Here is a 72,089-nt window from a genome sequence, read left to right on the forward strand (position 1 = left end):
AGAATCCTCAACCAACCGACCAAAGTTAATTATGGTCAATGGTGTTTCCGCCAAGGAAGCAAAATATTGGGAGGATTACCAATTCTCCGATGAATCGGATTCCGACGAGAATTCCGATGATGTTATAGAAATTACCCCAACTGAATTTAAAAAGGCAAAAGAAATTAATAAGGGAAAGAGCATAAAAATAGAGAAATCTAATTCCAACCCTGATGAACTTTACATGTATCGTCAACCCCCGAAGTCCTTAAGTTGTAACAATGACCTGGGAACCTCTAAACCACCAGGTTTTTCTAAACCAATGTGGACAACGACGGCTCATATTAGGGGAACATCATATATCCCTAGAAACTTGGCAAAACGAACCAAAACCGAACAAGAAGAAACGAGCGAGTCGGAATAAGATAGTTATATTCGTGTGGTGTAATATATGTAATATAGTGTGCTTATGCTTTATGATATATGTAAAAATTTCTTGTATTAATAAGTATTTTTGTTATGAATCTAACTCTTGTCTATTTTACAGTATAAAAACACAAAATGGATAGACAACCCAATATTTTAAGAGACCTACCCGGAGACATGATTGATGAAATCTTGTCTAGAGTCAGTCAGAATTCCTCGGCACAACTATTTAAGGCGAGATCAGTTTGTAAGACATTCGAAGAACGTTCCAAGAATGTCTTGGTTTATAAGAGACTTTCGTTTGAAAGATGGGGGATATCACATTGGGAAACCCATAAGTTACGATGTGTTTACTTTGACGCATATATTGCGGGGAACCCAAATGCTATTTTATGCAACGGGTTAAGAAATTATTTTGACTCAATATATCCGAATATTGGACTTCGTGATTTAGAAAAAGTGGCTAACATGCAACATAAAGAAGCATGTTATGCTTACGGATTAGTAATGTTCGCTTCTCACCAAAGTGAGAACAAGAACATCGGGCTACAACTATTAAACAAAACGTTTCCACAAGTGACGGAGTCGGTAATTGGGGTAAGAAATGAGGTTTTTAGATTGTTACGGGACTGTTGGACATTACGTAACCCTTGTCCCTTTGACGACGTTACAACACGCTGTCTTATCAACGGCCATAACGGTTATGTTCAACAAGACCAAGGATGGGAAGTAATCCTAGTAAAACCAGAATGCATGACTTGTTTCTGGACGTATGAATTACGTGTCTTTATTGCCTTTGCTGAACGACTTGTGTACTAGCTAGAATTATCTTCACAACCATCTTGTATCAAATTTATTGTGTGCTATATTTCATGCTATATGTAAAATAAGCGGTATTGTAAGTTTGTAAAATATTGTGTAAAAGTTTGAACGCGAAATATTATTATAATCAGTTTTTCATATAAAATTGTAGTAGTTGAATTGTATATTAGCTACTAAGTATGAACTTAACGGGTAGGTACTACCCGAATTTAAACTTATAAAATGCTAATATGAAGAAAAAGCTTTTATAAATGAGTTCATATTATGCTACGAAATACTATTAACTACTCTTAATATTCTGTATGATTAACTTGTTCCATTTGACTATTTTGAAGGAAATGGCACCGACTACTCGACACACCGTGAGTATGAATGAAGAGGAATTCCGTACTTTTCTAGCTTCAAACATAGCCGCAGTACAGGCTGCGCTACATACCAACAATAACCTTGGATCTAGCAGTACAGGAAATCATGTAGGATGCACCTACAAAGAATTCACTGCCTGCAAACCTTTGGAATTTGATGGAACCGAAGGACCGATCGGATTGAAACGGTGGACCGAGAAGGTCGAATCGGTGTTTGCCATAAGTAAGTGTACTGAAGAGGACAAAGTGAAGTACGCTACGCATACCTTCACAGGTTCTGCATTAACATGGTGGAATACCTATCTAGAGCAAGTGGGACAAGACGATGCGTACGCACTACCGTGGTCAGCATTCAAGCACTTGATGAACGAGAAGTACCGTCCCAGAACCGAGGTCAATAAGCTCAAGACAGAACTTAGAGGGTTACGAACCCAAGGATTTGATATTACCACGTACGAAAGACGATTCACAGAATTGTGCCTATTGTGTCCGGGAGCATTCGAAGATGAGGAAGAGAAGATCGACACGTTTGTGAAAGGATTACCGGAAAGAATCCAAGAAGATATAAGTTCACACGAGCCCGCCTTCAAACAATAGGCATGTAGAATGGCTCACAAACTAGTGAACCAGATTGAAGAAAGAATTAAAGAACAGACTGCTGAAGAGGCCAATGTGAAGCAAGTCAAAAGAAAGTGGGAGGAAAACGGTGATAAGAATCACCAATACAACAACAACAGCAATTACAACAATAATCGCAACAATTATCCCAACAATCGCAACATCAATCGTAACTACAACAAACGGCCCAACAACAACAACAACTACAACAATCATCCCAACAACAATAATAACCGCAACAACAACAACAATCAGAAGCAGCTATGCCAAAGGTGTGAAAAGTATCACTCGGGGTTCTGCACCAAATTTTGAAACAAGTGTAAAAGAAATGGTCATAGCGCGGCGAAGTGTGAGGTCTACGGACCAGGGGTTAATAGAACGAAAGGAACAAATGGTGTCGGAACGAGTAATGGCGGAGCAAGTAGTGTCGGAGCAAGTTATGCCAATGTAGTTTGTTATAAATGTGGAAAACCGGGCCACATTATTAGAAATTGCCCGAACCAGGAGAACACGAATGGACAAGGCCGCGGAAGAGTTTTCAATATTAATGCGGCAGAGGCACAGGAAGACCCGGAGCTTGTTACGGGTACGTTTCTTATTGACAATAAATCTGCTTACGTTTTATTTGATTCGGGTGCGGATAGAAGCTATATGAGTAGAGATTTTTGTGCTAAATTAAGTTGTCCATTGACGCCTTTGGATAGTAAATTTTTACTCGAATTAGCAAATGGTAAATTAATTTCAGCAGATAATATATGTCGGAATCGAGAAATTAAACTGGTTAGCGAAACATTTAAGATTGATTTGATACCAGTAGAGTTAGGGAGTTTTGATGTGATAATCGGTATGGACTGGTTGAAAGAAGTGAAAGCAGAGATCGTCTGTTACAAAAATGCAATTCGCATTATACGAGAAAAAGGAAAACCCTTAATGGTGTACGGAGAAAAGGGCAACACGAAGCTACATCTTATTAGTAATTTGAAGGCACAAAAACTAATAAGAAAAGGTTGCTATGCTGTTCTAGCACACGTCGAGAAAGTACAAACTGAAGAAAAGAGCATCAATGATGTTCCCATTGCAAAAGAATTTCCCGATGTATTTCCGAAAGAATTACCGGGATTACCCCCACATCGATCCGTTGAATTTCAAATAGATCTTGTACCAGGAGCTGCACCAATAGCTCGTGCTCCTTACAGACTCGCACCCAGCGAGATGAAAGAACTGCAAACCCAATTACAAGAACTTTTAGAGCGTGGTTTCATTCGACCAAGCACATCACCGTGGGGAGCTCCTGTTTTGTTTGTCAAGAAGAAAGATGGTACATTCAGGTTGTGTATCGACTACCGAGAGTTGAACAAACTTACCATCAAGAACCGCTACCCACTACCGAGAATCGACGACTTATTTGATCAACTACAAGGCTCGTCTGTTTATTCAAAGATTGACTTACGTTCCGGGTATCATCAAATGCGGGTGAAAGAAGATGATATTCCAAAGACTGCTTTCAGAACACGTTACGGTCATTACGAGTTTATGGTCATGCCGTTTGGTTTAACTAATGCACCAGCTATGTTCATGGACCTTATGAATCGAGTGTGTGGACCATACCTTGACAAGTTTGTCATTGTTTTCATTGATGACATACTTATTTACTCAAAGAATGACCAAGAACACGGTGAACATTTGAGAAAGGTGTTAGAAGTATTGAGGAAGGAAGAATTGTACGCTAAGTTTTCAAAGTGTGCATTTTGGTTGGAAGAAGTTCAATTCCTCGATCACATAGTGAACAAAGAAGGTATTAAGGTGGATCCGGCAAAGATAGAAACTGTTGAAAAGTGGGAAACCCCGAAAACTCCGAAACACATACGCCAGTTTTTAGGACTAGCTGGTTACTACAGAAGGTTCATCCAAGACTTTTCCAGAATAGCAAAACCCTTGACTGCATTAACGCATAAAGGGAAGAAATTTGAATGGAAGGATGAACAAGAGAAAACGTTTCAGTTATTGAAGAAAAAGCTAACTACGGCACCTATATTGTCATTTGACTGAAGGGAATGATGATTTTGTGATTTATTGTGACGCATCAAAGCAAGGTCTCGGTTGTGTATTAATGCAACGAACGAAGGTGATTGCTTATGCGTCTAGACAATTGAAGATTCACGAACAAAATTATACGACGCATGATTTGGAATTAGGAGCGGTTGTTTTTGCATTAAAGACTTGGAGGCACTACTTATATGGGGTCAAAAGTATTATATATACCGACCACAAAAGTCTTCAACACATATTTAATCAGAAACAACTGAATATGAGGCAGCGTAGGTGGATTGAATTGTTGAATGATTACGACTTTGAGATTCGTTACCACCCGAGGAAGGCAAATGTGGTAGCCGATGCCTTGAGCAGGAAGGACAGAGAACCCATTCGAGTAAAATCTATGAATATAATGATTCATAATAACCTTACTACTCAAATAAAGGAGGCGCAACAAGGAGTTTTAAAAGTGGGAAATTTAAAGGATGAAATACCCAAAGGATCGGAGAAGCATCTTAATATTCGGGAAGACGGAACCCGGTATAGGGCTGAAAGGATTTGGGTACCAAAATTTGGAGATATGAGAGAAATGGTACTTAGAGAAGCTCATAAAACCAGATACTCAATACATCCTGGAACGGGGAAGATGTACAAGGATCTCAAGAAACATTTTTGGTGGCCGGGTATGAAATCCGATGTTGCTAAATATGTAGGAGAATGTTTGACGTGTTCTAAGGTCAAAGCTGAGCATCAGAAACCATCAGGTCTACTTCAACAACCCAAAATCCCGGAATGGAAATGGGAAAACATTACAATGGATTTCATCACTAAATTGCCAAGGACTTCAAGTGGTTTTGATACTATTTAGGTAATAGTTGATCGTCTCACCAAATCAGCACACTTCCTACCAATAAGAGAAGATGACAAGATGGAGAAGTTAGCACGACTGTATTTGAAGGAAGTCGTCTCCAGACATGGAATACCAATCTCTATTATCTCTGATAGGGATGGCAGATTTATTTCAAGATTCTGGCAGACATTACAGCAAGCATTAGGAACTCGTCTAGACATGAGTACTGCCTATCATCCACAAACTGATGGGCAGAGCGAAAGGACGATACAAACGCTTGAAGACATGCTACGAGCATGTGTTATTGATTTCGGAAACAGTTGGGATCGACATCTACCGTTAGCAGAATTTTCCTACAACAACAGCTACCATTCAAGCATTGAGATGGCGCCGTTTGAAGCACTTTATGGTAGAAAGTGCAGGTCTCCGATTTGTTGGAGTGAAGTGGGGGATAGACAGATTACGGGTCCGGAGATTATACAAGAAACTACCGAGAAGATCATCCAAATTCAACAACGGTTGAAAACCGCCCAAAGTCGACAAAAGAGCTACGCTGACATTAAAAGAAAAGATATAGAATTTGAAATTGGAGAGATGGTCATGCTTAAAGTTGCACCTTGGAAAGGCGTTGTTCGATTTGGTAAACGAGGGAAATTAAATCCAAGGTATATTGGACCATTCAAGATTATTGATCGTGTCGGACCAGTAGCTTACCGACTTGAGTTACCTCAACAACTCGCGGCTGTACATAACACTTTCCACGTCTCGAATTTGAAGAAATGTTTTGCTAAAGAAGATCTCACTATTCCGTTAGATGAAATCCAAATCAACGAAAAACTTCAATTCATCGAAGAACCCGTCGAAATAATGGATCGTGAGGTTAAAAGACTTAAGCAAAACAAGATACCAATTGTTAAGGTTCGATGGAATGCTCGTAGAGGACCCGAGTTCACCTGGGAGCGTGAAGATTAGATGAAGAAGAAATACCCGCATCTATTTCCAGAAGATTCGTCAACACCTTCAACAGCTTAAAATTTCGGGACGAAATTTATTTAACGGGTAGGTACTGTAGTGATCCGAACTTTTCCATGTTTATATATATTAATTGAGATTGATATTTACATGATTAAATATTTCCAACATGTTAAGCAATCAAACTTGTTAAGACTTGATTAATTGAAATAGGTTTCATATAGACAATTGATCACCCAAGTTGACCGGTGATTCACGAACGTTAAAACTTGTAAAAACTATATGATGACATATATATGGATATATATATAGTTAACATGATACTATGATAAGTAAACATATCATTAAGTATATTAACAATGAACTACATATGTAAAAACAAGACTACTAACTTAATGATTTTTAAACGAGACATATATGTAACGATTATCGTTGTAAAGACATTTAATGTATATATATCATATTAAGAGATATTCATACATGATAATATCATGATAATATAATAATTTAAAATTTCATTTGATATTATAAACATTGGGTTAACAACATTTAACAAAATCGTTAACCTAAAGGTTTCAAAACAACACTTACATGTAACGACTAACGATGACTTAACGACTCAGTTAAAATGTATATACATGTAGTGTTTTAATATGTATTTATACACTTTTGAAAGACTTCAATACACTTATCAAAATACTTCTACTTAATAAAAATGCTTACAATTACATCCTCGTTCAGTTTCATCAACAATTCTACTCGTATGCACCCGTATTCGTACTCGTACAATACACAGCTTTTAGATGTATGTACTATTGGTATATACACTCCAATGATCAGCTCTTAGCAGCCCATGTGAGTCACCTAACACATGTGGGAACCATCATTTGGCAACTAGCATGAAATATCTCATAAAATTACAAAAATATGAGTAATTGATATTGCTCTAAACATACATATTATTCGACGCAATATCACTTATATTTCATAGGTTTTTACCATCTATAAAGACATTCAATGTGCATTTCACGAGAAAAACGACAAAAGTAGACAAGAGCTTGCTATTTGAAGATTCGACGATAAAACGATGAGTTTAAATCAAATATATATCGGAAAAAAAACGTTTATCCGAATTCAAGAACAAAGAAGACTGAAGAAAAAGGTTACACAAGTCGTCCAAAATGGTATATATCAATAAGGGATCAACAAAGAATAAACAAAAAGGAAAAAATGAAGAAAACTGTCGATTGGTCTTACACGAATCGTGTAACACTACACGAAACGTGTAGCCTTTTGGTCATACGCGAATCGTGTAGCCATACACGAAACGCGTAATGTTAGGCCAGATTACTGTTCCAGTTTCCAGAAGGGGGCGGCTACTTTTATGTTTTTAAAACAATTCTTTTGTCTAAGTGCTACAGCAAGTGGAGCTTTTTGACTCAACTACTACTTCAAGTTCAATGATAAATACGGAGTACTATCAACACAAAAGATATAGAGAATACAACACAAGTTTATACATATCAATTACTATACATAAATACTACTGTCATTTTATTACTCTGTAAAATTAGTTTCAAATATTTAGGGGGTATTGTTCGTGATTAAGGGTGTATTTGTACGCGTGAAAGGGGTGTTATTATTGTAATTTTCCTACCGTTTGAAGTTAATGAAAGTGAAGATATTTTAGTAAGTTTACTCTGTTAAAATTAGCGTTGTTATTATGTTTGCATATCTATATTTTTATGTTTACCCTAGTGTAATGAATAGCTAAATTTCCCTAGTGTTTGCTTAAATGTAGAGCCCCTAGTGAAATGGATTGTTACCATTTGTAAAAGTTAAAAATGTAACTTTAGTATTTTTAATATTGAGCCTAGTTAAAAGAACCATTTTTATGTAATTAGGTATTTAACCCTTGCCACTTAATTTATTAAATTTAAATAACGAAAGTTGTTTTTATTTACATAAATTAAGCTTCAACATTAAAAATGATCTAGACGAATTTATGGATAAGTTATTAACACCAATTTAGAAATAAACTTCGGTGGTTTGGGTGATATCAATAAATTATATGACAGTGAAATTGTAAAAAGGGAAACCGTTACGATTTGGGTATTGGCGAAAGTCAAAACTAGGCTAGGTCTCAATTTAAATACTTAAGGAATAGTAGCTATCTAAAAAGAATCCGATGAAAATTAGATTTTATTTAGTTAGTCTTAACCTTATATTTATTCGAAAGAAAAATATAAAGTTTATTACTAAAACATTTTAAATAGGGCGTAAACTCAAAACAATCCATGGACCTAGGGGTGACACATTTAAGTAAACACTCCCATTTATCCCATTATTATTTCTTGTGAACGTATTATTATCATTATTTACGAATTATTATTTTAAAATATAAAAAGAATACATAAAAACACTCGAATCTGTACCAGTTAGTTTTGTCACATCGTATTACTCATACGCGAATCGTGTATGGTCTACACGAAACGTGTACGCCTGTTTATCAAACTGTACGATCAGATCTACACAATTCGTGTAAGGTTTAAGATATACGCGATACGCGTATAAATACGCGAAACGCGTACTGTATAAACGCGGCTACAGTACCAGTTAGGGTAAAATTAGGGTTTTAATTATTTAATTATTTATATTTAGGTTATTACTATATAATTAATATTAGTTATTATAAAATACCTTAATACATGTTTTAACCTTATAATTAGTGTTAATTAAAAGTTTATAACTTATAATTAGTTTGTAATTAGTTAAATTACTATTCCTAATAATTTATATTAATATAATTAAAACTTGTCATTTAGTTAATTTAAATAAGTTTATATTATAATTACTCAAAACAAAATTCTAAACATATAGTTTTATTAAAAATTACTATTTTACTAATTACCATCTAGTAATATAATTAATGCATCATAATTAGCATAATTTCATTTAGTTCCTTTTTAAGTTAATTATTGTAATCTTGTAATTTTATTTAGTAAATTAGTTTAATTTATTTTCCTTTACTGTTATATTATAAATTCCTAATCCAAAACCCCCCCTTTAATTAAGTTTGACATCAAAGACTATTAAAAACCATTAAACACTCCATCTCCCTGTGGAACGAATCGGATTTACCGACAAACTAAACTACACGGATAGGACTAGTTGCCTATATATGTGTGAAATCAACCTGAATTCAATAAAATACCACATATACAATAAATCAATTCGTGTAACAAAACAACTCAAATCCGTTCATAAATAAAGGTTACGATCCAGCACATCAACTTTTTGGCGCCGCTGCCGGGGAGTTGGCAGTTAAATAAATAGATAATTTTTCTGATTCGTAGTATTAGTTGGATTTGTACGTGGACCGGGTTGTTGGATCACCAATTTTATTGGTCAATAGAAGGATCCTGCCTCTCTGCTGCATCTTTTGGCTATTCGAAACGTGGGCAAAATCAGAAGGAAAATCTGTTTGTTTAAGGGTTTTTATCATTGTTTTTATGTTATTCGATCCTCTCGAGGAAATTCATTTCCAAGAAAGTTCAAAGTTTTTGAATAAATCCTTTAATTCTTTGTACAATTTCCCAAATTGTATGATCCGTTCAATCCTAAACTCGTTAAACTTAATCCGGAACCTCAAAGAATTAATAAAGGACAAAAACAACAAAAAGAAATAGAAAGTACTAGTAATTTTAAAACACCGAAAAACACTAAAAAAGAGAAACAAATAGGTAACCCTAGATAAACCTTTAGTGAAGTGATCTCATAATAGAAATTAATGTATGAACTTACGTTCCTCCAACGCTGAATTAACTCCTTCACATCCTGAACCCGAAAGGAAATTCCACGAACGCTTAAGAGCTCAAGAAGTAGAATCTCTTGCTAAAAATTTAGAGTCACTTTTCTTAGAATCCGACTCTGAACCAATAATTCAACCAATCATAGAGCCGATTATTAAAGAAGAAGAAGAAATGGCTGATACAAATCAAACGATGGAAGCATTAATGAAGGCCACAAGAAAAGGTCAAGGCCACGCAATCATCCAACCCACGATGAGTGATGGCTTTGAAATAAAAGGTCAATTTTTACACATGGTAACTAATACATGTCAATTCGGTGGAGCCCCAAATGAGGATGCTAACGAGCATCTTCGTAAGTTTGTAAGCATTTGCAAGCTTTTCAAAATCAAAGATGTCACCGATGAAGTTGCATGTTTAAAAATCTTTCCATGGTCCTTAAAAGATGATGCAAGAGATTGGCTAGACTCATTACCAGAAGGTTATATTGAAAACTGGAATGATATGATGGATAAGTTTTTGTCAGAATTCTTTCCTGCTTCAAAAGCAGCAAAATTACAAAGTGACATAAATCACTTTAAACAAAAGCCTAATGAAACTCTTTATGAAGCTTGGACCCGATTCAATAAAATGCTTCGAATATGTCCTCAACACGGGTTGAATACATTCCAAAAGGTCCAAATATTCTATAAAGGAGTCAATGTGTCAACTAGAAAAGATATAGATGTTGCAGCCGGAGGTTCGATCATGAAGAAAACACCTGAAGACGCTCACACAATCATTGCTGATTTAGCTTCCCATTCTCATAATTGGCATCAAGAAATAGAATTCTCTAGATCATCAAATGTTGCTAGTATTGAAAGCAATGATGAAATTGCTTCTTTAAAAGTTCAAATAGCAAATCAGGCACGGCAAATCGAGAAAGTAACCAAGGAAATGCATGCTATCAGAGTAGGATGTGAACTGTGCCAAGGTCCCCATCTTACTAGAGATTGTGATCAAAGTACAATGGAAGAGCAAGCAAATTTCTTAGGTTACTTACGAAAAGGTGAAATGAACTTCAGTGATTTTCCAGCTATAGAAGCAAACAACCGAAAATATCCTCCTATAAACAGCTATCAAGTAGGAGGACCTTCAGGGTCAAATAATAATAACTATCAAAATAATAATAACTATCAAGGAGGAAATCCAGGTTACCAAAATAACCAGAATTTCCCAAATCAAAATCAAAGAAATCCGCCACCAGGCTATAATAACCGAAATCAACCTCAACGAAATTATCAAAATAATTTCCAACACAATCAACCACAACCATTAGTAATTATGCAACCTCAACCTGAGAGGAAATCTGGTTTAGAAGATCTCTTAAGAGATTTTATGGTTAAGCACGAGCAAAATGCAGAGCTCCAAACTCAGCAAATCCGAAATCAACAGGCCACAATACAAAACTTAGAAAGGGATGTTGGAAGGATATCACAGTTACTATCAGAGAGACCACCGGGTACTCTCCCCTCAAATACTCAAGTGAATCCCAACAACCCCCAAACAAGGAACGAGCATGTAAATGCTATAACTACTAGAAGTGGTTTAACTACTAAATCGGAGACTCTTAAGTCCCCGGAAGTTCCTTTATGTCCTTCTGTTTTACAAATTCCGGTTGATGAAAATGAGCAAGTTGACAAAGAACAAGAGAAAGATGATCCACCTGAGGTCATACCAAAGAAAAGTGAAGAACCAACAGTAAAAGTGCATAAGGAACCTATTCCATACCCAAAAGCATTAAAAAAAAGACAGACTCGCGAGGCGATATGAGAAATTTGCGGACATGATTAAGCAAATTAGCATTAACATGCCACTCGCGGAGGTTCTTAGGGATATGCCCAATTACGGGAAGTTTTTAAAGGATCTCATATCCTCGAAGGGTAAATACCACGACGTTTCTGCCACATTCCTCCATGAGGAATGTTCGGCCATCTTAAAGAAACAAAATGTACCTCCAAAATTAGGAGACCCTGGTAGTTTTATCATACCATGTATGATGGGTGATTCGGTGGTGTACGATGCACTAGCCGACCTAGGTGCAAGTGTTAACTTAATGCCTTACTCGTTATATTTAAAACTTGACTTAGGAGACTTAAAACCAACCCGAATGGGTATTCGATTAGCAAACCAATCATTTGATACTCCAATAGGTATAGCCGAGGATATACTTGTAAAAGTTGGCTCACTTATCTTTCCCGTCGACTTTGTTATTCTAGAAATGCAAGAGGACACAAAAGTTCCTATCATTTTAGGATGTCCTTTCCTAAACACTGCAGATGCTATCATTAATGTCCAAAAAGAACAATTGAGTCTAGGTGTGGGAAACGAGAGAATAATTTGTCACATTGACAAAGCCATGAAAAGACCCACTTCTACCGATGACTCTTGTTTTCAAATTGATGTTATAGATCTTTGTGTCGAGAATGAATTGAATGAGCTACTTGAAATTGATATCCCGGGGTTAGCCCCGGTAAGTGAGAATGAATACTTCAATATTGATAAAGATTTTGATGAGTTGATGAAGGTGGTCACGGATGACGAGACCATAATAGAAAAAATTCCCAAGGAAGAGGAATCGTTTGAGGAAATCAAAAATGAAGATAGATTTCGTATAAAAAATTCCTTAGAAGAACCACCCGTACTAGAGCTTAAAGAGCTACCCAAACACTTGGAGTATGCTTATCTCGAAGGTACATCTCAATTACCAGTAATTATTGCTTCACATCTTGCAGATAATGAGAAGGATAAGCTAATTTCTGTATTAAAAACCCATAAAAAGGCTATAGCCTGGAAAACAACCGACATTTCGGGAATAAACCCGTCTTATTGTACACATAAAATTCTCCTTGAGAATGACTACAAACCCGTAGTACAGAGACAACGCAGGCTAAATCCCAACATGAAAGAGGTTGTTAAAAAGGAGGTCGTCAAGCTTCTTGACGCCGGGTTAATCTACCCCATCTCCGATAGTCCATGGGTTAGTCCAGTACAAGTAGTACCCAAAAAGGGGGGTACAACCGTTATATTAAATGAAAAGGACGAACTCGTCCCAACTAGAACAGTTACCGGCTGGAGAGTCTGTATTGATTACAGACATCTAAATGATGCCACTAGAAAGGATCATTTCCCGTTACCTTTTATTGATCAAATGCTTGAACGATTAGCGGGAAAAGAATATTATTGCTTTTTAGACGGTTTCTCCGGTTACTTCCAAATTCCAATTGATCCCAACGACCAAGAAAAGACCACATTCACTTGTCCTTTCGGTACCTTTGCCTATCGCCGCATGCCGTTTGGTTTATGCAATGCACCCGGAACCTTTCAAAGGTGCATGATGGCAATCTTTGATGATATGGTAGAGGATTGTATGGAAGTCTTCATGGATGACTTTTCCGTGTTTGGAGACTCCTTTGAATCATGTCTTTTCAATCTAGAACGTATGCTTATCCGATGTGAGAAAGCAAACTTGGTCCTAAATTGGGAAAAATGCCACTTCATGGTGAAAGAGGGCATTGTACTTGGTTACAAAATATCTCGTGCGGGAATAGAGGTAGATAAAGCTAAAATTGAAGTTATCTCTAAGCTACCTAAACCATCAAATGTTAAAGCAATTAGAAGCTTTCTTGGTCACGCAGGATTCTATAGGCGATTTATCAAAGATTTTTCTAAAATCCCCCGCCCATTGACCAAACTTCTTGAAAAGGATGCTCCATTTGACTTTGACACTAATTGCGAGAATGCATTCTCGATTCTAAAGTCAAAACTCACACAAGCTCCAATTATGGTATCTCCGGATTGGAGTATGCCATTTGAGCTAATGTGTGACGCAAGCGACTATGCTTTAGGTGCTGTTTTAGGACAACGTCCCGATAATCATTTTCTTCCGATTTATTATGCAAGTAAAACTCTAACGGGAGCCCAAATTAATTATACCACCACGGAAAAAGAACTCCTAGCGGTTGTTTATGCATTTGATAAATTTCGGTCATATTTGGTGTTGTCCAAGACCATTGTTTACACGGACCATTCGGCACTTAGGTATTTATTCTCGAAACTAGATGCAAAACATCGTCTCATACGTTGGGTTCTTTTACTTCAAGAATTTGACATTGAGATACGTGACAAGAAAGGAGCTGAGAATCTAGCTGCAGATCATTTATCCCGACTTGAAAACCCCGAATTAGATAAACTTGATGACACAATCATCAAGGACACATTTCCTGACGAATCTCTAATGAGGGTTGAAAAAGAATCTGAAATCCCATGGTTTGCCCATTTTGCAAACTATCTTGCTTCAGGCATTCTACAAAAAGGACTTACTTATCAGCAAAAGAAGAAATTCTTTGCAGATTTGAAGTCATATTTCTGGGAATACCCAGACCTATTTCGTGTTGGTGCGGATCAAATAATTTGCCGTTGTGTGTACGGACAAGAAGCTCAACAAATTCTTGAGCATTGCCATCAAGGGCCAACCGGCGGTCATTTCGGACCAAACCACACTGCAAGAAAAATCCTTGAATCGGGCTTTTATTGGCCCACGATCTTTAAAGATGCCCATGATTTCGTTCGGACTTGTAACGCATGCCAATGAACGGGTAACATCACGAAAAAGGATGAGATGCCTCAAACCGGCATCCAAGTTTGTGAAATCTTTGACATTTGGGGAATCGATTTCATGGGACCCTTTCCAAGTTCACATAAGTGCAAGTACATACTAGTAGCCGTTGACTATGTATCCAAGTGGGCTGAAGCAAAAGCTTTGCCTACAAATGATGCTAGGGTGGTGGTAAACTTCTTGAAAAATCTTTTCTCACGCTTTGGAATCCCAAAAGCACTCATATCCGACCGAGGAACACATTTTACCAACAACCTTCTTGAAAAGGTGTTGAAAAAGTATGGCGTAACTCATCGTTTCTCTACTTCGTACCACCCGCAAACAAGTGGTCAAGTAGAGAACACGAATCGTGCCTTAAAACGCATACTTGAGAAGACGGTTAATAACAACCCTAAAATCTGGCAACGCAAGTTAGATGACGCGTTGTGGGCCTTTAGGACTGCGTATAAAACACCAATAGGTACCACACCATTTAGACTTGTATACGGTAAAGCTTGTCATCTACCTGTTGAAGTTGAACACAAGGCGTACTGGGCTATGAGAGAATGTAATACTGACCTTGTACAAGCCGGAGAAAATAGGTTATCACAACTTAACGAACTAGATGAATTAAGATTACAAGCCTACGAAAATTCTAAAACATATAAAGAAAAAACTAAAGTATGGCACGATGCACGATTAAAAAAGAAAGAATTTGAACAAGGGGATAAAGTATTGGTATTCCAATCACGTTTCAAGTTTTCACCTGGTAAACTTAGATCCCGATGGAATGGGCCATATATAATAAAACAGGTTTTTCCATCTGGATATGCAGAGTTGTATGGTAAAGACGGTGGAACCTTCAAAGTGAACGGACATAGACTCAAGTTATACTTTGAAGAAATCAATACTACGGAAAGAGACGAAACCACCTTCTACCCTAAGGACAAATAAATTCAGGGTAACTCTAAGGTTTTAAACTCCATTCTCGATTTTTATTCTTATCTTTAAGAGTGGGGTTAGATTGGTCTTTCCCTAGCAGACCCTAAAGAACTAGTCTTCTCCCTCCATTCTACCTTTTTAATTTCTTTTTGTTTTTATTGTGTAATTTCAAGATGCGCAGTCAGTATATCTACAACCATTTCATTTTAAAGTGCGATAAGATTTTACCGAGGGATGTGGTGTTAGATATTAAGAAAAGATGCGATAAGGCGAGGAAAGAAGAAAGACAGAAACTAAATGAGACAAACTATGCAAGAGAAAAATCTAAATTAGCTAAAAGGCGTAGAGCACGTCATTTGGGTAAATGTGTGAAATATGGAAAACCGACTCACTCCGGAGATTGCCCAAAGAACCAAACGGACTCTAATTACGAGTACGTAACCTTATGCCGAGAAGGGCCTTTAAAATGTGCAGAAGAAAACCTCTTAAACCAGCGAGGTTACGCCTACGAAGCAATGGGGAGCGAAATAATGCGACTCCACTACGAGGCGAGCCAACGAGGCTTCACTCTTTAAATTTTTTTCTCGCCAATTGTGTGTTTGTGCATTTTTGTGTGTAATGTTTTGGTGTGTTTGGTTTGTTTTTGTTTGTTGTATGTTCTTTTAAAACGGTCTACCATTTAAAAGTGATGAACCTTGAGTTCAATATGTTTTCATTGAAAACGATAAATGTTAAGTGTTACAACTGAATTATCGTTTTCCAAATTGCACGAAATTTCTTGTTGGATTCATAAGATATCTGTTAAATAGTAAACCACGAAAAGAAAATAAAAATTTAAAAAAAATCCTTTCTACTAAATTGAAGGTGAAACGCCTTGAGTTTAACTTGTTTCTTTGAAAATGAAAATGTTAGGTGTCACAACTGAATTTTCATTTTTCAAATTGCACAAATTTTTTTTGTTAAATTCTAAAAGTCTACAGTAGATTGCAAAATATACCTTTTTATCAATAACCGTAAAAATATATAACTTGTAAATCTTTGTCGTGGATAATGATAGGTTTGACGACCGAATTTATCTCTACCTAATCGATAGGAAACAAAGTTTTAAGTTTGAAAATTAGTTGATTTAGGGGTATACAAAAAAATAGAGTGTTTTTATTTTATTTTAAATTTGTTTTCGAAAAACATTAAAAACTTTAACTTTTAATGGATTGAATTTTATAAATTGAAATTAAAAATTTATAAACGGATTAAGATCAGGTGTAACAACCGAATTTCCGTTACAAATATAAATTTATAAAAGATATTTTTAAAATTCAATTGATTTTAAGTTAATAATAAAAAAAATAAAAAATAAAAAAAAAATACAGACAAAGCATACGCGAATCGTGTAGACCTACACGAAACGCGTGGAATACAAATCTTACGCGAATCGCGTAGACCTACGCGAAACACGTAAGGTCAAAAACACTGAACATAACAGATCGGGCAGCAGACCTGTTTTCACACTCTAAATTTTATCTTTTCTCTGCTGTGACGAAAACCCAACACAAAAACCCGAAAATCACACCCAAAAACTTAAATTAACACTTCCAATCTTCTCCAATTCTTCAATCTTTCAACATGCCTAGATTGGTAAGGGTCCTAAACCTATTTTAACTTAGTGTTCTTCAAGTTTTTCAATATTTTTCTTTATAGCTTTAATCCGATTTATATGCATGTTTTTGTTGAATTTTGCTTGATTAATGCTATATCTATGTTGTTAGTAGGATAATAAACCCGATTAGCATAAAAAAATGATGTTTAATTGGTTATTGAAAATTAGGGTTTATACAAAATTGGGGAAAATTAGGAAATTGATACTGAGGTGTGTTATTTTGGTTGTAATTAGTTGTTTTTGAGTGTTTTGTTAGTAGTTAGAACTTTTGAACATGATTTTGATTGTTTGACTGTGTGATTTTTAATTTTAGCCTAAATTTGTTAATTTTTTGCAAGTTCATTTTAATGAATCAAGTATGAACTTTAATGCTATTAAGGATTGTTTAGAAGTTGAAATACACGCAATGTGATTGAGTTGAATTAGATACACTTAGATAAATTGCGTGTTTTCACTTGTGAATTAAACTTTGCATATGAAACTTGATTTTTGAATTATGATTTTTGGTTTGTCTCTGCTTTATTTTGAATTATAGAACTAAATCTTCCAATGTTGTTGAAACAGATTGATTCATGTGGTGATGAAACAAGCTTGTTTGTTGAATTTAAACTCTTTGCTAACATTGACACATCCTATTGGGATGATTTCCTTGTTTTTAAAATGTTATGCAGGGACCATTTAGAATAAAGGCATTTAACCAACAACAAGCACAAGATCAAGTTACCCCTGAAATGGAACAACAACTCTTGAACCTACACCCGATCCTGCAATTTCCTAACGAAGTACATCAAAGGGTGCAAAAAGTTAAGGATTTACTCATTCTGGTAAATCGAACCATCTCTCCAGTTTACGTTGTTGATTGGGATCCCCTAGGAGACCCAGTCAACTTAGATACACCGATAAGGGAAATTTTAACCCAAAGTTTCACGAATGAATTTGGGGAAATTAGGTATTATAATGACTTTGAGAGATTGTTTAGGTTAAATTCTCCTGTATACAGAGAATGGTGTTTAGAATTTTATTCTACCGTTAGGATGAATATACACCCGGAAAATATCGAAGATACTAGTTTCCTACAATTTAGATTGGGTGGTGTAGATAGAGTAATGTCCCTAGGCGACATGACTATGGCCTTAGGGATTTACGACGGTAATGAGATGAATGATCCAGGTTTTTGGGAATATATTTTTAGAGGAGCTAGGTATACAGGAGATTATGATTCTTTGAGTGTCTGGCGCTCTTTTTCCCAAAAGAATACTTATGTAGCAGGCCAAGAATCATACCTTAAGATCACTGATGTTCGCTATCGAATAATTCATAAATTTATAGCGAACACAATTAACCAAAGGGCATTCCTTAATACAGATAAGATTAATTATGTTGACCTTTGGTATTTGGATGCAATTAGAGATAGGGATACATTTATTAGTATACCCTATGGAGTGGCCTACTTTTTGGCCCACTTTGGTAAGGGTGCTCTAGGATCCAGTGACATGTCGGGGGGTCACTATGTCACGTGTTTGGCAGCCTGGTTCGGTCTCGACCCGAACAAATTTGACCCTCCAATCCAACCAATAGATCAACCGGTTCGTAATTTGGGATTGGAGGTGTATAGGACAGCTAAGGCTATACGTGTAAGGGGTGGGGTACGTAGTTTAAGGCAACAGGAAGTTGCTGCTCACGCACCTATGGAGGAGGATGATGAACCCGCGAGGGAAGCTAGGAGGAGAAGCAGAGAGACAGATCAGGCTAGCTCGTCTCATACAGGTACTTCTGATTTCGATATGCTCCAAAACTCGTTTAACGCATTGAGTTTAGATGTACGTAATTCATATCAAAACTGGGGAGCGAGATCAGAAGATCAGTACACTGCTTTATCTCGGCAATTAGGGGACATTAGGCATACCCAGCTAGATCAATATAATATGCTGTCCAACATCCGATATGATCAGAGGGGAATGGGAAATCAATTAGAGTGGGCGCACCAACAGGCATATCTATACGCGTCTAACCCGCAAGCTTACGCACCCTCAGCCTTTCCATCATATCCCCCATGGCAGACACCCAATGACCCTCTACCTCCACCCTATGACCATAACGCCGCCATAGCCGCGAGTCAGGATGCATATAGGCGTTTCTACGAGGAACAACGCCTAAACGAGCAACGGCAGCGACAGCAACAGGAGGAGGGCGAACGAGGAGGACCATTTTGGAGCCCATTTGACTAGTTCTATTGTTTTAAACATTTTTATTTTTATGGTGTGTAATAACATTATTGTATGGTGTGTTTTAATACTTTTATGTTTCTTATGTTTTATTATATATTAGCAAGAAAGTAGTGTGGGGTAAAATTGTTTTGTACGATTGATGTACAACCCCATGTTTTATGTGCTTTTACATGGTTTTGACAGGTACAGAAGAAAATGCAATTAGACGAAACGAAACATCGAAATACATTGTGATACAAACGTTGGATAAAATCATAGGTAAAACAATTTGAAAATCCAAATCGGTTAACAAAAGAAGTTCCAAATATTCTACACTTTTTGTCCTCTCAAATTTATACATTATTATCTGATTTTATGTAATGAGGGCATTACATAATCTTAAGTGTGGGGTGGGAATATATAAATTCTCGAGAACTTATAAGTTATTGGTTTTTATGAAAATTTGAAAATTTTTAAACAAATATATCAAATGAATTTTTAAGGTAACTACGAGCGATTAAAGCATAGGTGTCAAAAACCGAAATTATCGTCTCAATACATTAAAAACGCATAAGTTTATTTGTTTAAAACCTATAAAAGAAAACCAATTATAACAAGAATTTATAAAACCTTATGTTGAGAACCATATATCACATGTTTCTATGAAGTTATTGCAGATATCATTGCTTTGGAACGTATAAACCTGAATATTCCACTATTACGAGTAATAGAAGATGAATCAAGTCCATCCCGTAAGGAAGTAAAGTCTTCCAAATTGACACACTTGCTAACTTATGTTAGAAGATGTAGTCCAGAACAGCTGTAGGTTGACGAAAAATCTTGTAAAGTCATCCCTAAAATCGGCTGGAAATCCACCTAACCTCAGCATCAAACAGGGTTTTTGGTGGTCAGACTTATCCTAACCATGAGATGGATCTGTCTCGTACAATGGGGGGCACAATGCAAATTAGCTTTTAAGACTAATGAATCTAATCCCCAGATGGATAATCTCCGTAAAGATTAACCGCATCTATGTTTGACCGCGGTCAACATACATATGCCATAACAAATTGAGGTGTGCAAACTCATGGTTCACCGATGATATTTGGACACGATATAATTTTGTTCTAAAACTTATGCTATTTTATGAATTATATTTGTGTAAAATCATTTTTTGGACATTCGGCTTCAAGTTCCATGATACTACAATCATGGGGGCGAATAGCTTGCTAATCGCCGACTGAGACTTCGGTTTTCAGTTACCCTCAACCGGAATTTGAGGTTAAAACCGGAAAACGTGTCTAGTGTAAAAACTAGCATGACATTTTATAAAATCATAAAACGTTTTCACAAGGTCCAATTTTCCCTAAGGATCCAAATTTTTAAACCCTAATCACGAGTTTCATGTTTGTTTCTGTTGTTAGAATTTCGTTTCGTGTGGTGTGCGTGTGATTCAATAAAAATTGTGTAGTGTGCAAAACTATTCCATATAGTGTGTGTTTCATTTCGTGTAGTGTGTGTTGTGTGATCTTAATGTTCAATAAGGAAAAATATGTAATGTTCCGATTCTGTTCAAAGATGTAATTGCTTGAGGACAAGCAACATTCTAGTGTGGGGTATTTTGATATTGCTCTAAACATACATATTATTCGACGCAATATCACTTATATTTCATAGGTTTTTACCATCTACAAAGACATTCAATGCGCATTTCACGAGAAAAATGACAAAAGTAGACAAGAGCTTGCTATTTGAAGATTCGACGATAAAACGATGAGTTTAAATCAAATATATATCGAAAAAAAAACGTTTATCCGAATTCAAGAACAAAGAAGACTGAAGAAAAAGGTTACACAAGTCGTCCAAAATGGTATATATCAATAAGGGATCAACAAAGAATAAACAAAAAGGAAAAAATGAAGAAAACTGTCGATTGGTCTTACACGAATCGTGTAACACTACACGAAACGTGTAGCCTTTTGGTCATACGCGAATCGTGTAGCCATACACGAAACGCGTAATGTTAGGCCAGATTACTGTTCCAGTTTCCAGAAGGGGGCGGCTACTTTTATGTTTTTAAAACAATTCTTTTGTCTAAGTGCTACAGCAAGTGGAGCTTTTTGACTCAACTACTACTTCAAGTTCAATGATAAATACGGAGTACTATCAACACAAAAGATATAGAGAATACAACACAAGTTTATACATATCAATTACTATACATAAATACTACTGTCATTTTATTACTCTGTAAAATTAGTTTCAAATATTTAGGGGGTATTGTTCATGATTAAGGGTGTATTTGTACGCGTGAAAGGGGTGTTATTATTGTAATTTTCCTACCGTTTGAAGTTAATGAAAGTGAAGATATTTTAGTAAGTTTACTCTGTTAAAATTAGCGTTGTTATTATGTTTGCATATCTATATTTTTATGTTTACCCTAGTGTAATGAATAGCTAAATTTTCCTAGTGTTTGCTTAAATGTAGAGCCCCTAGTGAAATGGATTGTTACCATTTGTAAAAGTTAAAAATGTAACTTTAGTATTTTTAATATTGAGCCTAGTTAAAAGAACCATTTTTATGTAATTAGGTATTTAACCCTTGCCACTTAATTTATTAAATTTAAATAACGAAAGTTGTTTTTATTTACATAAATTAAGCTTCAACATTAAAAATGATCTAGACGAATTTATGGATAAGTTATTAACACCAATTTAGAAATAAACTTCGGTGGTTTGGGTGATATCAATAAATTATATGACAGTGAAATTGTAAAAAGGGAAACCGTTACGATTTGGGTATTGGCGAAAGTCAAAACTAGGCTAGGTCTCAATTTAAATACTTAAGGAATAGTAGCTATCTAAAAAGAATCCGATGAAAATTAGATTTTATTTAGTTAGTCTTAACCTTATATTTATTCGAAAGAAAAATATAAAGTTTATTACTAAAACATTTTAAATAGGGCGTAAACTCAAAACAATCCATGGACCTAGGGGTGACACATTTAAGTAAACACTCCCATTTATCCCATTATTATTTCTTGTGAACGTATTATTTTCATTATTTACGAATTATTATTTTAAAATATAAAAAGAATACATAAAAACACTCGAATCTGTACCAGTTAGTTTTGTCACATCGTATTACTCATACGCGAATCGTGTATGGTCTACACGAAACGCGTACGCCTGTTTATCAAACTGTACGATCAGATCTACACAATTCGTGTAAGGTTTAAGATATACGCGATACGCGTATAAATACGCGAAACGCGTACTGTATAAACGCGGCTACAGTACCAGTTAGGGTAAAATTAGGGTTTTAATTATTTAATTATTTATATTTAGGTTATTACTATATAATTAATATTAGTTATTATAAAATACCTTAATACATGTTTTAACCTTATAATTAGTGTTAATTAAAAGTTTATAACTTATAATTAGTTTGTAATTAGTTAAATTACTATTCCTAATAATTTATATTAATATAATTAAAACTTGTCATTTAGTTAATTTAAATAAGTTTATATTATAATTACTCAAAACAAAATTCTAAACATATAGTTTTATTAAAAATTACTATTTTACTAATTACCATCTAGTAATATAATTAATGCATCATAATTAGCATAATTTCATTTAGTTCCTTTTTAAGTTAATTATTGTAATCTTGTAATTTTATTTAGTAAATTAGTTTAATTTATTTTCCTTTACTGTTATATTATAAATTCCTAATCCAAAACCCCCCCTTTAATTAAGTTTGACATCAAAGACTATTAAAAACCATTAAACACTCCATCTCCCTGTGGAACGAATCGGATTTACCGACAAACTAAACTACACGGATAGGACTAGTTGCCTATATATGTGTGAAATCAACCTGAATTCAATAAAATACCACATATACAATAAATCAATTCGTGTAACAAAACAACTCAAATCCGTTCATAAATAAAGGTTACGATCCAGCACATCAGTAATCATTCATGACTTATTTACATGAAAACAAAATTACATATCCTTTATATCTAATCCATACACCAACGACCAAAAACACCTACAAACACTTTCATTCTTCAATTTTCTTCATCTAATTGATCTCTCTCAAGTTCTATCTTCAAGTTCTAAGTGTTCTTCATAAATTTCAAAAGTTCTAGTTTCATAAAATCAAGAATACTTTCAAGTTTGCTAGCTCACTTCCAATCTTGTAAGGTGATCATCCAACCTCAAGAAATCTTTGTTTCTTACAGTAGGTTATCATTCTAATACAAGGTAATAATCATATTCAAACTTTGGTTCAATTTCTATAACTATAACAATCTTATTTCAAGTGATAATCTTACTTGAACTTGTTTTCGTGTCATGATTCTGCTTCAAGAACTTCGAGCCATCCAAGGATCCGTTGAAGCTAAATCCATTTTTCTCTTTTCCAGTAGGTTTATCCAAGGAACTTAAGGTAGTAATGATGTTCATAACATCATTCGATTCATACATATAAAGCTATCTTATTCGAAGGTTTAAACTTGTAATCACTAGAACATAGTTTAGTTAATTCTAAACTTGTTCGCAAACAAAAGTTAATCCTTCTAACTTGACTTTTAAAATCAACTAAACACATGTTCTATATCTATATGATATGCTAACTTAATGATTTAAAACCTGGAAACACGAAAAACACCGTAAAACCGGATTTACGCCGTCGTAGTAACACTGCGGGCTGTTTTGGGTTAGTTAATTAAAAACTATGATAAACTTTGATTTAAAAATTGTTATTCTGAGAAAATGATTTTTATTATGAACATGAAACTATATCCAAAAATTATGGTTAAACTCAAAGTGGAAGTATGTTTTCTAAAATGGTCATCTAGACGTCGTTCTTTCGACTGAAATGACTACCTTTACAAAAACGACTTGTAACTTATTTTTCCGACTATAAACCTATACTTTTCTGTTTAGATTCATAAAATAGAGTTCAATATGAAACCATAGCAATTTGATTCACTCAAAACGGATTTAAAATGAAGAAGTTATGGGTAAAACAAGATTGGATAATTTTTCTCATTTTAGCTACGTGAAAATTGGTAACAAATCTATACCAACCATAACTTAATCAACTTGTATTGTATATTATGTAATCTTGAGATACCATAGACACGTATACAATGTTTTGACCTATCATGTCGACACATCTATATATATTTCGGAACAACCATAGACACTCTATATGTGAATGTTGGAGTTAGCTATACAGGGTTGAGGTTGATTCCAAAATATATATAGTTTGAGTTGTGATCAATACTGAGATACGTATACACTGGGTCGTGGATTGATTCAAGATAATATTTATCGATTTATTTCTGTACATCTAACTGTGGACAACTAGTTGAGGTTACTAACGAGGACAACTGACTTAATAAACTTAAAACATCAAAATATATTAAAAGTGTTGTAAATATATTTTGAACATACTTTGATATATATGTATATATTGTTATAGGTTCGTGAATCAACCAGTGGCCAAGTCTTACTTCCCGACGAAGTAAAAATCTGTGAAAGTGAGTTATAGTCCCACTTTTAAAATCTAATATTTTTGGGATGAGAATACATGCAGGTTTTATAAATGATTTACAAAATAGAAACAAGTACGTGAAACTACATTCTATGGTTGAATTATCGAAATCGAATATGCCCCTTTTTATTAAGTCTGGTAATCTAAGAATTAGGGAACAGACACCCTAATTGACGCGAATCCTAAAGATAGATCTATTGGGCCTAACAAACCCCATCCAAAGTACCGGATGCTTTAGTACTTCGAAATTTATATCATATCCGAAGGGTGTCCCGGAATGATGGGGATATTCTTATATATATGCATCTTGTTAATGTCGGTTACCAGGTGTTCACCATATGAATGATTTTTATCTTTATGTATGGGATGTGTATTGAAATATGAAATCTTGTGGTCTATTATTATGATTTGATATATATAGGTTAAACCTATAACTCACCAACATTTTTATTGACGTTTTAAGCATGTTTATTCTCAGGTGATTATTAAGAGCTTCCGCTGTCGCATACTTAAATAAGGACGAGATTTGGAGTCCATGCTTGTATGATATTGTGTAAAAACTGCATTCAAGAAACTTATTTTGTTGTAACATATTTGTATTGTAAACCATTATGTAATGGTCGTGTGTAAACAGGAGATTTTAGATTATCATTATTTGATAATCTACGTAAAGCTTTTTAAACCTTTATTGATGAAATAAAGGTTATGGTTTGTTTTAAAATGAATGCAGTCTTTGAAAAATGTCTCATATAGAGGTCAAAACCTCGCAACGAAATCAATTAATATGGAACGTTTTTAATCAATAAGAACGGGACATTTCACTATTTACATGCGGTATTGTAAACGCGAATCCGGTTGATAGATCTATCGGGCCTGACAACCCCATCTGGACTGGACGACCAGTATTCAACGGTTGCACAGTACTTCGTTTCGGTGACTACACTTGGTACGGTGTAGTGCGATTTCATAATAAAGGGAATATGCGACGTTGATTAAATGTTAAGTATGGTTACCAAGTGCTCAACCATTTAGAATATTTTTATTAAAACTTTTATGTATATGAAATCTTGTGGTCTATATTTATAACGCTGCTAGCATTAAACCTATATCTTACCAACTTTATGTTGACGTTTTAAAGCATGTTTATTCTCAGGTTCCTAGAAGTCTTCCGCTGTTTGAATATATGTTAGAGAAACTATGTGCACGGAGTCATACATGTTTTATTCGAGGAAGCATTGCATTCACAAAATCATCATCGTGTATTTATTTTGACTGCATTGTCAACGGAAGTATTCTTATAAACTGTTATTTACGGTGATTGTCTATATGTAGAAATCATCAGATGTCGAAAACATTGAATTTTAAATATTCATTTATGGTATATCTTTTCAAAAGAATGCAATGTTTATAAAACGTATCATATAGAGGTCAAATGCCTCGCGATGTAATCATATGTTATTGTATTCATCCCTATGGATTGGGTCGGGTCGTTTCAATTTTGGACTCGACCGCGTGCGGTAGACCTACGGTCGACCGTGGTCCATGCCGCAGAGATGGCTGACTTGTTTATCTATCCATATAAATAGCAAGGCTCGGAGAACTTTGAAGACTTAGACCTCTTTCATGCTACAACTCAAAATCATCGGAGAATCACAAGAACATAACACTTCTACATATGTTTGTGATTAGTAAGAGAAGTTTTATTATCTTATAGATTATAAAAAGGGTTTTTGTAAACTTACTTTCAAATTCTTATCTTTGTGAGTTAAATAGTGTTGTAATAATCCTTAAAATTGTCTTAGGATTGTCATCACCAGAAAAGAGAGTCTTTGTACTATGTAATTAGAAGTATATGCTAGCTTAGCTATCATCTTCCTTAAAGGGAATTAGGGAGTTGATTAATCTCATTGGAGATTAATACTTGTCCAAGGTGAAGACAAGTTGATCTAAGTTGGAGGTAATCTTTCAAAGGGATAGAAGGATTATGTTTGTTGTCCAAGGAGAAGTACAAGGCTTGTAAATCGGATCTCCACCGGATTTGGAGAAAGGTGCTTAGTGAAGCAAAAATCCCGATTAGTGAATGGGGGAATGGATTAAGGTGGATTAGTCAACGTCGACCCGAACCAGTATAAATCCTTGTGTTTATGTTCTTTACTTTACATTCCGCATTATTACAAACATAAACACACCACACATTGGTTTGAGTTGATTAATGTGATCAAGGATTGTTCAAATCTTATTGATCATCGAAAAAGTTTTAAAAATCGTATTAAGTAACTATTCACCCCCTCTAGTTACTTACAATGTGTTTATGTAATGGGTGAACCTCGCAACTGAAATCATATAGATCTGTATTGGTATCATGTAAGAAGACTTGTACAAAGTATTTTTTTCCGCATGTGTATAAATTTAAATTGTAACCGATTTATGATTTTGTTGTATATATTTTGTTAAACTAAAAGTTAAGGTATATGATTGTGGTAGATTAAGAAGATGGGGATGAAGATAGAGATAAAAAAGGACTGGACGAAATTGCCCTCACGTGCCACGCACGCGAGTGTACTTAACGGACTAAATTTAACAGAAGTTAGTTTCAGGGACATTCGTGTCATAAAATGAAAGATAAAGGTCAACGGGGTGAAAAAAATAATATAGAAGTCACCTATGATGTTCGAGTCAAAGTTGAAGGGTCAACGGCACAATTTTATTTTAAAAAAAAATCTGATCAATCTAATCTAGTATCTAATAATAATCATATATAAATGATTATACATAACTATATTCATATTTAAATTTTCATATTCGTTCATATAATTAGTGATTTATTCTAGTTAGTTTCGTAATTATAGGTGCATTTAAGAAATTATATTATATTATATTATATTATATTATATTATATTATATTATACTTATAAAACACACCTGAATTTTTGTCGTTTCAGTTGTTTTGGATTGTCGTCTTAAGTTTGCGTTCACACTACAATCGGCCCCTCAACTTCGGCTCAATTTACACAACGATCTCTCAAGTTTACACCCTGGAAAAGTGTAAATATATAATTTTATTCAAATAAAAGAAACTAATTTCACCCGAATTTATAACGGGCCCTATCTTCTCGTTCGGTGTGAGCTAAATTTTTCCGAGACCACCGTTCAACTCGAAAAAATCTAGCGAACTCAACGGGACTGACTATACGCGGAACGAACACTTCTCAAAAAACGCTAAACACCTCGGACTATCTTCAATACATATACATACACTTAAAATAAACAACCCAAACTACCTACATATATCGATGGTGATGTTTTCATTTTTTTACACAATCTTTCTGGCGTTAAAAATGCAAATGCCATTAGGTATACTAGGTACTAACGACGTGTATCCAAAAACACCTGTAGCAAAACGTTTTTATTTCCGTAAATACATAACGCTACGTCAACTATGATTATGTAACCCGAAAGGCACCGCTGCATCGCGCGGTCCACTTTTCTAGTTATCAACGTACGTAGTAATTATTTTTTTCGCTTGCTATATTCAAAGTGTACATTACAATATTTCCGTAGTTGGTTGTGTACTGCTACTCGGTACGTACTCTTCAAATAATATGTTTTTGTAAGACCAATAACTCCACAATAATAATTCAGGATTTTGCATGTTCGATCTTCTAGTGGAATATTACTACGATATGATTTGGTGAAGAATGAACAAAAGGGAAACAAAATCAAAGTCGCTTGGGAGTTATTCGAGGTCATGTAAACTTGTGGTGTAAGTAATTAATTTTGGGAAGGTTTTTATTCAGGAAACGATTTACTCCGTAGGATTTATGTTTTAGGGTTCATAATATATAGAGCATATATCTCAGCCTCCTTGTAATTATACATGCACCTTAAAAGGTAACCTAATTATTGTTTATTTTCTTAATTACTCCGTAATTCATTAGAAAAGGATGAAGAAAACGATTAAAAAAGATTCGGAATTGAAGTAAACGTTAACGCATTCTAACACTTTAGGTTGCTATCTACTCCTTCAACACTTCCTCCTTCAACACTACAACGCAAACCATTCTCTCCACCAGAAATCGAAATTCTTCAACGTACGTAAAACACGAAATTGTTCTGAATCAGCTGCTTTCAAAATGCTAAGATTAAGATGTAAACCAAAGATCCTCATCCTCCTCCGCCGCCGTCGAAAATTTCAAGTCCCCCACCATGGTAAGGGGCCGTCTGGTAAGTGAACTTATTTAGCAGCTACGACACTGTCTGGGCATCAAAATTTATGTTCATACTACTTTATACTAGACAAATTTAAGATGACTTATATAACGATAAAACATGTAATATATGCAAAAGGGTAAAAGCTAGAGGTTTTTTCCTGTTCGGGCTACCAGAAGAGCGATAATCCGACCTCATCTTCTAATGTATGCAGCCCGGTAGCATTACTTCTTGGCTGTTTCTGACCCTTCTCTAGCCACCACAATAATATTCGTCCTAGACGAGATTCGAACCTGAGAGCTCTTGCAAGGAACTCAGACCCAACCACTATGCTATATCTTGTGATGGTTACATGTAATATATGTGTTTTATATAAACATTAAACAACAATCCAAGCTAGATAAGAAAAAAAAAAATCTATTTTTTTACATGAAGGTCTGATCATGGCGGCTGGCTGGGTAATTTGGAGAAGACGAACAAAAACGGGTGGGTGGGTTGATTAACTTAAACCAATAATTGAGAAAAAGACAGAGTTACAGTTTATATGAACTTAAATCAACAAAAACGGGTGTCCCAACCAATTCGATATAATCTCTTTGGCCGTGACAGTTTATATGTTAAAAACGGAGTTACAGTTAAAAAGTTATAGTTTTGCAAAAAATACCCAAAATTGCTGCTATGTTAGCTGTTGTTACCAACAACGGATCTCAGCCACCAAGTCCCATTTTGAACGCCATTTAACACCCGTTTATACTCCAACAATCCACAATTATTAAATATCATTTTAAAGCATGTTGGGTCTATTTTCTAACCCAACTATTAGCTTTTCTCAAAGCTGGCAAAGTAAGCTCAAGAGTCATTTTTGACACTTTTTTACTAAAATACTAAAAACTTTCTTTTGTCGAGTCAAATTTCAATCCGGCTGACCCGAGCTAATCAAATTCATGTCACGACTCAAAAATGACATTTTAGACGTGTTCGGGACTTCCGTTTTTCAGAATCATGCATATGGGTCAAAATTAGGCTTTATGACCCAATTGGGTTGGGTCAAAATTAGTCAGAACCTTGACTTTTCATCATTTTTCTGTAAGTTTACTATCAAATCACTTCCAAAACTCTTACAAATCAACAAAGCACTTATATAGTTTAACACATTCACACATGACCCAAAAGTTACATTTTTCACCGTTTTACCATGTGACTATTAGACTTTTGACAAAATAATTTTAAACACAATTTTGAACAAATGTTTCAGAGGTTGATTAAAAGACAGTACTAATCAAGTCTAACTATCACAAACCACTTTTCAAGCAAGTCAACTAGGTTAAAGGAGAATTTCAAAGACGCAGTTTTCTTCGAATCTTTGGTGTCAAAAGGGCCGGATTTGATTTATGAAACAAAAGAGCGGGTCTCATAATTTTCTAAAATCATCCTTTGTGCATCTGTAGACGCGTAGGTCTAACAGACCGGTTTTTCTTTCACCTATCTCAATAATGAGGTCTAGATGTCTCCGATTTGTACTAGTCATACACACACACAACCTTTGGATCAGTTAGTTTTATGTTTGAATTGATATGATTAAATTGAAATAATGAACTAATTGAATGCAGTGGCTGATGAGTTGGAGTATCACAAGACCAACTTAGAGTGTGAGATGATAGTTGGTGACTACTTTCATCTGCAACCAGAATTAAATGCTCGTCGGAGGGAGGAATTAGTAAATTGGCTTTTGACAATTCACAGTGGATGGAAGCTAGCCGAAGATACGTTATACATGTCGATAAACATACTTGACCGTTTCTTGTCACTTGAAACGGTTACATTGCATGATTTTTATTGTGGCGGGATAATTGCAATGTTAATTGCTGCAAAATATGCAGAATGCCAGAATATTGGAGCCCCGAATATTTCCGAGTATGTTAATATATGTCACTGAAAGTTTGATAACTCGTTGATCATTCTCATTGATTTCAATTGAGTTATATACTATCATACATGACTTATTCTCCAAGCCTATATCCTAACAACTATCCCATTATTTGTGGGATAATTCTACAATACAATATATATTCCATAAATATCCATATACGCTATACAAATATAAACTACCGAATATAGTCTAAATATATAACGGTTATTACTCCCCCTCAGTCGAAGCTTTAGGAGAACTAATGCCAAGACTGGATCTAAATTCTTCAAACAAAATGCGAGGCAAGCCTTTCGTGAATATATCTGCGATTTGATAACGGGTTGGTACATGAAGGATACGAACTTGACCCTTGGCTACTTTCTCTCTCACAAAATGAATGTCAAGTTCAATGTGTTTTGCGCGTTGGTGTTGAACGGGATTCCCGGATGGATATATAGCGCTAATATTATCACAAAACACCAAAGTAGCTTTAGAAATTGGACAACGTAACTCAAGAAGAAGATTGCGGAGCCAACATGATTCGGCTACAACATTTGCCACTCCTCTATATTCTGCTTCCGCACTAGACCTGGATACGGTAGCTTGTCGCTTAGAGGACCAAGAGATTAAATTATCACCAAAATATACACAATAACCTGAAGTTGATCGTCTAGTGTCGGGGCAACCACCCCAATCCGCATCCGTGAAAGCAACTAAATCCGTAGACCTGGACTTGTGAATATGTAATCCAAGAGATGGGGTACCTTGCAAGTAGCGCAAGATGCGCTTAAGAGCCAACATGTGAATATCCTTAGGATCATGCATATGCAAACACACCTGTTGTACAGCATAAGATATATCCGGGCTTGTAAACGTTAAGTATTGTAAGGCACCTGCTAAACTGCGGTATTTAGTTGGGTTCGAATATTGCTGACCAGAATGCGAGCTTACTTTCCCATTCGTATCGACAGGAGTGGCAACAGAATTGCACTCCTTTAAACCTGCGCGTGCAATTATTTCTTTCTTATAAGCATGTTGGTTCAGAAATATACCTTGGGATGAACGTGTAACCGAGATTCCCAAAAAAGAATATAAGGGACCTAAGTCTTTCATAGAAAACTCATGTGACAATAGAAGAATTAGTCATTTGCGCAACGAATCATTAGAAGTGGCAAGAACTATATCATCAACATATAAAAGAAGATAGGCGATCTCGTGACCGTGATGATAAATAAAAAGTGAATGGTCGCATTTGCTATGTACAAACCCAATAGTAGATGCAAATTTTGCAAATCTTTGATACCAAGCACGCTGTGCTTGTTTCAAACCATAAAGTGAACGTTTTAAGAGGCACACATGGTCCGGATAATTAGTGTCACGAAAACCCATAGGTTGATGCATGTAAACGGTTTCGTTTAAATTACAATGTAAGAAAGCGTTTTTAACGTCAAGTTGATGTATTTGCCAAGACTTAGATACTGCAATACTTAGAACCATACGAATAGTTGCCGGTTTTACAACCGGACTAAACGTCTAGTGACAACCAATGCCTAATTGTTGTGAACGTCCGTCACCGACTAACCGTGCTTTGTAACGTTCAAAAGATCCATCAGATTTCATTTTGTGTCGGTAAATCCACATATATCGTATAACTTGCATGTTAGGTAAACGAGGAACAAGAACCCGTGTATTATTATCCATTAGAGCCTTATATTCGTCGGCCATGGCCTGTTTCCAGTTTGGGTCGGCTAGAGCATCACGTGGATTAGATGGAATAGGAGAAAGAGTGGTGGTAGCCGAAAGGTTAAAGGGAATTTTGGGTTTGACGATGCCCGACATACTTCGAGTGTGTATAGTGCGAGTAGGTGGAGATGGGGGAGTCGAAGATGACTGGGAAGAATTTATAGATGAAGATAATTGATCAGTGGAAGAATTTATAGAATTTGCAGATGGGGATAATTGATCAGTGGAAGTAATCGATGGATTAGAAGAATTGGTGGACTGAGATAGATTATTTGGTGGAATAGTGGTATTATTTGGTGGACTATTATTTGGTGCACTGATGGTATTATTTGGTGTACTAGTAGATGTAGTAGTAATGGGATCAGAATTATTATTATGAGAGATTGGGCCAGGAGATGTTGGAGAATTATTATTAGTGTTATTTGTGGTTGGCGCATGATGTGATGGACTATAGAGAGACGCATAGATGAAAGGGTGAGTATCTTCTGTTAAGAACTTATATGACTCGGGTGTTGGAGGTTTGGAGTTGGCGAAGGGAAAGATGGTCTCATCAAAGATTATGTGTCGAGAAATTATTATTTTATGAGTAGAAATATCGTAGCACTTGTAACCGCGATGATTGGGAGGGTAGCCCAAAAATACACATGGAGTAGATCGTGATTCGAGTTTATGAATTTTGGTATTAGAAAAAAGCGGATAACACAAACACCCGAATATGCATAGATGATCATAGGAAGGAAGCCGGTTATAGAGTTTTTGAGTGGGAGAAATGTTATGGATGACTTTGCTTGGAAGGATATTTATTAGATAGGTTGCCATTGCAAGAGCGTGATGCCAAAAATTATGTGGTACGCGAGAGTGAGCAAGAAGAGTACGCATGACATTATTTATGGCTCGAATTTTTCGTTCCGCCTTACCATTTTGGGAGGAAGTATATGGACAAGAGAAGATTGAGTTCACAAAATTTATGAAAAGAAGTGTTGTTGTATTCGGTACCATTATCACATTGAAGTTGTTTGATGTGTTTTCCAAATTGTGTATGAACATAAGAGTGAAATGCTTTAAAAATAGAAAACACTTGAGATTTGTGACCGAGAGGGAAAGTCCATAGAAAATTTGTGAAATTATCAAGAAACAAGATATAATATTTGTGACCACCACTACTAACAATTGGAGAGGTCCATAAATCGCTATGCACAATATCAAAAGGAGAATATGTAAAAGAAGATGAAGTATGAAAAGGCAATTTAATGTGTTTGCCAAACACACAAGATTGGCAAATTTTATTACTAGAATTCAATTTACAATTAATTGAATTTTTATTTCTAAGAGATTTAATCACATCACTACCCGGATGTCCTAAGCGGTGATGCCACAAATCTTTGAGATAAAGCAATAAAAGCTGATGGAGAGGATAGTTGACGCAACATAGAAGAGTGGAGTGGATAAAGATCGATGGTGCTATTACACCGTAGGATGATGGTCCCCTTCGGAAAATCCCTCACAGTAAAACCAAAAGGATCAAAAGTGATAGAAATATGATTATCAATAGTAAGACGCCGTACAGAAATTAGATTTTTAATTAATTGAGGAGCATAAAGAACATTAGACAACATTAAGGGTTTACGAGTGGAATTTATGTAAGAGTGACCAAGCCCATTAACTGGAATTCGATTACCATTACCGACTAAAATATATTTAGGATGACCCGAATGGACATAAGACAAGAGTTTACCTTGCGACCCCGTCATATGAGAGGTTGCTCCGGTGTCCATGTACCAGTTGTTATCATCAGGCGGGTTCAAGCTCATTGTGTACATGGCCGATTCAATGTCAGTAGGATTGGAGGATGCACCCGATGGAGGATAGGCAGTGTGTTGTGGTCGTTGTGGGCCTAGTAGGCCAGGCTTCCCATTTGGTGATGATCTGGGCCATGGGTTAGTAGGATAAGGACATGTGGTTGAAGCCATGAAGGTTGCTGCGAATGCCAATTTGAATTTTGTGGCCCATTAGCATAATTAAAAGATCCAGCGGCTGAATTAGGAGGTTCAAAATAGGAACTATTGTAGTTATTTCCGGTGTATTGCCTCCTATAGTGGTCCATATTACTCATTGAAAAATATATATATCGATGAGGGAAAAAAAACAATATGTGTCGCCTACTGAGTTCAGTAACCAATTATTGATAAATTGGTTTTTATGAGTGGAGATTAATAATATATATTGATATATTAATATTAACTCTATCTTGAAGAAGTCACGTGGCTAGAAATTCAAAAGCCACTAGAAGGATAAGAAATACGAGATCAAAAAGTGAACACGTCTAGATGTTTTTTTTTTTTTTTTTTTAGATCAAAGTAGGTAAGGAGAGTAATATTGATTAACCTTAAGAGAAAACAAGTTTGAGATCTGAGAATTGAGGCAGCGACCCCTGCTAGGGTTGTGATGTCTTGGAGAAGATGAGGTAAAGCAGGACAAATTTGAGGAAAGAAAATCACACAAATTAATTTGGCTCTGATTACCATGAAAGTTTGATAACTCGTTGATCATTCTCATTGATTTCAATTGAGTTATATACTATCATACATGACTTATTCTCCAAGCCTATATCCTAACAACTATCCCATTATTTGTGGGATAATTCTACAATACAATATATATTCCATAAATATCCATATACGCTATACAAATATAAACTACCGAATATAGTCTAAATATATAACGGTTATTAGTCACGATGCTTACACCATCAAAGATATAATGGGTTACGAGAGACGAATGTTATCTAGATTGAATTACTGTATTTCCCTTCCTACACACAATTCTTTCCTCACTCATTTCATTCAACTCTCTGCTGTCAATTTCAACTCCCCCTCAATTGTTAGTTAGTAATCCCTTCCTTCCTTCCTTAACACATGTTTACTTATATGCTCTTATTTTCGTAATTTATAATTATAATTTATATTTTTATTAATTGGCATGTAGATGGAGAATCTGACGCGTTTGTATGCTGAGCTCGGGCTGATGAATTATGAAATTTCGACAAAATACTACCCTTCAATGTTGGCAGCCGCGGCGGTGTATGTGGCACGCGCCACATTATTATTTGAAGCTGCTAGTCATGATTTGTGGCCTCACGAGTCACTGGAAATGCACACGGGGTATACGGAGTTGCAAGTAATGGATTGTGCAAAGATGATGGTGGCGTATCGTTTGATTGTCAACAAGTATGCAACAAAATTAAGGATCATTCTCGATAAGTACAAATGTGAGACACGAGATGCTGTCGAGCGTTATCCAGCACCCGCATTTCTGTTGGACAGACCCTCCTCCACTCACTCGCAGGGTGATCAAATATGTTAGATGATACTTTCCTTTTGTTCTATTCATTGATTAATTCCTTGATGTTAGCTCTTTGATTGAGCCATGACATTAGCCTTTATGTATGCATTCATGTAACCTCTTGTATGTGTGTGTGTATATATATATATGCACGCGCGCAAATTATGGTTATCAGTTGTGGTAAATAAAGGTTTTGGGAATGAGATTCATATGATCTGATCAACTTTGGAATGAAATGTAGGCTATAGGGTTATCATATTGTACCTCACTCTATAGTAACATAATATAAACAACACAAAAAACATACATAAATCTTACTGCAATTTGTAAACAACACAAAAGCATACATAATCCATGATGCAGGTTAGTACTCTGCACAAAAGCACTTCAGTTCGTCTAAATGTTTTCGGGGAGGGGGTAGGTTAGAGTAGTAAGAAGTAAACATCAACTACAATTGATATACATCTATCGCATAATGGTGTTAACTGGAGTCAGCAATAGAAATGGTGATTCTTGGCACAGACCCAAAGTTCATGGTTACAAACGACCCCCGTTGTGGCGGTTTGGTGACTAGCCCGTCCCAACTCGAAGAAAAATGTCTAATAAGTCGCTCTCTAAAGTCAGGCCAAAGTCAGGTCAACGTAGGTCAACGTCGTCAAAAGTTAGTCAAAGTGAATCAAATCGGTCAAAATTGTCGTATTTAGGTTGATTTTTTATTTTTTTTTATTTATTAAACTAATTTATAACCCACGCTTTCGACGGATAAAAACATGGTTCAATATTAAATTTAAATTCACGAAGTAAAACAAAACGATATTCATGTCACAAATCTAAACCTCGTGATGTTCATGCTCTAGCTTTTAGATCTAGTGCTTTACTCACTTTTCTGTAACATTAGATTCAAGATCCATTGTAAGTCTAACTCTGTAAGGGGAACCCAAATATACCATTATTATGAAAATCGTAACTTTAGAGTGTTCAATTTATATAAATATATTCATAAATTAAGCGGGATTTCGGGATCAACTCATACACATACATAGAGATTGTCACAAAGTAATCCAATCAAAGTCAAGTCAAAAGTATAATTGAAATATCACAATCCCGGCTATATATTGGAGCGAAATCTTATACGTATGATTTAGTATGAATTAATGGTGTCACCATCACCAAAGTACTAACGAATGATAACATATCATAGCCTAAGAGGTGCTGTTTGTTTTTTAAGATATTTTCATCTGAAGATCTGCGAACTGTTGGATGTGCAAAGAAGATCAAAACAGAGAAACAGGTACCAGGTCGCGTTCGGGCATGGTTTGTCGCGAAACGCGACGGTTTGGAACGCGACATGTGGAGCTGGAACGCGACATATCAATCAGTAATCAGGGCTTGATGACTATCGCGTTTTGATCAAGGTTGTCACGTGTGGATGCAGTTCATCGCGTAACGCGATGGGGTGTCGCGAAACGCGACATTGTTCGTGGCCAGCAAGTTATTTGATTTGTTTCCTAATTTTGATTAGCACTATAAATATACCCTTTGTATTCTGTAACCCGATGTACGAAAATCAATAAAAAAAACTCTCTAGTTGCCCGTGGACTAAAGCAATCATACCGATTGCATATAACCACGTAAATTCTTGTGTCTTTTACTTTTCTTGCATTTATTTTGTCCGTTTGTCGTTTGTGGGATCACAATCTATTGATTGGTGATCGTTGTTGGGTCCATAAATTCCTAACAACTGGTATCTAGAGCACAAGGTTCGTATTGGGCGCGATGGCGGACGAAGGAAAGTTTAGGATTGATCGGTTCGATGGGAAAGATTTTGGATTTTGGAAGATGCAAATAGAAGACTATTTGTACCAGAAAAAATCACACTTACCACTTGAAGAGAAGAAGCCGGATAGCGTTAAACAAGAAGATTGGGATCTCCTAGATCGCCAAGCTTTAGGAACGGTTAGGATGTCTCTTGCAAAAAACGTTGCATATAACGTTATTAACGAGAAGACTACGTTTGGGTGCTTAAAGGCACTTACAAACATGTATGAAAAACCTAACGCCGCTAATAAGGTTTTTCTCATGCGTCAATTGTTCAACCAAAAGATGAAAGAAGGTGCGTGTGCTGCAGATCATATCAATGATTTTAACAATCTCATTACAAGATTGGCCTCAGTGGAGATTGTGTTTGATGATGAACTTCAGGCACTGATTTTGCTTTCGTCTTTGCCTGAAAGTTGGTCGGGTACAATTACTGCAGTTAGTAGTTCCACAGGAACCACTAAGCTCGAGCTTGAGGGGATCAAGGATTTGATTCTAGGGGAAGAAACTCGTAGGAGGAATTCCGGGGAATCATCGGGGTCGCTCTTAAATACCGACAGGGGCAGGAAGAACGATAAGGGTACGAAGAAGGGTAAAAAATTCAAAAAGAGGTTTAACTCTAAGGACCGAGAATCTGCGGTTTGTTGGAATTGCAATCAAAAGGGTCACTTTAGCACTCAATGTAAGAATCCAAAGGTGGATAAAGCTAGGGTGAACTTCACTTCCGAGGATACGGATGAAGCCTTGGTGTGTTGTGTTGAAAATTCGGTTGAAGCTTGGATCATGGATTCGGGTGCATCATTCCATGCTAATCCTAGTAAGGAGATGATGAAGAATTTTAAGGCGTATCGGGGGAAGGTGAGATTGGCGGATGACAAACGCTTAGACATAAGAGGCATTGGAGATGTGATATTGAAGACATCCAATGGTTCCAATTGGACTTTGAAAGATGTGAGGTATATTCCGGATTTGAAAAGGAAGCTTATCTCTATAGGTCAATTGGATGAAGAAGGTAATCATACTACCTTCGGTGATTACAAATGGCGTGTTCTAAAGGATGGTTAAGTCGTGGCATCGGGACATAAAAGGGGAACTTTATATATGGTCGAGGTGTTCGATGATGATGAGGTTAATGTGACGAGTAATGTAGGGGCCGATTCTACTCTATGGCACCGAAGACTAGGGCATATGAGTGAGAAGGGGATGAAGTTGCTAGTTTCTAATGGGAAGATTCCGGGTTTGAAGAAAGTGGATATCGGGTTTTGTGAGCCATGTACTATGGGGAAACAAAAGAAGGTATCATTCGGGAAATCGGGAATTGCGCCAAAGAAGGAGAAGCTTGAACTTGTTCATTCCGATGTCTATGGACCTACAACGGTTGAGTCGCATGGTGGTTCCCGCTACTATGTCACCTTCATTGATGACTCCACAAGAAAGGTATGGGTTTACTTTCTCAAAGTTAAATCTGATGTGTTTTCTACTTTTAAAGTGTGGAGAGCTGCTGTTGAAAACGAGACTAACTTGAAAGTTAAGTGCTTGAAATCTGACAATGGAGGAGAATACAGCAGTAAAGAATTTAAAGACTATTGTGCGGAACATGGTATTCGTATGTTGAAAACTGTTCCTTAAACACCACAGCACAATGGGGTTGCCGAACGCATGAACCGGACGCTCAATGAGCGGGCTAGGAGTATGCGGTTACATGCGGGTCTACCAAAGATGTTTTGGGCAGATGCCGTGAACACGGCAGCTTATTTGATTAACAGGGGACCCTCAACACTTTTAGAGTTTCGAATTCCAGAGGAAGAGTGGACCGGTAAAAAGGTGAGTTTGGCTCACTTAAGGGCTTTCGGTTGTAATGTGTATGTGAAAACCAAAGACATTGACAAAGACAAGCTTGAAGCAAAATCAAGAAAGTGTACTTTTATCGGGTATGGGTTGGATGACATGGGTTATAGGTGTTGGGACAATGAGGCAAGGAAGGTGATTCGTAGTAGAGATGTTACTTTTGATGAAAGCTCGTTGTATGACACCAAGGTAACGGTTAATTCTAGTCATAGTCCGGTTATGCTTGATAAATTTGTTGATGTGAATACAGGTTCTAGTGGGAGTTCGGGAAGTATTGAATTGCCAATTGACGGTGAGGATCAAAGTGATGGAGATGATTCGGAGAGTGGTGCTAGCTCCGAAAATGATGAGAGCTCTATTGGTGGGGACGATGGTGACTTAACTCGATCACCACCACCCGTTACTCCACCATTGAGACGCTCTAGTAAAACGCCCAAACCTACTGTTAGGTTTTCTCCATCGGCAAACTATTTGCTCTATACCGAAAATGGTGAACCCGAGAGTTATTTTGAAGCAAGACAATCTAAAGAATCCATACAGAGGGAGCTTGCTTTGAAAGAAGAAATGGGGTCACTTATCAAGAATAAGACATGGTCTTTAGTGAAATTACCTCCAACGAAAAAGGCGTTGCACAGTAAATGGTTCTTTCGGGTCAAAGATGAGTTGAACGGGAAAAAGCGGTACAAAGCTCGGTTGGTAGTTAAGGGGTTTCAACAAAGAGAAGGAGTTGATTATAATGAGATCTTTTCTCCGGTTGTGAAGATGACTACTATTCGCTTGGTTTTGAGTATTGTTGCTGCTGATGACTTACATCTAGAACAATTAGATGTAAAGACCACATTTTTACATGGGGATCTTAAAGAGGAGATTTATATGGTGCAACCAAAGGGCTTCGAGGTAGTTGGTAAAGAGAGATGGGTTTGCAAATTAAAGAAAAGTCTGTATGGGTTAAAACAAGCACTACGGCAATAGTACTTGAAGTTTGATGAATTTATGACAAGGAGCGGTTTTACAAGGAGCGAGTCGGATCATTGTTGCTACTTGAAGAAATTCAAGTCCTCCTATATTATATTGTTGTTTTATGTTGATGACATGTTGATTGCAGGTTCGGACATGTTAGAGATCAACAGGTTGAAGAGAAAGTTGTCTCACGCTGTCACGACCCTACTTTTTCCGTTATCTTTTTCAGTTAATTATTTAACAGCCGTTAACTGTTAGTGTGCCACGTCATTTCTATGACCTATATTATTATTAGTTTTGTAATAATATATATATATTAATATTAATTATTATGTGTTATGTGAATATTTGTATTCATATTTTAAATTTATACGTTTCTACGTCTCGCGGATTTCCATCCGGCGAATCTTTTTGGTTTTCAAACCAACGGTCGAGTTTTTGGGACATTTAAATCCTAAATATTTTAAATATGATATTTTAAGATCATATTATTATATAGTGTATTATATTTATTTTTCGTCGCGCGTTTGTTATCTTTCCGGATTTTTAATCGCGTAAGTGCGTTTTCTCGTTTCGGGACTCGTTCTGGCTTTCGGGCCATCAGGAAATTACATTTAAGTGTGATGGGCCAAGTGGGACCCACCCCACCCCTAGAATCGGCCGAATGGATGGGGAGGGGATATCCCCTTTTGTTTTCAATTTTTCTCTCATTTATTTTTCATTCCATATTTTCCATCTAAACCTAATTTTGTGCTCTCCTCCTCTCTTCTTCTTTTTGGGCGACACCACCATCAACCTTCATCATCATCATCATCTAAAATTATAGCTTGGATCAAGGAGTAATTAGTATAAACGCGTTCCTCGTTTCGTTCTCTACGCGATAACATTAATCGTTTCTCGATTAGGGTATAAACCCTAACCCTAGAACTTTCAATTTTTCATTTATTTTCTGTATTTTGATGTTTATTTAGTAGTATGATGTTTGTGGATTATTGTAATGGTGTTTGTATGCATAGATGTACTCAAAATCACATGTTTTCGGTTTGTAAAATTCTGGACAGCAGCTAATTCGTGTATTCTGAGTTTGTGACTGATATAAATGTTAAAATAAACTATTTAGATGAGTTCCTCTCATCAAGACATTAATTTTAGACTCCGGATTCATGTCGTTTCGATTCCCGGAGCCCTAGTTATGATCAAATTACTATTTTGTTAAAAATTGAAATGTGGATTGACATGAAACCAGGTTTAGTCCGACTTTGTGATCTTCCTTGGAGTCTTTAGGGTGTGTTAGTGTGTTAGTACTGATGGTGGGACGAACTTTCATGTTCGGGTCACCTAAATCCGAGCCACGGTTCACCCGTTATGACTAAAACACGGTTTTGAGAAAATTGAAGGTCCAAGTGGTGTCTGTAGTGACCCGAATTTTTCCATGTTTATATATATTAATTGAGATTGATATTTACATGATTAAATGTTTCTAACATGTTAAGCAATCAAACTTGTTAAGACTTGATTAATTGAAATATGTTTCATATAGACAATTGACCACCCAAGTTGACCGGTGATTCACGAACGTTAAAACTTGTAAAAACTATATGATGACATATATATGGATATATATATATAGTTAACATGATACTATGATAAGTAAACATATCATTAAGTATATTAACAATGAACTACATATGTAAAAACAAGACTACTAACTTAATGATTTTTAAACGAGACATATATGTAACGATTACCGTTGTAAAGACATTTAATGTATATATATCATATTAAGAGATATTCATACATGATAATATAATAATTTAAAATCTCATTTGATATTATAAACATTGGGTTAACAACATTTAACAAGATCGTTAACCTAAAGGTTTCAAAACAACACTTACATGTAACGACTAACGATGACTTAACGACTCAGTTAAAATGTATATACAATTAGTGTTTTAATATAAATTTATACACTTTTGAAAGACTTCAATACACTTATCAAAATACTTCTACTTAACAAAAATGCTTACAATTACATCCTCGTTCAGGTTCATCAACAATTCTACTCGTATGCACCCGTATTCGTACTCGTACAATACACAACTTTTAGGTGTATGTACTATTGGTATATACACTCCAATGATCAGCTCTTAGCAGCCCATGTGATTCACCTAACATATGTGGGAACCATCATTTGGCAACTAGCATGAAATATCTCATAAAATTACAAAAATATGAGTAATCATTCATGACTTATTTACATGAAAACAAAATTACATATCCTTTATATCTAATCCATACACCAACGACCAAAAACACCTACAAACACTTTCATTCTTCAATTTTCTTCATCTAATTGATCTCTCTCAAGTTCTATCTTCAAGTTCTAAGTGTTCTTCATATATTCTACAAGTTCTAGTTACATAAAATCAAGAATACTTTCAAGTTTGCTAGCTCACTTCCAATCTTGTAAGGTGATCATCCAACCTCAATAAATCTTTGTTTCTTACAGTAGGTTATCATTCTAATACAAGGTAATAATCATATTCAAACTTTGGTTCAATTTCTATAACTATAACAATCTTATTTCAAGTGATGATCTTACTTGAACTTGTTTTCGTGTCATGATTCTGCTTCAAGAACTTCGAGCCATCCAAGGATCCGTTGAAGCTAGATCCATTTTTCTCTTTTCCAGTAGGTTTATCCAAGGAACTTAAGGTAGTAATGATGTTCATAACATCATTCGATTCATACATATAAAGCTATCTTATTCGAAGGTTTAAACTTGTAATCACTAGAACATAGTTTAGTTAATTCTAAACTTGTTCGCAAACAAAAGTTAATCCTTCTAACTTGACTTTTAAAATCAACTAAACACATGTTCTATATCTATATGATATGCTAACTTAATGATTTAAAACCTGGAAACACGAAAAACACCGTAAAACCGGATTTACGCCGTCGTAGTAACACCGCGGGCTGTTTTGGGTTAGTTAATTAAAAACTATGATAAACTTTGATTTAAAAGTTGTTATTCTGAGAAAATGATTTTTATTATGAACATGAAACTATATCCAAAAATTATGCTTAAACTCAAAGTGGAAGTATGTTTTCTAAAATGGTCATCTAGACGTCGTTCTTTCGACTGAAATGACTACCTTTACAAAAACGACCTGTAACTTATTTTTCCTACTACAAACCTATACTTTTTCTGTTTAGATTCATAAAATAGAGTTCAATATGAAACCATAGCAATTTGATTCACTCAAAACGGATTTAAAATGAAGAAGTTATGGGTAAAACAAGATTGGATAATTTTTCTCATTTTAGCTACGTGAAAATTGGTAACAAATCTATTCCAACCATAACTTAATCAACTTGTATTGTATATTATGTAATCTTAAGATACCATAGACACGTATACAATGTTTCGACCTATCATGTCAACACATCTATATATATTTCGGAACAACCATAGACACTCTATATGTGAATGTTGGAGTTAGCTATACAGGGTTGAGGTTGATTCCAAAATATATATAGTTTGAGTTGTGATCAATACTGAGATACGTATACACTGAGTCGTGGATTGATTCAAGATAATATTTATCTATTTATTTCTGTACATCTAACTGTGGACAACTAGTTGTAGGTTACTAAAGAGGACAGCTGACTTAATAAACTTAAAACATCAAAATATATTAAAAGTGTTGTAAATATATTTTGAACATACTTTGATATATATGTATATATTGTTATAGGTTCGTGAATCAACCAGTGGCCAAGTCTTACTTCCCGACGAAGTAAAAATCTGTGAAAGTGAGTTATAGTCCCACTTTTAAAATCTAATATTTTTGGGATGAGAATACATGCAGGTTTTATAAATGATTTACAAAATAGACACAAGTACGTGAAACTACATTCTATGGTTGAATTATCGAAATCGAATATGCCCCTTTTTATTAAGTCTGGTAATCTAAGAATTAGGGAACAGACACCCTAATTGATGCGAATCCTAAAGATAGATCTATTGGGCCTAACAAACCCCATCCAAAGTACCAGATGCTTTAGTACTTCGAAATTTATATCATATCCGAAGGGTGTCCCGGAATGATGTGAAATGTCCCGTTCTTATTGATTAAAAACGTTCTATATTAATTGATTTCGTTGCGAGGTTTTGACCTCTATATGAGACGTTTTTCAAAGACTGCATTCATTTTAAAACAAACCATAACCTTTATTTCATCAATAAAGGTTTAAAAAAACTTTACGTAGATTATCAAATAATGATAATCTAAAATATCCTGTTTACACACGACCATTACATAATGGTTTACAATACAAATATGTTACAACAAAATAATTTTCTTGAATGCAGTTTTTACACAATATCATACAAATATGGACTCCAAATCTCGTCCTTATTTAAGTATGCGACAGCGAAAGCTCTTAATAATCACTTTCACAGATTTTTACTTTGTCGGGAAATAAGACTTGGCTACTGGTTGATTCACGAACCTCAAGTTCCTTGGATAAACCTACTGGAAAAGAGAAAAATGGATCTAGCTTCAACGGATCCTTGGATGGCTCGAAGTTCTTGAAGCAGAATCATGACACGAAAACAAGTTCAAGTAAGATCATCACTTGAAATAAGATTGTTATAGTTATAGAAATTGAACCAAAGTTTGAATATGATTATTACCTTGTATTAGAATGATAACCTACTGTAAGAAACAAAGATTTCTTGAGATTGGATGATCACCTTACAAGATTGGAAGTGAGCTAGCAAACTTGAAAGTATTCTTGATTTTATGTAACTAGAACTTGTAAAATATATGAAGAACACTTAGAACTTGAAGATAGAACTTGAGAGAGATCAATTAGATGAAGAAAATTGAAGAATGAAAGTGTTTGTAGGTGTTTTTGGTCGTTGGTGTATGGATTAGATATAAAGGATATGTAATTTTGTTTTCATGTAAATAAGTCATGAATGATTACTCATATTTTTGTAATTTTATGAGATATTTCATGCTAGTTGCCAAATGATGGTTCCCACATGTGTTAGGTGACTCACATGGGCTGCTAAGAGCTGATTATTGGAGTGTATATACCAATAGTACATACATCTAAAAGCTGTGTATTGTACGAGTACGAATACGGGTGCATACGAGTAGAATTGTTGATGAAACTGAACGAGGATGTAATTGTAAGCATTTTTGTTAAGTAGAAGAAGTTTGATAAGTGTCTTGAAGTCTTTCAAAAGTGTATGAATACATATTAAAACACTACATGTATATACATTTTAACTGAGTCGTTAAGTCATCGTTAGTCGTTACATGTAAATGTTGTTTTGAAACCTTTAGGTTAACGATCTTGTTGAATGTTGTTAACCCATTGTTTATTATAACAAATGAGATGTTAAATTGTTATATTATCATGATATTATGATATATAATATATCTTAGTATGATGTATATACAGTTAAATGTCGTTACAACGATAATCGTTACATATATGTCTCGTTTCGAAATCATTAAGTTAGTAGTCTTATTTTTACATATGTATTTCATTGTTAATACACTTAATAATATATTTACTTATCATTTAACATAATTAACCAAGTGTATCAATATCTTAATATGATTCATATGTACCTAGTAAGACGTTGTTATAACGATAATCGTTATATATATCGTTTTCGAGTTTCTTAAATTAATAGTCTCATTTTTATGTATATAACTCATTGTTAAAATACCTAATGAGATACATACTTATAATAAAAACATGTTAACTATATATATAACCATATATATGTCATCGTATAGTTTTTACAAGTTTTAACGTTCGTGAATCACCGGTCAACTTGGGTGGTCAATTGTCTATATGAAACATATTTCAATTAATCAAGTCTTAACAAGTTTGATTGCTTAACATGTTGGAAAAATTTAATCATGTAAATATCAATCTCAATTAATATATATAAACATGGAAAAGTTCGGGTCACTACAGTACCTACCCGTTAAATAAATTTCGTCCCGAAATTTTAAGCTGTTGAAGGTGTTGACGAATCTTCTGGAAATAGATGCGGGTATTTCTTCTTCATCTGATCTTCACGCTCCCAGGTGAACTCGGGTCCTCTACGAGCATTCCATCGAACCTTAACAATTGGTATCTTGTTTTGCTTAAGTCTTTTAACCTCACGATCCATTATTTCGACGGGTTCTTCGATGAATTGAAGTTTTTCGTTGATTTGGATTTCATCTAATGGAATAGTGAGATCTTCTTTAGCAAAACATTTCTTCAAATTCGAGACGTGGAAAGTGTTATGTACAGCCGTGAGTTGTTGAGGTAACTCAAGTCGGTAAGCTACTGGTCCGACACGATCAATAATCTTGAATGGTCCAATATACCTTGGATTTAATTTCCCTCGTTTACCAAATCGAACAACGCCTTTCCAAGGTGCAACTTTAAGCATGAACATCTCTCCAATTTCAAATTCTATACCTTTTCTTTTAATGTCAGCGTAGCTCTTTTGTCGACTTTGGGAGGTTTTCAACCGTTGTTGAATTTGGATGATCTTCTCGGTAGTTTCTTGTATAATCTCCGGACTCGTAATCTGTCTATCCCCCACTTCACTCCAACAAATCGGAGACCTGCACTTTCTACCATAAAGTGCTTCAAACGGCGCCATCTCAATGCTTGAATGGTAGCTGTTGTTGTAGGAAAATTCTGCTAACAGTAGATGTCGATCCCAACTGTTTCCGAAATCAATAACACATGCTCGTAGCATGTCTTCAAGCGTTTGTATCGTCCTTTTGCTCTGCCCATCAGTTTGTGGATGATAGGCAGTACTCATGTCTAGACGAGTTCCTAATGCTTGCTGTAATGTCTGCCAGAATCTTGAAATAAATCTGCCATCCCTATCAGAGATAATAGAGATTGGTATTCCATGTCTGGAGACGACTTCCTTCAAATACAGTCGTGCTAACTTCTCCATCTTGTCATCTTCTCTTATTGGCAGGAAGTGTGCTGATTTGGTGAGACGATCAACTATTACCCAAATAGTATCAAAACCACTTGCAGTCCTTGGCAATTTAGTGTTGAAATCCATGGTAATGTTTTCCCATTTCCATTCCGGGATTTCGGGTTGTTGAAGTAGACCTGATGGTTTCTGATGCTCAGCTTTGACCTTAGAACACGTCAAACATTCTCCTACGTATTTAGCAACATCGGCTTTCATACCCGGCCACCAAAAATGTTTCTTGAGATCCTTGTACATCTTCCCCGTTCCAGGATGTATTAAGTATCTGGTTTTATGAGCTTCTCTAAGTACCATTTCTCTCATATCTCCAAATTTTGGTACCCAAATCCTTTCAGCCCTATACCGGGTTCCGTCTTCCTGAATATTAAGATGCTTCTCCGATCCTTTGGGTATTTCATCCTTTAAATTTCCCTCTTTTAAAACTCCTTGTTGCGCCTCCTTTATTTGAGTAGTAAGGTTATTATGAATCATTATATTCATAGATTTTACTCGAATGGGTTCTCTGTCCTTCCTGCTCAAGGCATCGGCTACCACATTTGCCTTCCTCGGGTGGTAACGAATCTCAAAGTCGTAATCATTCAACAATTCAATCCACCTACGCTGCCTCATATTCAGTTGTTTCTGATTAAATATGTGTTGAAGACTTTTGTGGTCGGTATATATAATACTTTTGACCCCATATAAGTAGTGCCTCCAAGTCTTTAATGCAAAAACAACCGCTCCTAATTCCAAATCATGCGTCGTATAATTTTGTTCGTGAATCTTCAATTGTCTAGACGCATAAGCAATCACCTTCATTCGTTGCATTAATACACAACCGAGACCTTGCTTTGATGCGTCACAATAAATCACAAAATCATCATTCCCTTCAGGCAATGACAATATAGGTGCCGTAGTTAGCTTTTTCTTCAATAACTGAAACGCTTTCTCTTGTTCATCATTCCATTCAAATTTCTTCCCTTTATGCGTTAATGCAGTCAAGGGTTTTGCTATTCTGGAAAAATCTTGGATGAACCTTCTGTAGTAACCAGCTAGTCCTAAAAACTGGCGTATGTGTTTCGGAGTTTTCGGGGTTTCCCACTTTTCAACAGTTTCTATCTTTGCCGGATCCACCTTAATACCTTCTTTGTTCACTATGTGACCGAGGAATTGAACTTCTTCCAACCAAAATGCACACTTTGAAAACTTAGCGTACAATTCTTCCTTCCTCAATACTTCTAACACCTTTCTCAAATGTTCACCGTGTTCTTGGTCATTCTTTGAGTAAATAAGTATGTCATCAATGAAAACAATGACAAACTTGTCAAGGTATGGTCCACACACTCGGTTCATAAGGTCCATGAACACGGCTGGTGCATTAGTTAAACCAAACGGCATGACCATAAACTCGTAATGAACGTAACGTGTTCTGAAAGCAGTCTTTGGAATATCATCTTCTTTCACCCGCATTTGATGATACCCGGAACGTAAGTCAATCTTTGAATAAACATACGAGCCTTGTAGTTGATCAAATAAGTCGTCGATTCTCGGTAGTGGGTAGCGGTTCTTGATGGTAAGTTTGTTCAACTCTCGGTATTCGATACACAACCTTAATGTACCATCTTTCTTCTTGACAAACAAAACAGGAGCTCCCCACGGTGATGTACTTGGTCGAATGAAACCACGCTCTAAAAGTTCTTGTAATTGGCTTTGCAGTTCTTTCATCTCGCTGGGTACGAGTCTGTAAGGAGCACGAGCTATTAGTGCAGCTCCTGGTACAAGATCTATTTGAAATTCAACAGATCGATGTGGGGGTAATCCCGGTAATTCTTTCGGAAATACATCGGGAAATTCTTTTGCAATAGGAACATCATTGATGCTCTTTTCTTCAGTTTGTACTTTCTCGACGTGTGCTAGAACAGCATAGCAACCTTTTCTTATTAGTTTTTGTGCCTTCAAATTACTAATAAGATGTAGCTTCGTGTTGCCCTTTTCTCCGTACACCATTAAGGGTTTTCCTTTTTCTCGTATAATGCGAATTGCATTTTTGTAACAGATGATCTCTGCTTTCACTTCTTTCAACTAGTCCATACAGATTATCACATCAAAACTCCCTAACTCTACTGGTATCAAATCAATCTTAAATGTTTCGCTAACCAGTTTAATTTCTCGATTCCGACATATATTATCTGCTGAAATTAATTTACCATTTGCTAATTCGAGTAAAAATTTACTATCCAAAGGCGTCAATGGACAACTTAATTTAGCACAAAAATCTCTACTCATATAGCTTCTATCCGCACCCGAATCAAATAAAACGTAAGCAGATTTATTATCAATAAGAAACGTACCCGTAACAAGCTCCGGGTCTTCCTGTGCCTCTGCCGCATTAATATTGAAAACTCTTCCGCGGCCTTGTCCATTCGTGTTCTCCTGGTTCAGGCAATTTCTAATAATGTGGCCCAGTTTTCCACATTTATAACAAACTACATTGGCATAACTTGCTCCGACACTACTTGCTCTGCCATTACTCGTTCCGACACCATTTGTTCCTTTCATTCTATTAACCCCTGGTCCGTAGACCTCACACTTCGCCACGCTATGACCATTTCTTTTACACTTGTTGCAAAATTTGGTGCAGAACCCCGAGTGATACTTTTCACACCTTTGGCATAGCTGCTTCTGATTGTTGTTGTTGTTGCGGTTATTATTGTTGTTGGGATGATTGTTGTAGTTGCTGTTGTTGTTGTTGTTGTTGTTGGGCCATTTGTTGTAGTTGCGATTGATGTTGCGATTGTTGGGATAATTGTTGCGATTATTGTTGTAATTGCTGTTGTTGTTGTATTGGTGATTCTTATCACCGTTTTCCTCCCACTTTCTTTTGACTTGCTTCACATTGGCCTCTTCAGCAATGTGTTCTTTAATTCTTTCTTCAATCTGGTTCACTAGTTTGTGAGCCATTCTACATGCCTGTTGTATGGAGGTGGGCTCGTGTGAACTTATATCTTCTTGGATTCTTTCCGGTAATCCTTTCACAAACGCGTCGATCTTCTCTTCCTCATCTTCGAATGCTCCCGGACACAATAGGCACAATTCTGTGAATCGTCTTTCGTACGTGGTAATATCAAATCCTTGGGTTCGTAACCCTCTAAGTTCTGTCTTGAGCTTATTGACCTCGATTCTGGGACGGTACTTCTCGTTCATCAAGTGCTTGAATGCTGACCACGGTAGTGCGTACGCATCGTCTTGTCCCACTTGCTCTAGATAGGTATTCCACCATGTTAACGCAGAACCTGTGAAGGTATGCGTAGCGTACTTCACTTTGTCCTCTTCAGTACACTTACTTATGGCAAACACCGATTCGACCTTCTCGGTCCACCGTTTCAATCCGATCGGTCCTTCGGTTCCATCAAATTCCAAAGGTTTGCAGGCAGTGAATTCTTTGTAGGTGCATCCTACACGATTTCCTGTACTGCTAGATCCAAGGTTATTGTTGGTATGTAGCGCAGCCTGTACTGCGGCTATGTTTGAAGCTAGAAAAGTACGGAATTCCTCTTCATTCATATTCACGGTGTGTCGAGTAGTCGGTGCCATTTCCTTCAAAATAGTCAAATGGAACAAGTTAATCATACAGAATATTAAGAGTAGTTAATAGTATTTCGTAGCATAATATGAACTCATTTATAAAAGCTTTTTCTTCATATTAGCGTTTTATAAGTTTAAATTCGGGTAGTACCTACCCGTTAAGTTCATACTTAGTAGCTAATATACAATTCAACTACTACAATTCTATATGAAAAACTGATTATAATAATATTTCGCGTTCAAACTTTTATACAATATTTTACAAACTTACAATACCGCTTATTTTACATAAAGCATGAAATATAGCACACAATAACTTTTATACAAGATAGTTGTGAAGATAATTCTAGCTAGTACACAAGTCGTTCAGCAAAGGCAATAAAGACACGTAATTCATACGTCCAGAAACAAGTCATGCATTCTGGTTTTACTAGGATTACTTCCCATCCTTGGTCTTGTGGAACATAACCATTATGGCCGTTGATAAGACAGCGTGTTGTAACATCGTCAAAAGGACGAGGGTTACGTAATGTCCAACAGTCCCGTAACAATCTAAAAACCTCATTTCTTACCCCAATTACCGACTCCGTCACTTGTGGAAACGTTTTGTTTAATAGTTGTAGCCCGATGTTCTTGTTCTCACTTTGGTGAGAAGCGAACATTACTAATCCGTAAGCATAACATGCTTCTTTATGTTGCATGTTAGCCGCTTTTTCTAAATCACGAAGTCCAATATTCGGATATATTGAGTCAAAATAATTTCTTAACCCGTTGCGTAAAATAGCATTTGGGTTCCCCGCAATATATGCGTCAAAGTAAACACATCGTAACTTATGGGTTTCCCAATGTGATATCCCCCATCTTTCAAACGAAAGTCTCTTATAAACCAAGACATTCTTGGAACGTTCTTCGAATGTCTTACAAACTGATCTCGCCTTAAATAGTTGTGCCGAGGAATTCTGACCAACTCTAGACAAGATTTCATCAATCATGTCTCCGGGTAGGTCTCTTAAAATATTGGGTTGTCTATCCATTTTGTGTTTTTAAACTGTAAAATAGACAAGAGTTAGATTCATAAAAAAATACTTATTAATACAAGTAATTTTTACATATATCATAAAGCATAAGCACACTATATTACATATATTACACCACACGAATACAACTATCTTATTCCGACTCGCTCGTTTCTTCTTCTTCGATTTTGGTTCGTTTTGCCAAGTTTCTAGGGATATATGATGTTCCCCTAATTCTAACTGTCGTTTTCCACAACGGTTTAGAAAAACCTGGTGGTTTAGAGGTTCCCGGGTCATTGTTACAACTTAAGGACTTCGGGGGTTGACGATACATATAAAGTTCATCGGGGTTGGAATTAGATTTCTCTATTTTTATGCCCTTTCCCTTATTATTTTCTTTTGCCTTTTTAAATTCAGTTGGGGTAATTTCTATAACATCATCGGAATTCTCGTCGGAATCCGATTCATCGGAGAATTGGTAATCCTCCCAATATTTTGCTTCCTTGGCGGAAACACCATTGACCATAATTAACCTTGGTCGGTTGGTTGAGGATTTTCTTTTACTTAACCGTTTTATTATTTCCCCCACCGGTTCTTTTTCTTCATCCGGTTCCGATTCTTCTTCCGGTTCCGATTCTTCTTCCGGTTCCGACTCTTCTTCCGGTTCCTCTTCGGGAACTTGTGAATCAGTCCACGAATCATTCCAATTTACATTTGACTCTTCATTATTATTAGGTGAGTCAATGGGACTTGTTCTAGAGGTAGACATCTATCACATAATATCAAACGCGTTAAGAGATTAATATATCACATAATATTCACATGTTAAAAATATATAGTTTCCAACAAAATTTGTTAAGCAATCATTTTTCAAGTAAACATGGTCGAAGTCCAGACTCACTAATGCATCCTAACCAACTCGATAAGACACACTAATGCAAAATTCTGGTTCTCTAAGACCAACGCTCTGATACCAACTGAAATGTCCCGTTCTTATTGATTAAAAACGTTCCATATTAATTGATTTCGTTGCGAGGTTTTGACCTCTATATGAGATGTTTTTCAAAGACTGCATTCATTTTAAAACAAACCATAACCTTTATTTCATCAATAAAGGTTTAAAAAAACTTTACGTAGATTATCAAATAATGATAATCTAAAATATCCTGTTTACACACGACCATTACATAATGGTTTACAATACAAATATGTTACAACAAAATAAGTTTCTTAAATGCAGTTTTTACACAATATCATACAAACATGGACTCCAAATCTCGTCCTTATTTAAGTATGCGACAGCGGAAGCTCTTAATAATCACTTTCACATATTTTTACTTCGTCGGGAAATAAGACTTGGCCACTGGTTGATTCACGAACCTCAAGTTCCTTGGATAAACCTACTGGAAAAGAGAAAAATGGATCTAGCTTCAACGGATCCTTGGATGGCTCGAAGTTCTTGAAGCAGAATCATGACACGAAAACAAGTTCAAGTAAGATCATCACTTGAAATAAGATTGTTATAGTTATAGAAATTGAACCAAAGTTTGAATATGATTATTACCTTGTATTAGAATGATAACCTACTGTAAGAAACAAAGATTTCTTGAGGTTGGATGATCACCTTACAAGATTGGAAGTGAGCTAGCAAACTTGAAAGTATTCTTGATTTTATGTAACTAGAACTTGTAAAATATATGAAGAACACTTAGAACTTGAAGATAGAACTTGAGAGAGATCAATTAGATGAAGAAAATTGAAGAATGAAAGTGTTTTTAGGTGTTTTTGGTCGTTGGTGTATGGATTAGATATAAAGGATATGTAATTTTGTTTTCATGTAAATAAGTCATGAATGATTACTCATATTTTTGTAATTTTATGAGATATTTCATGCTAGTTGCCAAATGATGGTTCCCACATGTGTTAGGTGACTCACATGGGCTTCTAAGAGCTGATTATTAGAGTGTATATACCAATAGTACATACATCTAAAAGCTGTGTATTGTACGAGTACGAATACGGGTGCATACGAGTAGAATTGTTGATGAAACTGAACGAGGATGTAATTGTAAGCATTTTTGTTAAGTAGAAGTAGTTTGATAAGTGTCTTGAAGTCTTTCAAAAGTGTATGAATACATATTAAAACACTACATGTATATACATTTTAACTGATTCGTTAAGTCATCGTTAGTCGTTACATGTAAATGTTGTTTTGAAACCTTTAGGTTAACGATCTTGTTGAATGTTGTTAACCCATTGTTTATTATAATAAATGAGATGTTAAATTGTTATATTGTCATGATATTATGATATATAATATATCTTAGTATGATGTATATACAGTTAAATGTCGTTACAACGATAATCGTTACATATATGTCTCGTTTCGAAATCATTAAGTTAGTAGTCTTATTTTTACATATGTATTTCATTGTTAATACACTTAATAATATATTTACTTATCATTTAACATAATTAACCAAGTGTATCAATATCTTAATATGATTCATATGTACCTAGTAAGACGTTGTTATAACGATAATCGTTATATATATCGTTTTCGAGTTTCTTAAATTAATAGTCTCATTTTTATGTATATAACTCATTGTTAAAATACCTAATGAGATACATACTTATAATAAAAACATGTTAACTATATATATAACCATATATATGTCATCGTATAGTTTTTACAAGTTTTAACGTTCGTGAATCACCGGTCAACTTGGGTGGTCAATTGTCTATATGAAACATATTTCAATTAATCAAGTCTTAACAAGTTTGATTTCTTAACATGTTGGAAATATTTAATCATGTAAATATCAATCTCAATTAATATATATAAACATGGAAAAGTTCGGGTCACTACATGATGGGGATATTCTTATATATGCATCTTGTTAATGTCGGTTACCAGGTGTTCACCATATGAATGATTTTTATCTCTATGTATGGGATGTGTATTGAAATATGAAATCTTGTGGTCTATTATTATGATTTGGTATATATAGGTTAAACCTATAACTCACCAACATTTTTGTTGACGTTTTAAGCATGTTTATTCTCTGGTGATTATTAAGAGCTTCCGCTGTCGCATAATTAAATAAGAACGAGATTTAGAGTCCATGCTTGTATGATATTGTGTAAAAACTGCATTCAAGAAAATTATTTTGTTGTAACATATTTGTATTGTAAACCATTATGTAATGGTCGTGTGTAAACAGGATATTTTAGATTATCATTATTTGATAATCTACGTAAAGCTTTTTAAACCTTTATTGATGAAATAAAGGTTATGGTTTGTTTTAAAATGAATGCAGTCTTTGAAAAACGTCTCATATAGAGGTCAAAACCTCGTAACGAAATCAATTAATATGGAACGTTTTTAATCAATAAGAACGGGACATTTCAGTGTCATGGCTGATTACCACGACTTGTGGACTGTTCTTGGTGTGTTCTTGAGTGCACCATTGTGTCGGGTGGTTTGAATAGGCGGAGATGCATATAAGGCTCGCCAGAAATCGACACCCGGGGCTCAAGATACGACCCGATGAACTTTTGAATTAAAACTTATGATTAATTCTAAAACTTATGATAAAAATAATGAATTTCATTATTAATTAATTACTTATGATAAAAGAATTAATTATTATTATTTAAGACTTATGATATAAATATTTATTATATCATTTAATCATTATTTATGATTTAATTAACATTTTAATTTAACTTACGATTAATAATACTTTTATTATTATTGGAAAATACTTATGATAAGTATTAAATTTATTTTATGAGAATATTATTATAAGACTTATAATAAAGATTAAATAATTATTTAATTATTATAAGACTTAATTATTATTTAATTACGATTTAATTATTAAATACTTATGATTTAATAATTATAATTAGAAACTTATGATATGGTTAATAATTCATTATTAATTAATAATACTTATGATATGATTTAAAAATTTATTATTAATTAATAATTCTTATATTATGATTAATATTTAATTAATTAATTAAATACTTATGATATATTAATTATATCACTTCAACTTATATTAACTTTAATAATTCATTTTATTTAATTAAACTTATGTTATGACTTAGTTATACACTTTTACCTTTAATAAACATTATAACTTATGTTATTATTATAATTTACACTTTTCAAATTAATGTTGACTATGTTTGACCAAGTTTGACTTTTGAGTTGACTTTCGGTTGACTTTGACTTTCAGTTGACTTTTGTTGACTTTCTAAATAAGGAAACTTTCCTAACTTAAAAACTTTCTAAAAATAGAACTTTCTAAATTTGGAAACTTTCCAAAAATAGAAACTTTCCAAAAATGGAAACCCGCTAAAAATAGAAACTTTCTATAAATAGAAAGTATGTGTCCGTACGCTGTTCCAGTCAAACCGATGCTTGCCGAGTATTGTTCTATGTCTACTTGCAACATGTACAATAGCTATCATACTAAGACTTGACCTAAGTTAGTTATTTATATCGACCTGCTTTATTTATAGGTCGGCGTTGTGATCATTCCTGATCACTTTACTCTATTTGCTGTTCGCTTGTTTGTGTGGTTTCTTCAGTTGCTTTTAAGGTGAGTTATAGTCCCGTTTTTACATACTTTTCAAAGTATATTTTTGGGATGTGATTACATGCATTTTTATTTACGTTTAGACACAAGTAACAGTTAAATGTAAATTATTCATTGTGAGTTGGACAAAAATATTCCCTAGTCTGGTAACTGTAATCATTGGTTTCTACTGGTGAACGCGAATCCTATGGATAGATCTATCGGGTTTGACAACCCCATTTCGAGCTAGTCGCGCTAGCAATTTATAATCGGAATATTTAGTACTTCGTAATTTGTTGTAGATACACTGTCCAAGTGTATATTTTTATTGTGTTTGGCAAGGGTAAATAAAGGGTTAAGTGGTTACCAGGTGGCTCATTGTTAATGGAATAATGTTTAATGTTTTCTAACATTTTTAAATCTTGTGGTCTAAAGTTTACTTATCATTTAAACCTATAATTCACTCAACCTTTGTGTTGACAGTTTACTTGCATGTTTTTCACAGGTACTTGAGTTTTGTGATGCTTCCGCTGTGTTTAGAAGAGTCTGCATGCATTTGGGCAGATTTTATGAAACAATTTATGAAACTTAAGCTTACATTCTATTTTTGGATAATTTAAACTTGTGGGTTTGTTGGCAAGGTTTTGTGTCAACTTTTGGTTAATTACTATGGTTGGTTGTTTTGAAACTACATACTTTGCTTTGTTTCCTTTTTGGGAAACATTTGAAATAAAAGAATGCAACTTTGTTTATTTAATTCATTTAAGTCCGATCAAGCTGTGGGACCAACTGACGGATCCGTTAAGTGTTTTGACGAGGTCGTCACATGTGGTATCAGAGCGTTGGTTGTAGGGAACTAGGCGGTCTTAATGTGGTTAACCCGTAGTTATTAGGGTGTATTAGAGTCTAGTCTACAGCCTGACCTTTTTGCTATAGCATTATTATGCATTTCATTTCGTATAAGTTATATTATTAGCTTTCATATCTTTTTGGTATGTGGTTTGCGGTTTTGCTGTTTGTAGATGTCGACTTCGAGCGATAACTCTGTTGCTGCTCCTACACCACCGTCTCCTGCTAGACGTCGTGCTAATCAACCAGAGATTGATGATCCTGTTCATTACTATTTTTCTACCATTACTCATATGAACCGGGCTTATAATGAGGTGACACGTATTAACGCCCTTAGTGATTGTTTGCGCACTTTGCCACATAATGAAGTTATGGACGAGATCCGTGCCGACATGGGTAACTTTATCACTTTCAAGCATAGGGTTGAGGATGCGAACCGTAAGCGTGATCGAGAAGTTAATGCTAAGTTCGAGGCTCTCGAGAGCACTGTCCGTGGGTTGAAGGAAGAGTTGGATGTTGTGAAAGGGAAGTTGCGTAAGTATGAGGATCCTGCTGAGACTCATGCTGGACCAGCTTATCACATCCGCTCTAAGCGAATGTGATGTGATTATTCATATTAATTATCTATTTCATCAGACTTAATGTCCTTTTTATACATACATTTTGGGTTATGTACGGCGTTTTGCCGAGGATTTTATTAAGATTTTGTTATGGGATATTTTTCATTATGTATGGATGGTTATTTTTATGACATCTATTATCATTATCATGTTTTATTTCTGATGTTGTGGCTCTTGGCATGTTATATTATGTGTAATATATGTTCATGTATGTTAGGTGCTATGTATGTTGTATGATGTTATCATAAAATATGTATGCATGTGATGGTTATTTCTATAACAATCATAACTGTCATGTTATTACTCATAGTGTTTGTTAACTATTAATTATGATGGTTAATCTTTTCGTGTTTTGATCTATTCCTTTATGACACTAGTATTATTCTTGGTACTAACGGATGTGTTGTTCTATTTTGAAGATCATGCCTCCAAGAGAGTCCACTGAAGCGCGTATGCAACGCCTGATCAATGAAGGAATTGCTGCTGCTATGGCAGCAAATGCTAATGTTAACGCCAATGCGAACAACAACCAGGTGGGATGCTCCCACAAGGCTTTTATGGCTGGTCGACCCCAAGAATTCAGTGGTACGGAAGGACCAATAGGGCTTACTCGTTGGTTCGAGAAGATCGAATCTATTTTCATGGTCAGTCGGGTCCGTGAAGAGGACAAAGTTAGTTTCGCTAGTTGCACTCTCAAGGATAGTGCCTTGACATGGTGGAACAATCTGGTTAGTAGTTTGGGAAGCGATGTAGCTTATGGTTTGGCCTGGAATGATTTTAAGGAAAGATTGATCACCCGCTATAGACCTCGGGGTGAGCTTAAGAAGCTAGAGGTTGAGCTCAAGAATTTGAAAATGCATGGCACCGAGTTAGATGCCTATGAACGAAGATTTTTCGAGTTAACTTTGCTGTGTCCTAGGGTTTATGCGGATGAGGACCACAAAATTGAGGCTTACATTGATGGTTTGTCCGAGAAGATTGAACACGGGGTTGAGTCTAGTGAACCCCAGACTATTGAGGCGACTATGTCTATGGCCCACAAATTAATGACAAGGTGTTGAGAAGAAGCAAGACTACAGTTGCTGAAACTAGTGAGGAGGTTGTCAAGAAGGCTGATAATGGGAAACGAAAGTGGGATAACAACCGCAATCAAAACCAAAATCAGCAGAAGAAACAGGATACCTCATGTGCTAACAACAAAAATCAGTGTGTGTGTGTCCTCGTTGTTATAAAGCTCATGATGGTTACTGCACAGTTACTTGTAAGAGGTGCTCCAAGCAAGGGCACATTGCTAAAGATTGTACAGTACTTTTGCCTGGTTCTGCTACTTTCGCGGCTGGTGGTAGTAATAATAATGTTGGTAATAGAGGTGGTAACGATAGTGGTAATGGGAAGTCGAATAATGGAGGTAATCAAAGGGTTTGTTATGAGTGTGGGAAGCCGGGGCATTTCCGAGATGCTTGTCCCAACAAGAAGACTGCTGAAACTGCACGCGACCGAGCGTTCAACATTAATGCTAAGGATGCGGAGGAAGATCCTAAGCTTGTTACTGGTACGTTCTCAGTTAATGATTTATCAGTTTATGTACTATTTGATTCAGGGGCTGATTTAAGTTTCGTGTCGAGTAAATTAAGTCCGAGAATCAAAACGCCGTTAACTCCCTTAGACAATACTTATGTTGTTGAAGTAGCTAATGGTAAAGAACTTACTGCTAAGACTGTACATCGTAAATGTAACATTAATCTGGGTGGTAGGGATTTTGAGGTATACTTGATACCGATTGAACTTGGTAGTTTTGATATTGTTATTGGTATGGATTGGTTATCTGCGAACCGTGCTGAGATCGTGCGTTATGATAAGGCTATTCGTATTACTGATGTGATTGGAGAGCCACTGATGGTCTTTGGAGATAAGAAATGTACACAGTTAAATCTTATTAGCTGTATGAAAGTTCGTAAACATCTCCGCAAAGGCTGTCATGCTATTCTTGCTCATGTTGTTGATCCTAGTAAGGAAGTGAAGAACGTTGATGACGTTCACATTGTTAGGGATTTTCCTGAGGTGTTTCCCGATGACTTACTTGGCCTTCCACCGCAACGCGCGGTAGAATTTCAAATTGATCTTGTTCCCGGCGCTGCTCCTGTAGCACATGCTCCTTATCGTCTTGCTCCTTCCGAACTTCAAGAATTGTCGAGTCAACTCCGTGAGTTGTTAGACAAAGGTTTTATTCGTCCTAGTTCGTCCCCTTGGGGAGCTCCCGTTCTGTTTGTTAAGAAGAAAGATGGTTCTTTTCGTTTATGCATTGATTATCGTGAACTGAATAAGCTCACTGTTAAAAATCGTTATCCTCTTCCGAGAATTGATGATCTGTTCGATCAGCTTCAGGGTTCTTCTGTTTATTCAAAAATTGATCTTCGTTCTGGCTATCATCAGTTGCGTGTTAAAGAATCTGATGTTTCAAAAACTGCTTTTCGCACCCGTTACGGTCACTTTGAATTTCTTGTTATGCCGTTCGGATTGACAAATGCACCTGCTGTGTTCATGGACCTCATGAACCGTGTGTGTAGACCCTATCTGGACAAGTTCGTTATTGTTTTCATCGACGATATCCTTATCTATTCTAAGAGTGATGAAGAGCACGAAGAACACTTGAGGTTAGTGCTTGATTTGTTAAAGAAAGAAGAGTTGTACGCTAAGTTCTCTAAGTGTGCTTTTTGGTTAAGAGAAGTTCAGTTCCTTGGTCATATTGTTAATAAACAGGGAATACAAGTTGATTCTGCTAAAATTGAGGCGATTGAAAAGTGGGAAACCCCGAAAACTCCTACTCAGATTCATCAGTTCTTAGGGTTGGCAGGTTACTATCGAAGGTTCATTCGGGATTTCTCTCGTATTGCGAAACCTCTGACTGCTTTAACGCATAAGGGGAAGAAGTATGAGTGGAAGGATGAACAAGAGAATGCTTTTCAGATTTTGAAGAAGAAGTTGACTACCACTCCGATTTTTTCACTACCGGAGGGTAATGACGATTTTGTTGTTTATTGTAATGCATCGCGACAAGGCTATGATTGTGTTTTGATGCAACGAAAGAAGGTTATTGCGTATGCGTCACGACAGTTGAAGATTCACGAACAGAACTATATAACTCATGATTTAGAGTTGGGGGCTGTTGTTTTTGCGCTTAAAATTTGGAGACACTATCTTTATGGTGTTAAGAGTACTGTGTACACCGATCACAAGAGTCTTCAATATATCCTCGATCAGAAACAGTTGAACATGAGACAACGAAGATGGATTGAGACGTTGAATGATTATAATTGTGACCTTTTGTATCACCCGGGTAAGGCCAATGTTGTGGCTGATGCATTGAGTCGTAAAGAAAGGACTGAACCTCGCAGGGTTAGGGCCTTGAATATGACAGTTAGATCAAACCTCGTTAGGCAGATTCTTGAGGCACAATAAGAAGCCTTAAAGGAGGAGAATTTCGTGAAGGAGAATGTAGAAAAGGTAGCTAAAAAGTTTGAAGTACGAGCTGATGGTACTAGGTATTTTGCGGGACGTCTATGGGTTCCGAAATTTGGAGGTCTTCGACAACTTGTTTTGGATGAGGCTCATAAGTCTAGATACTCTATTCATCCTGGTTCAGGAAAGATGTATAAGTATCTTAAGGAGCTGTATTAGTGGCATAATTTGAAAGGTGATGTAGCTAAGTATGTGACTAAGTGTTTGACCTGTGGAAGGTCAAAGCTGAACATCAAAAACCGTCTGGACTTTTGGTGCAACCAGAAATTCCCGAGTGGAAGTGGGAAGGTATCACTATGGATTTTATTACTAAGTTACCAAGAGTTTCGGGTGGCTATGATGCGATTTGGGTGATTGTAGATCGACTCACTAAGTCGGCTCACTTTTTCCGATTAGGGAAACCGACTCGATAGAGAAACTCACCCATTTGTATTTGAAAGAGATAGTTTCTAGGCATGGTGTCCCCGTGTCCATTATTTCCGACCGAGACAGTCGATTTGTGTCGAGGTTCTGGCGATCTTTACAGGAAGCCTTGGGTACTAGGTTGGATATGAGCACCGCTTATCATCCTCAAACGGATGGTCAAAGTGAAAGGACCATTCAGACATTAGAAGATATGTTGCGAGCGTGCGTCATTGATTTTGGAAATGGGTGGGATAAATATTTGCCGCTAGCTGAGTTTTCTTATAACAACAGTTACCACGCAAGTATTAAAGCCGCACCATTTGAAGCTTTGTACGGTAGAAAATGTAGGTCTCCTATTTGTTGGAATGAGATTGGGGATGCTCAACTTACAGGTCCAGAGATTATTCACAAGACTACTGAGAAGATTGTACAAATTAAAGAAAGGTTGAGAACTGCTAGAAGTCGGCAAAAGAGTTATGCCGATAAGGGAAGGAAAGATGTTGAATTTCAAGTTGGTGATCGTGTTATGTTAAAGGTTTCACCTTGGAAGGGTGTGATCCGTTTTGGTAAAAGGGGAAAGTTAAGTCCTCGTTTCGTGGGACCTTTTGAGATCATTGAAAGAGTTGGACCGGTGGCTTATCGTTTGAAATTGCCACAAGAACTCAGTGCTGTTCACGATGTTTTCCATATTTCGAATTTAAAGAAGTGCTTGGCTGAATTTGATCAGACTATTCCTTTAGAGGAACTTCAAGTTGATAAGCAATTGCATTTTATTGAGGAGCCTGTTGAAATCATGGACCGAGAGGTTAAGACTCTTAAACAGAGCAGAATTCCTATTGTTTGGGTCAGATGGAACGCTAGACGCGGTCCCGAGTTCACTTGGGAGCGTGAAGACCAGATGAAGCAGAAATACCCTGCATTTGTTTCCAGATGCTGAGTCAACCCCTGCACCTGCTTAAATTTCGGGACGAAATTTCCGTAACGGGAAGGTACTGTCACGACCCTACTTTTTCCGTTATCTTTTTCAGTTAATTATTTAACGGCCGTTAATTGTTAGTGTGCCACGTCATTTCTATGACCTATATTATTATTATTTTTGTAATAATATATATATATTAATTATTATGTGTTATGTGAATATTTGTATTCATATTTTAAATTTATACGTTTCTACGTCTCGCGGATTTCCATCCGGCGAATCTTTTTGGTTTTCAAACCAACGGTCGAGTTTTTGGGACATTTAAATCCTAAATATTTTAAATATGATATTTTAAGATCATATTATTTTATAGTGTTTTTATATTTATTTTTCGTCGCGTTTCGGGCTTTCGGGCCATCAGGAAATTACATTTAAGTGTGATGGGCCAAGTGGGACCCACCCCACCCCTAGAATCGGCCGAATGGATGGGGAGGGGATATCCCCTTTTGTTTTCAATTTTTCTCTCATTTATTTTTCATTACATATTTTCCATCTAAACCTAATTTTGTGCTCTCCTCCTCTCTTCTTCTTTTTGGGCGACACCACCACCAACCTTCATCATCATCATCATCTAAAATTATAGCTTGGATCAAGGAGTAATTAGTATAAACGCGTTCCTCGTTTCGTTCTCTACGCGATAACATTAATCGTTTCTCGATTAGGGTATAAACCCTAACCCTAGAACTTTCAATTTTTCATTTATTTTCTGTATTTTGATGTTTATTTAGTAGTATGATGTTTGTGGATTATTGTAATGGTGTTTGTATGCATAGATGTACTCAAAATCACATGTTTTCGGTTTGTAAAATTCTGGACAGCAGCTAATTCGTGTATTCTGAGTTTTTGAATGATATAAATGTTAAAATAAACTATTTAGATGAGTTCCTCTCATCAAGACATTAATTTTAGACTCCGAATTCATGTCGTTTCGATTCCCGGAGCCCTAGTTATGATCAAATTACTATTTTGTTAAAAATTGAAATGTGGATTGACATGAAACCAGGTTTGGTCCGACTTTGTGACCTTCCTTGGAGTCTTTAGGGTGTGTTAGTGTGTTAGGACTGATGGTGGGATGAACTTTCATGTTCGGGTCACCTAAATCCGAGCCTCGGTTCACCCGTTATGACTAAAACACGGTTTTGAGAAAATTGAAGGTCCAAGTGGTGTCATGGCTGATTACCACGACTTGTGGACTGTTCTTGGTGTGTTCTTAAGTGCACCATTGTGTCGGGTGGTTTGAATAGGCGGAGATGCATATAAGGCTCGCCAGAAATCGACACCCGGGGCTCAAGATACGACCCGATGAACTTTTGAATTAAAACTTATGATTAATTCTAAAACTTATGATAAAAATAATGAATTTCATTATTAATTAATTACTTATGATAAAAGAAGTAATTAATATTATTGAAGACTTATGATATAAATATTTATTATATCATTTAATCATTATTTATGATTTAATTAACATTTTAATTTAACTTACGATTAATAATACTTTTATTATTATTGGAAAATACTTATGATAAGTATTAAATTTATTTTATGAGAATATTATTATAAGACTTATAATAAAGATTAAATAATTATTTAATTATTATAAGACTTAATTATTATTTAATTACAATTTAATTATTAAATACTTATGATTTAATAATTATAATTAGAAACTTATGATATGGTTAATAATTCATTATTAATTAATAATACTTATGATATGATTTAAAAATTTATTATTAATTAATAATACTTATATTATGATTAATATTTAATTAATTGATTAAATACTTATGATATATTAATTATATCACTTCAACTTATATTAACTTTAATAATTCATTTTATTTATGACTTAATTATACACTTTTAACTTTAATAAACATTATAACTTATGTTATTATTATAATTTACACTTTTCAAATTAATGTTGACTATGTTTGACCAAGGTTGACTTTTGAGTTGACTTTCAGTTGACTTTTGTTGACTTTCTAAATAAGGAAACTTTCCTAACTTAAAAACTTTCTAAAAATAGAACTTTCTAAATTTGGAAACTTTTCAAAAATAGAAACTTTCCAAAAATAGAAACTTTCCAAAAATAGAAACTTTCCAAAAATGAAAACCCGCTAAAAATAGAAACTTTCTATAAATAGAAAGTATGTGTCCGTACGCTGTTCCAGTCAAACCGATGCTTGCCGAGTATTGTTCTATGTCTACTTGCAACATGTACAATAGCTATCATACTAAGACTTGACCTAAGTTAGTTATTTATATCGACATGCTTTATTTATAGGTCGGCGTTGTGATCATTCCTGATCACTTTACTCTATTTGCTGTTCGCTTGTTTGTGTGGTTTCTTCAGTTGCTTTTAAGGTGAGTTATAGTCCCGTTTTTACATACTTTTCAAAGTATATTTTTGGGATGTGATTACATGCATTTTTATTTACGTTTAGACACAAGTAACAGTTAAATGTAAATTATTCATTGTGAGTTGGACAAAAATATTCCCTAGTCTGGTAACTGTAATCATTGGTTTCTACTGGTGAACGTGAATCCTATGGATAGATCTATCGGGTTTGACAACCCCATTTCGAGCTAGTCGCGCTAGCAATTTATAATCGGAATGTTTAGTACTTCGTAATTTGTTGTAGATACACTGTCCAAGTGTATATTTTTATTGTGTTTGGCAAGGGTAAATAAAGGGTTAAGTGGTTACCAGGTGGCTCATTGTTAATGGAATAATGTTTAAAGTTTTCTAACATTTTTAAATCTTGTGGTCTAAAGTTTACTTATCATTTAAACCTATAATTCACTCAACCTTTGTGTTGACAGTTTACTTGCATGTTTTTCACAGGTACTTGAGTTTTGTGATGCTTCCGCTGTGTTTAGAAGAGTCTGCATGCATTTGGGAAGATTTTATGAAACAATTTATGAAACTTAAGCTTGCATTCTATTTTTGGATAATTTAAACTTGTGGGTTTGTTGGCAAGGTTTTGTGTCAACTTTTGGTTTATTACTATGGTTGGTTGTTTTGAAACTACATACTTTGGTTTGTTTCCTTTTTGGGAAACATTTGAAATAAAAGAATGCAACTTTGTTTATTTAATTCATTTAAGTCCGATCAAGCTGTGGGACCAACTGACGGATCCGTTAAGTGTTTTGACGGGGTCGTCACACACGCATTCGAGATGAAAGACTTAGGGGCTACTAAAAGGATACTCGGGATGAGTATTGAAAGGAATCGGGTTGAAGGTACTTTAACTTTGTCTCAAACCAAGTATATCGAGAAAGTGTTAGAGCGGTTCAACATGGGTGATTCAAAGGCAAGATCCGTGCCTTTAGGCGGTACCTTAAAGTTAACAAAAAGTCAAGCACCTACAACGGAAGTAGACAAAGAGGAGATGGCTCAAATTCCGTATGCGTCGGCAGTAGGTAGTATTATGTATGCAATGATTTGTTCAAGACCCGAAATAGCTTATGCAGTGGGAGTTGTGAGTCGTTTTATGTCGAATCCGGGTAAAGAGCATTGGAAAGGTACTTCTAAAATGGGGTTACAATTCACTAAAGGTGATTCCATTTTAAGAGGGTACGTTGATGCTGATTTGGGTGGTTGTGACGATTCGGGAAGAAGCACTACGGGGTATGTTTTCACGGTTGGTAAGATGGCGGTTAGTTGGATGTCCAAGCTTCAAAGTTGTGTTGCGCTGTCAACAACGGAGGCTGAATATATGGCAGCAGCAGAAGCATGCAAAGAACTTGTATGGCTGAAGAATTTTATGTTTGAGTTGGGACGAGTTCAACAAGACTATGTCTTGCACTGTGATAATCAAAGTGCTATTCATTTGGTGAAGAACCCAGTGTTTCATGGTCGTACGAAACACATAAAGATAAGGTATCATAAAATTCGTGAACTTATTGAAGATGGTACTTTAGTTGTTAAGAAAATTCCTGGTACAGAGAATCCTGCTGATATGTGTACTAAGGTGGTTACGATCGGAAAGTTGAAGCTTTGCATAGCTTCAACTGGTCTTCTTGTTACTTGATGAAAGAAGACGGCAACTAGAGAGCTCTAAGGGTTATTGGTTTTGATTTCGACAAGTAGTGTTGAAGACCTTGTATCGAAAGTCTGCTCTTCCAGCGATGTTGAGTTTGCGTGTCCCATGTTTGATTGGCGGTATGAAAGGTGGTTCGACGTTCTTGGTTGAAATGGCTGGTTTTTTGGGTTGACGAGATTTCTGGGTTTTGCTCTCCTTTGAGTGGGAGATTGTTGGATGTGCAAAGAAGATCAAAACAGAGAAACAGGTACCAGGTCGCGTTCGGGCATGGTTTGTCGCGAAACGCGACGGTTTGGAATGCGACATGTGGAGCTGGAACGCGACATATCAATCAGTAATCAGGGCTTGATGACTATCGCGTTTTGATCAAGGTTGTCGCGTGTGGATGCAGTTCATCGCGTAACGCGATGGGGTGTCGCGAAACGCGACATTGTTCATGGCCAGCAAGTTATTTGATTTGTTTCCTAATTTTGATTAGCACTATAAATATACCCTTTGTATTCTGTAACCCGATGTACAAAAATCAATAAAAAAAAACTCTCTAGTTGCCCGTGGACTAAAGCAATCATACCGATTGCATATAACCACGTAAATTCTTGTGTCTTTTACTTTTCTTGCATTTATTTTGTCCGTTTGTCGTTTGTGGGATCACAATCTATTGATTGGTGATCCTTGTTGGGTCCATAAATTCCTAACACGAACCATGTCTGTAAAGAAGATGTGGTATGAATGTCTGTATGCTGAATAATGAAGACTCTTTGTTTTAATGTCTGTAAAATAGCTTAATTCTGTCTGCAGCACTTAGAAGCACATTTCTAAGTCTGTGAGGCTGCAGACATAATAAGACATTATTTTATCTTATGTCTTCAGAAAAGCAAACTGTCTGCAGTAAAAATGTCTGCGAACACGCAGACATAAGACATAATTGTTAGGTAGATTTATATTTCATATATGTATTGTTAGCCCGTGTTCTATAAGGGCCCATTAGTTTACTCAGCCCATTAGGTTTATCATCTGTATGGTTATTTATAGTTGGCGTTGTCTCCGGTGTAATCATGAAAAACACATATCAATATATCATTTATCATTTTATCGAGCCAGAACTAAAAAAAAAAAAAAAAAAAACCCTCAATCCATCCAAATCGGCGGCAGCCTCAACCACAATTTTTTTTTTAGTCGGCAAGTGATAAATCAAATTGTCACTTTGATTTTCTTTTGAAGTCTAGTTCTACAAACCCATTGGTGGAATTCTTGATTAGTGGAATCTTCATGCCCCTCTGTAGCTTCCAATTTTATTCCACGTATTCAACCTAGTCTCCTATTACTCTCAATCTTTTAGCTTACTTTTAATCACCACAACCCATACAATCATCTTTTGTTTCATTTGATCTCAATATCAGCAATTATTTTTTTTTCCTATAAATTTGTAGCAACCGAACCAAAAAAAAAAAATACAAAATGGCCACAAGCACCTCCGTATGCCGTCCAGTAGGTTCAGAGAGACAAACATGTCCCAGAAACAAAGATTTCTTAAATTCAGCTCAATTGTTGAATATAATTCAAGCCCAACAAGAGCTTTTAGCCCAATATGCAAATGTTCAAAATAAATTGCAGCCCAACACATTCCAATCTATTGGGTCACAACAAGCTTTACAACCCAACATTCCAGGGCAACAACAATTTTATCTTAGGCAGCCTACTTTCAATGGGCAAATTCACAAGACTTGTCATCCGCAAGCTTTTAGCACACCGCCTTTACAAAATTCTTTTGACACAAGTTGGAATATGGACACAGGTGCAACTTCTCACCTTACCTCTAGCATTAATAATTTGAGTACTATTTTTAATAATCGCATTTATCCTTCTGTTGTTGTTGGTGAAGGTAAGACAATACCCGTTACCAACACTGGTCATAGCATATTGCCAACCATCCACCGACCACTTCACCTCAATAATATTTTAGTTACTCCTAATATTTTCAAAAATCTTATCTCTGTTCGCCAATTTACTCGAGATAATAAAGTTACCGTTGAATTTGATGAGTTTGGATTTTCTGTGAAAGATTTTCTGACTCGCCAGCTTCTCCTTCGGTGCGACAGCACCGGAGACCTTTATCCCATCACCCCTCCTGTCTCGCAACCTATCCACCAAGCTCTTATCACTTCACCTACCATATGGCATCAGCGTCTTGGTCACCCCGGCAATGACATTTTTCGTCGTTTAATTTCTAGTCATTCAATTGTGTAAAACGAAATCTCCCTTGCTTTGTCACACCTGTCAATTGGGAAAGAATGTGAGACTTCCCTTCTCCGTTTCTAGTTCTAATGTTAATTCTTTATTTGATATTATACACTCGGATTTGTGGACTTCTCCGATTTCAAGTCTCAGCGATTTCAAATATTATGTTCTATTTCTAGACCATTTTTCTCATTATCTATGGGTGTTTCCTTTGCGTAATAAATCAGAAGCTTTTAATAAGTTTGTTCAGTTTCGTGCTTACATCAGAACCCAATTTAATTGTGAAATCAAGGCATTCCAATGTGATCACGGTGGTGAATTTGATAACCACTCTCTACATCATCTCTTTCAAACCAATGGCATCCAAATTCGTTTTTCATGCCCTCAAACTTCCCAGCAAAATGGGAAATCCGAACGAATGATTCGAACCATAAACAATCTCATACGCACCCTTCTATTCCAAGCGCACTCCCCCCAACTTATTGGGTTGAAGCTCTTCATATGGCTACCCACCTTCTCAACTTTCTTCCATCGTCCGCCATCAACAATGAAATACCTCACACACGCCTATACAAATACCCACCAAATTACTCTAACCTTCGCGTCTTCGGGTGCCTTTGTTATCCTCATCTCAACACTAAAAACAAACTCCAACCTCGCTCCACTCCTTGCATCTTTCTTGGGTACCCATCTAACCATCGTGGGTATCGATGTCTCGATCTTGCCACTAACAAGATCATCCTCTCTCGCCATGTCACGTTTGACGAAACCTCTTTTCCCTACGGATCTATGACACCTACCCAAACACCATCTTATGCTTTTCTAGACCCTCCACCACCAAATCTTTACTCTCGTACTGTAACGACCCTGGATTTTCCAACGTTTATTTATTAATAATTATTATTATTAATACGTATGATTAAACGAATGTATGTTATTACATATACATGATGCCATGACTAAACGTACTTGACTTTAAATGCCCGAAACGTCTTTGTGACACACGAAACTTGCACGAATAATATTTTCAAGTATTATTTACATTCATGATTAATTTTATTAATCATTTTAATTAACTATGGTGATTAGTTAGTTACTTGGGCTTTAAATGGATTAATTTGTTAATTAAGTGAACTTGGGCTTTATTAGTGGAATGGACTTATGACTTTGGGCTTACAAGCCCACCCTACATTTTAAGTGGACTAACTAGCCCAATATTACATGTAAGTAATACTTAGAGTTGTAACTAGTTGGTTATGTTACTTGGAATCTAGTTAGCAACTTATCCCCATGCATGGCCACCTAATAACCACACTTTTAAGGCTTTACATGTAATAATCTAGTAGACAATTGACTCCCCCTTGACCCCATTTTGGCCGTCGGCCTACTAGTGCACAAGGGGGTTTTTGGTTTCATTTGTGTGTTACATCTTTCACTTGTTTTCTCTCATTCAAACACTCACAACTTACTACACTTTTCTCTCAAACTTTCCTTTCAACTTTTCTCTCAAGTGTGAGTTCCTTTCAAGCTTCTTTCTCCCTTCTTTTTCTTGCTAAAACCGTGGCCTTTCACCCTCAATCATCATCATCTTTTGTTACTTGTAGTTTGATTACTTGTTGTTGTTAGTTTGTTACATGTAATTGTTAGTTGTTCTTTACTAGTTACAAGATCAAACTTACTAGTTTGATTCTTCATAATATCTTGTATTTATCAAGAACACAAGAACATAAACTTACTAGTTTATGATTCTACTTTTATTGTTTCAAAGATTGTAAGTTCATGTGTTGAAATCATACTTGTAGTTCTTGAAGTAAACTTAAAGTTTACTTTACTTAAAGATCAAACTTTGGTTGAATCTTTAAAAGTATGAACAACCATGAACCTTTTACTTGTTTACTTAGTTTATGTCTTCATTTTATGCACTTTAATTTTATGATTTTGGTTGTTGTTGGTCAAGTACTACAAGTTAGTCTTGATCTCATATCTCTTGGAACTAAAAGTTAACTTAAAAGTTCAAGAACATGTAAATAAGTTTTCTTTAAATATAACTTTGTATACTTATGCTTGATCTAGACTTTTGGGTCTTGGATCTTCAAGATATAACTAAGAACTATGTTCTACATCTTAAGATCTTGATTAGTTAGTTTACTTTCAAGTTTGTAACTTGTTATTAGCTTTAAAGTTCATGTATGTGTTAGATCTAAGACTTTGATGTAACATTGGTTCATCAAAACACTTGCAACACTTAAGTGAGTTGTGCTTCATGTCTTAGACTTGCACTTGGGTTATGATGGTCAAACCTTGGTAAAGATGATGTAAACACATCAAAGAGTTGTACACTTGAAGCTATATGCATCAAGGATGAGAACCATGATGAACATCAAGCACCAAGACCACAGGAACTCACTTTTAACTTCCTGCTTTCTGTTTACAGCCCTCTGTCCTACTGTTTCTGTAACAGACCAGTAGACCTGGGCTACTAAGACATGGATTTTC

At 35.7% G+C, this 72,089-nt stretch overlaps 2 protein-coding genes across 2 annotated transcripts; both read left to right on the forward strand.

Annotated features, from left to right (window-relative positions):
• Positions 1 to 29,540: 29,540 nt before the first annotated feature.
• On the forward strand, positions 29,541 to 31,033 carry LOC139900199 (G2/mitotic-specific cyclin S13-7-like). Its single transcript, XM_071882991.1, has 2 exons — positions 29,541 to 29,583; positions 30,708 to 31,033. Exons 1-2 carry the CDS (start codon positions 29,541 to 29,543, stop codon positions 31,031 to 31,033), a joined length of 369 nt encoding a protein of 122 aa, XP_071739092.1.
• Positions 31,034 to 34,958: 3,925 nt separating this feature from the next.
• Positions 34,959 to 36,217, forward strand: LOC139896476 (G2/mitotic-specific cyclin S13-7-like). The gene is made up of 2 exons (XM_071879117.1): positions 34,959 to 35,629; positions 35,735 to 36,217. The coding sequence occupies exons 1-2, from the start codon at positions 35,510 to 35,512 to the stop codon at positions 36,110 to 36,112; spliced, it is 498 nt and encodes a 165-aa protein (XP_071735218.1). The 5' UTR covers positions 34,959 to 35,509; the 3' UTR covers positions 36,113 to 36,217.
• Positions 36,218 to 72,089: the final 35,872 nt, after the last annotated feature.

The sequence above is a fragment of the Rutidosis leptorrhynchoides genome, chromosome 3, assembly GCF_046630445.1.
Source record: "Rutidosis leptorrhynchoides isolate AG116_Rl617_1_P2 chromosome 3, CSIRO_AGI_Rlap_v1, whole genome shotgun sequence".
Classification (NCBI taxonomy): Eukaryota; Viridiplantae; Streptophyta; class Magnoliopsida; order Asterales; family Asteraceae; genus Rutidosis; species Rutidosis leptorrhynchoides.

What these genes read in the sequence shown, in the direction of transcription:
- LOC139900199 (XM_071882991.1), top strand. Translation starts at nt 29,541, where the DNA reads ATGGCGGCTGGCTGGGTAATTTGGAGAAGACGAACAAAAACGG. An exon ending in GAGAAGACGAACAAAAACGG is followed by an intron (nt 29,584 to 30,707) that starts GTGGGTGGGTTG and finishes AATTGAATGCAG; the next exon opens with TGGCTGATGAGTTGGAGTAT.
- LOC139896476 (XM_071879117.1), top strand. Translation starts at nt 35,510, where the DNA reads ATGGGTTACGAGAGACGAATGTTATCTAGATTGAATTACTGTATTTCC. An exon ending in ATTTCAACTCCCCCTCAATT is followed by an intron (nt 35,630 to 35,734) that starts GTTAGTTAGTAA and finishes ATTGGCATGTAG; the next exon opens with ATGGAGAATCTGACGCGTTT.